The sequence below is a fragment of the Sciurus carolinensis genome, chromosome 4, assembly GCF_902686445.1.
Source record: "Sciurus carolinensis chromosome 4, mSciCar1.2, whole genome shotgun sequence".
NCBI classification, from domain to species: domain Eukaryota; kingdom Metazoa; phylum Chordata; class Mammalia; order Rodentia; family Sciuridae; genus Sciurus; species Sciurus carolinensis.
In genome coordinates this window covers 50952555-51024223 of record NC_062216.1, presented here as the reverse complement: position 1 = coordinate 51024223, position 71669 = coordinate 50952555, and the positions used below count along the sequence as shown (strand labels likewise).

Sequence of the window (71669 nt, the reverse complement as noted above, 5' to 3'; positions counted from 1 at the left end):
CTTGTCTCTTAGATAATAACATTGGCTAACATTTTTCCAACTCAATCTCAAATCTATTGAAGTAGGTACCACTAGTGTCCATACTTGAAAAGTGGGGGACTTGGAATTTGAAGAAGAAAAGGTACCTATTCAAGGTTACATGGGTAGAATGTAGTTGGAACAGGGTTCAAAACAGGCACTCTGACACCAGAATCCCTTAGCTTACACAGTGCTACATCTTCAGTCATTTTCTCTTTTACTTCAAAATTAACCAACCATCTGTCCTTCACATGTATGGCATAGAGCAATCCATACCACCTTCAGCAAAGGTCATGTATATTGAGGAGATGGACCCATGATCCATTTTATCAAAGTGAAAATTAAAACTCAGGGAAAGTGAACCCTCATCATCTAGGATGACATTATTACTGTCATCACCACAGCTTATTTCATCGGCCAAACACCATGTACCAGGCACCCAGGTAAACTCTTTCCACACCTCATCTTATTTAATGCCTTATTCTTAGTTTTTAGTTAAACTGTCTTCTGAATTTTTACCCACACTTCTCTGGATCACGATGACTAAAACCACTTAAAGTAGCATCAAAGTTACTAGTGTTCCAAAGCAATTTATAGGGAGAACTGCTCAACCCCTTCATTTTCAAATATGGGAATTGAGATTTTTGGAAGGTGACATGCCTCATCCAAAGTCAAGCAGGTGGTGGCCTTGCTGGAGCTGGAAGAGACTTCCTGAATTATTTTCCAGAAATCTGGATAATAAGCTGTACAGCCAGTCACGTTTGTTTTACCCAAGGCATAGCACATAAATGAAAAGGTATGTTTTTTTTTTAAATGCACTTATCTAATGAAGGGTACTTATTACTATTCATGACTTATTATCCATGGTGTGCTATTAGATAAATTGTGCCCTGTGAATCACCTTCTTCCCTGCCCAACACATACTTCTTTAGCATCCCTTTGGAGGCACAACCGCAATTATGCAGGTGGCAGCGGCGGCCTAATAGGCCCTTTGTGACTGGACCACTGCGGACCAAACGGCCCGTAGACTGTTCTCGCCTTCCAATCAGGGCTCAGAACCACTGAGCTACACCAATCAGAGATTACCCGACTCTCAACAAGAGCCAATTAGGGGTTCGAGCACAAGAACAGGGTAAGCCTCGGACAACGATCAATCAGGGAGGAGCGGCGCACTGGCGCCCAATCAGCGACTTTCAGGCCTTAGTCATGGGCGGCACCAGCTCGAGGTCCGCGAACCGACCAATCAGCATGCGAGCGCCGGCCGGTAGGCGCGTGGGGGCGGAGCTTGTTGGCACCGCGGAGTGGTGGTGGGCGCCGCGAGGAGCGAGGCCGGGTGAGAGCCCGCGGCCTCAGTCACTGGCTGGGTCGGGGTGGGGGTGGGGGTGGGGGCGGGGGCGACTGAGGGTCGGGGGCGGGGTGGTGGCGCGAGGGTCAGAAGGGGAGGGCGCGCGGGGGGCGGGCAGAGGCGCGGGGTGGCGCCGGACCGACTAACCCTCAGAGCTTCGGTATGCAATGTGGTGAGGTGAGGGACAGAGTAGCGGGCTCCGGGAGGTGGTCGGCTCTAGCCGGATGGTGGAGGGAGGAGGGGACACTGTTACCATGGCAACGCATGTGCGCAAAGTGGAAGGCCCCGGCTCCTGGACCCTTTTCACCCCCGGAATGTGCCTTTACCTTAATTCCACCTCCTGCCCATCCGCGCCCCATAGGGCCTTCATCACTATGGCTCGTGGGTTCCCAGGCTGGTACCAACGCAGAAATAACCCACTTCGGGCCGTCTCTCCTCCACAGCTTAGCTATTCTCCACCCTCTCCCCTCCCTCCCTCCTGCAGTCCAGTCCGAGGCAGAAGGATTAAGCTTGCCCTGGCGTACTCGTTACAGCAGGCCTTTGCGGTGTTACCACCTGGGCTAGTTCTCAGGCAATCTCCGAATAGCCACATCTGGGCTTCCTCGTCGCAGCTCATTCTGGCGACTGGCGGCGTGGCGATTCCGCGGTCAGAGGTACCCGGGATGATTCCCAGAGAGAGAATTTTTAAAGGCACCCAATGAAGAACCTGTGTATAAGAAGTGCTCAGAAAATGGGTCTCATTGAATAAAGACCACCATGGCAGCTTTCCATTCCAACTCTGTCCAATAGAAATTAATTTTACATTTTCTAGTAACTATATTAAAGCATAAAACTGGTTAAGTATATTTTATATAATCCAGAATATACAAAATATTATAGCATATAACCAGTAGTAACTTATATTTGAAATTATTTTTTTTATATTTGAAATTATTCCAAATCTATTGCAGATCTTTAAGCATTTCTGGTTTTTGTTTTTGTTTTTTTTTTGGTACCAGGGATTGAATTCAGGGGCACTTAACCATTGAGCCACATCCCCAGCCCTTTTTTATGTAGAGACAGATTTCACTGAATTGCTTAGCGACTTGCTAATTTGCTGAGGCTGGCTTTGAACTTCAAATCATCCTGCCTCAACCACCCCAGCTGCTGGGATTACAGGTGAGCACCACCGTGCCCAGCCAGCATATCTCAGTTCTAACCAGCCACATTTCAAGTGCTCATTGGCCCTATTTGTTCAGTGACTACCTTATTTATTTATTTTGCAGGGTCCTGGAAATTGAACTCTGGGTCTCACATACTACACCCTCAGGCCCTCATGGCTACCAGATTAAACTGAGCAATGTATATGTGTATGTTGTGACCAAAACCTTATATCAAAGTCACCAATGTTCTTTGAAACCTTCTAGTCCTCCTGTTTGCAAAGTTGTGCTGTGCAATAAGGCAACAAAAAAATATTAGACTGGTCCTTTTCTTTAAGGAGCTTCCAGCCTAGTTGAGGAAAAAATATATAACCAAAGATTAAGTAGTATTTTAAGTGGGTATATTTCAGGCAATAGTAAAGACTGGGAGTAAGGGTTGGGACTGTAGCTCAGTGATAGAGCATGTGCTTAGCATTTGAGTGACCCTGGGTTCAATCCTCAGCACCAGAAAAAGAGAGAGAAAATGAGGAGTATATGATTGACAAATGAGATGACTGATAATTATTCTTAGGAATTCAAGAGAAGAATACTTCAGGCTCATGCAGTAAAGGAAGACTTGAGCCTGGTCTTGAAAAAATGGGTAAGTCTTGGATAGCTGAAAAAGATGGGGAGGGAATGGCACTGAATATAGTTTCTTTTGTTTTTAGGTTTGAAAGTTTGCAGAATCCTGAGGCTTTCCCACTGAAAAAGGCGTTCCTCTTCCACTGACAGTTTCCCACCATGATTCATAGTCTTTTCTTGATCAACTCCTCTGGAGATATTTTCCTGGAGAAACACTGGAAAAGTGTGGTCAGTCGTTCTGTTTGTGATTACTTTTTTGAGGCGCAGGAGAGAGCAACTGAGGCAGAAAATGTGCCTCCAGTTATCCCTACCCCTCACCATTATCTCTTAAGTGTTTACCGCCACAAGATCTTTTTTGTGGCTGTGATTCAGACCGAAGTCCCACCTCTGTTTGTCATTGAGTTCCTTCACCGAGTAGTGGACACATTTCAGGTTAGTGAATGTGGGAAGATTCATACATGTAAGCCGCCCCGTCTTCATAGTCCTGTTTCCATTGTATTCAGCCTCAGTTAAAAAAATGTTTTGAGAAATCAAAACTCTACTGTTGTTCACTTTTTTCTTATCTGATTAAGATTCTTATTTCTAGTTATTGCATTGGCTGCATTCAAAATGAGAGATTGAATACTTTTGAACCCATGATTAGTGTGTTTAATTCTGGTTCTATATTTTGCTCACAGAGTAGAGTTTAGATTTTCTTTTTTTTTTTTAATATATTGAACTTGCTGGGGCTGGGGAGATAGCTCAGTTGGTAAAGTGCTTGCCTTGCAAGCACAGAGTCCTGGGTTCAATCCCCAGCACCGCAAAAAAAAAAAAAAAAAAAAAAAAAAAAATATATATATATATATATATATATATATGACTTGATGCTAACCTTTGTTATATGTGTTGCTTTTGAGTTGCATCAGAAAGTGATAAATGTTTAAAGTTTTATAAAAGAAAAAACAGAAAAAGCCAAGTAATGTTTTTCTTAACTGTTCCTGCAGGGGTAATTTGTGAACCCATACTTCCATCTTTGGTTTGGTGTGGTTATTTATAGCATGTGACTGCTAGTGTACTTTTCTTTTTTCTTATAGGGGTTGATTTTGAATAGTTCCAGTAATAAACTCTTGTTACAAACATAAGGTTGGGAAATCTTCTGTATCTGTAAGAATTTGTAACACATTTTACAAGATATAGTTTTCATTTTGATTTGAAGGTCTTGGGGGTCGGGGAATGTAGGATAGAAGGGAGGTAAGTTTACCAAGCTATGAGAACATCATTTATAGCACAGGATTGGATTTATATAGTGAAATCCTCTTCCTAACAAAATCACTCACCTTCTAACTGTTGTAATTATATATATAACTCAGATGATAAGTTAGAAGCAAAGCCCCTTTGGTTTAACTTCTATGTCAAGTAAGGTCCGGAATTAGTCTCAGGAATTTGGGAATTGTGGAATTGGAGAAGAGAATGAGAACCCAGACATTATGATAAAAATTAAAAATCAAGTCAAGAAGTCCATTCATTTATACTCATCTCTATATCACATGTCTAGAGCTGTTCTTATTCCCAAGAAAATTAAAATATATTTTATAAGATTTTTCTCCAAATACTCTGGGATAGTACTGTTAATATAGGATTCCAGTTATTCAGCATACTAGCTCCTTTACACAGGGAAAACCTGAGAATTAATAGGTTTGGGGATGTAGCTCAGTGATAGAGCAACTATGTACCTTGTGTGAGATTCTGAATTCAGCGCCCAGCACTGCAAGAACAAAAACAACAAACCCCTAAGAACGATAAGCCCCAGTATGTGAAGGAACTAGAAGTAATTCCAGTAGTTATGACCTTATATCATTTTAACTGTGCCTTGCTGTGATTTCCACATAATACTTTACTCGTCCTAAGATTAACAGTTCAATTAGTGCAACTCAATAGCTGTTGCTTATTGTCGTACTAATATTATGTAACTCATTGCAAGACAGATAGTGTGAAAGTTATTTAATCTCTTTGAAATCAAAGAGGAATTTGAGAAAGCAGAGTAGCTTTTAAAGCAGTTATTAGAAGTAAATGTACAGGGGCTGGGGTAGAGTGCTTACCTAGCTTGCATGAGGCCCTAGGTTAAGAGTCTCAGCACCACGTATCAATAAATAAAATAAAAGTACATTGACAACTAAAAAAATATTAAAAAAAAAAAAAGTAAATGTACATATCCTGATTTCAATGTCTGTTTTTTTTTTTTTTTTTCTTTTCTTTCCTTTTTTTTTTTTTTTTTGGCTACCAGGGATCAAACCCAGGGATACTTAATCACTGAACGACTTGAACTACATCCCTGGCCCTTTTTATTTTTAATTTCAAGACAGGGTCTTGCTAAGTTCTTTAGGCCCTTGCTAAGTTGCTGAGACTGACTTAGAACTTGGAATACTCTTGCCTCAGCCTCTCAAGTAGCTGGGATTCCAGGTGTGCACCTCCATCCCAGCTCAATGTCTTTTTTTGATATTTACCCTTTGTGACACCATAATTTTTCTAGTCCTAAAATATGATAACAGAATTCCAGCTATAGAATTGTAGGGGCTTTTGCTACAAGTCTCCTTTCCAAGTGCTTATTTCACATTGTTTGGTTTATATAAAATCAAGTGAAGTGGTTTTTTAATTTAATTTTTTAAATATTATCACTTTGGGAAGGAAATATGTGACAGTTTTCCCCCTTAAATCTTCATTTTTTGTTTTAGGAATATATTTCTGTCTCCTAAGTGTCTTGGGAATTGGGATCTGACAATTGAGATTGTGTAATTTTGACTTCATCTAGTATAATGTGTTCAATATTAGATGTCATAGACATGGCAAGATGGTAAAACAATCCAAAAATCATACCATAGCATGAACAGTAGAGAGATCTTAGAAGTTTGGTTCTGAGAAGAAGAAAAAAATGAGTGACAATTTGTTGTTTTCTTCAGATAATGGCAGTGCTATTATGTAAGCTTGCTCTGTAAGGCAGCTAGGAGGAGGCAGATTTTAGTTTAGCAAAAGAAAGAATTCTTAATAACCAGAGCTGACCATGAGTAGAACTGTTCAAAGGAGCTAGTATGATTCTTAGAAGAGGTAAATTTCCCTTCACTGAATGAATTAAAAAAGCATTGCATGACTATCTCAGAGGCCCTGTAAAAGATGGAATGACAGTGTTAGAAGGATACACTAAATGACTATATGCATTTCTTCCTAAATCATTATCATTGTCATATATTCTATTTCACATAGTACTTTATAATGTATAAAGCACTTTCATGGACTTTATCATTTAATCATTCATTCTTAGTCCTTACAACATTGCTGTGTATTCAAATGGTATTATCCTAATTATTACTACTAAAGAAATCAAGACCCAGCTTGGTTAACACAATTGTTATGGGTTGCATATGAGATGTCCCCTAAAAGTTCTGTTTTAATGTAGAAATAGTCAGAGATAAAATGATTGGATTATGAGAGTTGTAACCTAATAAATCTATCCTAGTTTGAATGGACTGAGTGGTAACTACAGTGAGTCACTAGGGGCATGCCCTCGAAGGGTTCATTCCTTGAAAGGGTTCATCCTCCCTGTGAGCCCCATCCCCTTTCTCTCTGCTTCCTGGCTGCTGTGAGCTGAGCAGCACTCATCTACCACACCCTTCCACCATGATGTTCTCCTTCACCTTGGGTCCAAATCAATGGAGTTGACCATCTGTGGACTGGGACCTCTGAAACTGAGCCAAAATAAACTTTTCTCCCCTGAGTTGTTCTTATCAGGTAATTTTTTTTTTTTTTTTTTCACTGTGATAGAAAGCTGAGGAACACAGAGAATGATTTGATCTAATCAGTGATAAGATTATAATCCAGGTCTTCTGTATTGGCATCCAGTGCTTTTTACAGATGCCAGATGATACAGTATATAACTTTTGTCCTTGTCATTGAGACAGGGTTTTTCAGTGTTCTCTGGGCTCCCCTCAAACTCCTGGATTTAAGCAGTTGTCTTGCCTCAGCCTCCCAGGTAATTGGGATTATGGACATATGCCACCCTTGCCCAGCTGGTTTACCCTTTTTAATAAAATGAAAAAGAATTCCTAGAATTCTAGAATTAGTGCTGCCCAAGAAATTTTCTTCAGTGCTAGCTTATCCGCCTCATTCCAGTTTTTTCTTTCTCAACTTTATTCACTGCACAAATGTGAAGAAATAGCACAACTAAGGGTAAAAAGATTTTCATGTACAATTCAAATTCTTATTCCTAAGCACATAAAATAATCCAGATTCATTTTTGTATTCTATATATTTTATCAAGTAGAGGAAACTAATCCAAAGAGTTACATTGACTTCATCTAGTTTATAGAAGCAGCTATTAATGACAATACTACCAGAAGTTAGTGTTGCCTCTATCAAATCAGGCTGCCTAAGAGAACTGTGGTTATGCTCCATTTCAGCATTGTAGGAGAGTACCACAGAAGCACTGGGTAAACCTGTGTGGACTGAACCAGATCCTTACTCTTTAAGAACATTGTTTTATTTATTTACTTATTTTTTTACAGTCTCTGGACAATAAATGTACATATTATATCTTCATCAGGATTATTTTGGAGTCTGTTCAGAGCCAGTTATCAAAGACAATGTGGTTGTGGTTTACGAGGTATTGGAAGAGATGCTTGACAATGGGTTTCCTTTGGCTACTGAGTCAAACATTCTCAAAGAACTGATAAAGCCTCCTACTATCCTTCGGACAGTTGTCAACACCATAACAGGTATGGGAGTTGGGGGGCCCAACAAGAAGCTGCTCTCATCCTGTATGTAACTTAGTCTGGTATGTGCATTATTTTGAATGTTTGTGAATCTCAGGTGTTCAGGTACTTTAATATTACTCTTTATGGTCTCTTAATCTAGCCTGAAATAATATTTTTTGTTATATAGAAAATACCCTGATTTCAATGACAAAATGAAGTATTTCATGGGGTAGGTATGTAGCTCTGTGGTAAAGCACTTGCCTAGAATGTTCAAGGCCCTCAGTTCCATTTCCAGCATTGCCAAAAAAAAAGTCTTCTTTTAAAAATTTTAAAAATATATTTTGTATTTTAGTTTTAGGTAGGCACAATACCCCTATTTTACTTATTTATTTATGTATTTATTTATTTATATATTTATTATTAGTGCTGAGGATCAAACCCAGGGCCTCATGCATGCTAGGCGAGCACTCTACCACTGAGCCACAACCCCAGCTCAAATCTTTTTATTTAGCAGATTTTTTTGGATTGCAAAAGAAAAACATGATTATTATATAGACACTTCAGAAACATAGAAAAGCATAAGGAGGAACATGAAAATCCCTCTTAATCTCACCACCACTCTTAACATACTGGTATATATGTTTCTAGATCAGTAAATGGTGAATGGGACTTTTTAAAGCAAAAACACTTGTATAGTTTTTAAACTTAACTTTTATCAACATTTTATGAACACCTTATTTCTATATCACTATTAATGATTTTGTAGTTTTTCATATGGAATGGATGCAAGTTATTTACTCAATCCCTGTTTATGTTATTTTTGACTTTTTGTTCTTTTATAACAAGGGATTAACATATACTTAAATCTGTGTATATCCAGTATGATTTATTTTCAATACTAGAAATGGAAGTGCTAGGCCAATGGGTGTGTATATTTTAGGGATTTTGTGCTGTGCCAAGTTTCCCTCCAGAAAAGTAAATATGAATTTATGCTTTTAGTAGCAATATCTATGCATCCTAGGCAACCCTATCATTATTAACATTTTTAGAGACTTTGGCAATTTGATAGATACTTTGTTGGCATCTTGTTACTTATGCACTCAGTTTTTCTTTCTTTCTTTTTTTTTTTTTTTGTTACTAGTGAGATTAAAATTTGCATGAGTTTCTTGATTGCTTTTCCTCTGTTGAGGATTAACTTTTCATGTTCTTTGCCCAACTTTGTTGTTCTTGTTGAAATGTTTTTCTTTTCTTATACTGATTTAAAAGAATTCCTTCCGTTTAAGGATATATTTCTAATATACAGGGTACTTTGTAAGAGTTCTTTATATATTTTGAATACTGCATTGCAGATATTATTTCACAATATGTCACTTTTCATCTAACATCATTCATGGTGTTTGTTTAGACACATATTAAATGGTTTGATTTGCTGGGTACATGCATTACACCCAGTAAATAACTTGCATGTGCCTGTAATCCCAGTGACTCAGGAGGTTGAGGAAGGAGGATCCTGAATTTGAGATCGACCTCAGCAACTCAGGCCCTAAGCAACTTAGTGAGACCCTGTCTTAAAATAAAACAGAAAAAGGGGATGAGGGTGTAACTCAGTAGTAGAGCACCTCTGGGTTCAACTCCCAGCACAACTAACTAAATAAGTAAATAAAATGTTTTGATTTAGTCAAATTAATCATTACGCTTTATTAATGTTTTGTATTTTGGGACTTATTTAATGAATAACAAGAGTCTCATGGAATTTGAAAACTATTAGAAAAATGCACTTTAGAAAAGTGTAAATATTAAGAATAGCTAGGGCAGTTTTGAAAAAGAATTACAAGGGTTGAAAGGATTTTTCCTATTAAATGTTAAGGCATATTAAGTGATGCAGAACAAATTATTAGAGTAGTAATACTAGAAGAGCCAAGACAGTTTTGCAAATAAATTTTTAAAAAATAGAAGTTTTAATTTGCATTCCTCTAATTACAAGATATGATAAGCACTTTTTTGTATATTTGTTGATCACCTGTATATCTTTAAAGTGTCTGCCCAGTTCCTTAGCCCATTTATTGATTGGGTTCTTTGTATTTTTGGTGGAAAATTTTTTAAGTTCTTTATACATTTTAGAGATTAGTGCTGTGTCTGAAGTGTGTGTGGAAAAGATTTTCTCCAACTCTGTAGGCTCTCTTTTCACATTATTGATTGTTTCCTTTGCTGAGGAAAGACTTTTTAGTTTGAATCCATCCCATTTATTAATTCTTGCTTTTATTTCTTGCACGCTGGGGGTCTTGTTAAGGAAGTCTGATCCTAAACCAACATGATGAAGATTTGGGCCTACTTTTTCTTCTATTTGGTGCAGGGTCTCAGGTCTAATTCCTAGATCCTTGATCCATTTTGAGTTGAGTTTTGTACAGGGTGAGAAAGAGGGGTTTAATTTCATTTTACTGCATGTTTTGCCAGCAGTTTGTCCTACCAGATACAGGATATAGTATGAAGTTCTAACAACTTTAATAATATGGCAATAAATATGGTGTTTTTTCAATATTCTGAGTTCATTTTAAGCCTTAAAAACATTGTTAGTGTTTGGATCATTTATGGATATTATGAAGTTATTTAGGCCTCACTTAAATCTTGCTTAAACCTGAAAAAAAAAGCTGAAATCTTTTATCAACATGCTGAATATATGTGTTTATTGTTTCTTTCTTAGAGTAAAAAGATCCAGGAAATGAAATAGAAAATAAATTATTTATAGCATTTTTTATTTCAGTATAAAATCTTTGAATTAAATTTTTTGATGCAAAAATGTAAAATTCGTCTACAGTTCTTAAAGACAGGAAAGGATCTAATTTATGTTCCTAAGTTTTAACATTAGTATGAAACAGACCGTATTGATGTGTACATTTTAATACTACTATTAATGTACCCTAGAACCTACCTTATGCTTCAGTACTTTTTTTACCCATGAAAATTTTATGTCAATATGTAGATTTCCAATGCTACTGAAAGTCAATGCATTATTTAGGCTGTAAGCTATTGTGGAATTTGAGACACTAAGTTCAAGTTACTTTCAAACCCAAAATATGATATCTGTCTCTCAGGTAACTTTTTTTAAAAACCTTTTTTCTGATCAAGGAGACAGACCAGATGGCGACAATGAGTTTAAAAATAGACTAGGTTGCCCTACATAGAAGTTGGGAAACACTCATCTTCTTTTTGATAGTGCATGGATAGTGGGAACATAGAAACTTCTAGGAAAATGTTCACTGTTAGAATCAAATTGACATTAAATTACCAATTTGATTCTAAAAGTATCAATATTAATTATCTCAGGAAGTACCAACGTGGGTGACCAGCTTCCAACTGGGCAGCTGTCAGTGGTGCCTTGGCGACGGACTGGGGTAAAATATACCAACAATGAGGCCTATTTTGATGTGATTGAAGAGATTGATGCCATTATTGACAAATCAGGTAGGTGCTCTTAAGATATTTTGAATCATGTGAGATTTGAAACTAGGTGGCCCCTTTTATATAATACTTGTTAGTATCAGACTTATCCTTCATTCAGAACCATTCATCTTAATTTAGTGCCCACTCTGTCGGGCACTGTGCTAGTTAAAAGGGATGGACTTTAATATTTTGATGCAGACCAATGTTTTTTTCCTTTTAATTTTTTGTAGTTGTAGATGGACAGCATGCCTTTATTTGTTTATTTTTATGTGGTACTAAGGATTGAACCCAGTGCCTCACACATGCTAGAGGTAAGTGTTCTGCCACTGTGCTACAGCCCCAGCCTGAAGACCAATGTTTATCTCATGGTTTTACTTGTTTCATAGGTATTATTCTCTTGAATAATAATAAAAAAAGAAGTAACAAACTAATCTCTTATTGATTAGATTTCATTTATAAAAATATTTAATCCCCAGTTGTGATGGTAGAACTAAAATTGAATTACTGATTCAGGGAGCCTTTCTCTCTACCTATTCTAAATGAATAGAAGTCTTAGAGCTTAGAAGTCCTCAGAAAATTCTCTTCATGTTAGTGAACTTATCCATTCAACACTTGTTTATTGAAAACTTGTATTATAGCACAGTGGGCATTTGGTGATAAATTTTTAAGGCATAGTCTGGGGCTGGGGATATAACTCAGGTGGTAGAGTTCTTGCCTAGCATGCACAAGGCCCTGGGTTCAATCCCCAGACCCACTCCCCCACCCAAAAAAAAAAAAAAAAAAGAGGAAAAGACAGAGTCTGTGTCTAAAAGGCTTAAAGTCTAGTGAGAGAAAGTAAAAAAGGTGGAGCATATGAGTGAGAACATACCCATACTAAGCAAAGTGTACAGAGAAGATTGTATTTGCTTCAGCAGCAGAAGAAATAGAAGTTGTTAAGATTTTTGCATTCATTTGGGAGCAAAAACTCTTACAAGTGTCTCCCCAAATATTATTAGAAAATAAAGTAGTTCAGTATGACTGGATTGAGGGCATAAAAAAGAAAAGTGATGAGGCAAAAAGTAGCTTTTCATTTTAGCTTAAATGGGAGATAACCCAAATGTCCAGCAATAGAAAGGATAAATAAACTTCAGTATGGCCATAAAGTAGAGTACTATGTAATAGAGAAAAACAATGAACGATTGATATAACAAACATAAATAAATCATAGCAATATTGAGCAGAAAAGTCAGGCACATACAATTGTACACAATGTGGTTACATTTATGTGAAGTTTGAAAACAAGCACAATTTAAGTTACCTTAGAAGTCAGAATTTGAGGGATGTCTTAACTGGAATGGCTAAGAGGGAGCATACCAGGTTGCTGATGTGGATAGTAATTGCAAAGATGTAAAGATGTGAAGATGTTCACTGAACTGTGAAGTTTTTGAATTTTAACATCAGTGAAAACTTTTTAAAAAATTGATGGCCAGATCTTGAAGAACCTTGTATGCCATTTAAAAAAATATTTTTAGTTATAGGACAATATCTTTACTTTATTTATTTATATGTGGTGCTGAGGAGTGAACCAACGCCTCACACTAGGCATGTGCTCTACCACTGAGCTACAGCACCAACCCCTTGTATGCCATTTTAAAAAATTTATTTATTTTTGTGTAGTTGTCGATGGACAGCATGCCTTTATTTGCTTAATTTTGTATGTAGTGCTAAGGATTGATCCCAGTGCCTCACACATGCTAGGTAAGCATTCTGCCACTGAATCACAGCCCGCCCCTTGTATGCCATTTTAAGGAAGGGGGTTGGGAGAATTTGGAGAGTTCTAAGTTGGAGAGTAACTTTATCAGGCATGTTGTGGAATGATGACTTGAAGCGGGGTAAGACTGCAGGCAGTGAAAACAGAAGGTCATTGCTGAAGTCCAGGCACAAAATACTGCTGTCTATAATGATAGTCAGAGTGGAGAGAAATGAATAATTTGAGAGCTGTAAGTCCTAGAAAAGAGAAGAATTGGTAATTGACTGGACATGGGGATTGAGGAAGTAGAAATAGTCAAAGATGCATCTGCGTTTCTGACTTAGGCAATAGGATAGATGGTATCATCATAACAATATGGAAAATAAAAGGAGTGGTTCAGGGAGCAAGATGACAAATTCACTTTTTCACATGTGGAATTGGAAGCACTTCATGACATCCCAGTGGAATGTCCATTAGGAGTGAGGCTGAACTTAAAAACAGTAGGAAATAGTTGATCATAAATGAAAATTGAAACCTTGGGAAGTAGGTGAGGCAACCTAAGGAGAGAGTATAGAGCAAAAGAAGTTCAGAACTGTGGAAAAACTTACTTAGATATTTAAGGGGCATGCAAAAAAACCTGCAGAAGACACTGAAGCAGAGGAGCTAGAAAAATAGGACTAGGAGAGGTTAGGACAGAAAAGCACTTTGAAAAGGAAGAAGTGATCAACAATGGCAAATCCTGCAGAGAGATCCTGTAGGATAGAGACCACAGGTGTCTGATTTAGCAGCCTCATTGGTGACCTTAGGGAGAGTAGTTTCCAATAGGAAATTTTCTGAACCATTGATCAAGATAATGATACTCTGTGTGATTCTGATACTAGATTGAAAACTCCTTTAGGCTAATAGCTATCTCATTAATCTTTTCACCCCCATTACTTCATCATAGTGTCTCAGCTTTAATATGCAGTTGGTAAATGTTTGGAAGGATGGGTGAATGGGTTGGATAAGTGAATTGGACAGCTGAACAGAAGGAAAGAAGGTGAAAGGAAGCTGGAAAGGCAAAGAAGAAGAGTGAGGGACAAGAGGGAGGAGGTAAGTTAGCTGGGAACGACAGAGGGGTATTTAGTAATTCTCTACATTCTTTTTCTCTATTCCTGCCTCAGGTTCCACAGTTACTGCTGAGATCCAGGGTGTGGTTGATGCCTGTGTAAAACTCACTGGAATGCCAGACCTTACACTTTCCTTCATGGTAAATCCTGGACTAGAACTCCCAGTCTTGGGAGGGGAAATTAAAAACTTCTATAACACTAGAGTGGTGAGAATGGAATAGAACAAGAAGAAATGATTACGGCAGCCACAAAGTTTTTATCAATCTTGAATTTTCTATAAGTAACTAGTATGTGTATGTGTGTGTGTGTGTGAGTGTGTCTTTTAGTAAAAACAGCAACTGAATTACTTTCCTGAAAAAAACATGGGTGTTTGATTCCTACTTGCTTTTCCTTGCCTGGTAATTGTAGAACCCCCGGTTGTTAGATGACGTCAGCTTCCATCCTTGTGTTCGCTTCAAGCGCTGGGAGTCAGAGCGTATCCTATCCTTCATCCCACCTGATGGAAACTTCCGCCTACTCTCTTACCATGTCAGTGCACAGAAGTAAGCAGCTCCTCCCACTCAGAGTGGAATCTGTGTCTGTCTGTGTATGTGGAGATAGTGTGTGTAGTGATTAAGAACTTGGGCTCTAGAGTTACCTAGGATCAAGTTCCAGCTCCTGTAGTTACTAAGTGTATCACTTCAGGGTAGTTATTTCCCTGCTGTTTGTTTTCTTATCTGAAAATAATAAAAGTACCTTTTTATGAGGATTGAGTAAATGAATCTAATAGTGTTTGACACAGAGTGAGTGTTCATCAAATTTACCACTATTATTTTTGTTATGTGTCTAAACAAGAATATTTTTTTCTCAAGTTAAAATCTGAGCAAGCCTATATTCAATGCACTTGACCCCAAAAAGCATTAAATTATGCTATGAAAAAGCATAAAATTTAGTGATTTTTGATCTTGAATGTTCACTTCACTTTGAAGCCTACAGGCTTTTGGATACAAGCAGTATTGTATGGTAGAAGGTGTGCAGATCTAAGAGCCAGGAGAACTCAGAGCCACTAGCCCTGTCCAGTATGATTTGAAGTCATTTAGGAAAACATCTGAAGTACCTGAGATGAAAGACTTTGGAATCAGACTGCCTGAACTTAAACCCTACCTTCAGTGCTTATAGTATATGACCTTCACAAGTTACTTAACCTTAATTAAGTTCAAGGACATCAGTATTCATCTCTAAAATCGGTAACTACTTCACACTTAAGAAGTAGCACATAGTGGCAGTACCTATTTCATTGTTATTAGAGGGATGAAATAAGCTAAGGATTAAATGGATAGTAAGCATTGAGAATAGTGGCTGGTAAACAGGAAGTACTCAGTGATAGAAACCATTATTATTGTAGGATTATTCTGTGACTTCTCTGAGTCTACTTCCTGTCCTGTCAAATCATTATAGCCTGTTCTACCTTTGTTTTTGTGAGGATCAGATAAGGTAAAATAAAAACATCCTCAAGAAATTATGAAAGGTCTGTGGGATATGAATATTACTCTCTCCAGTACAAATAATGATCATATGTCACAAATTAAAACAAATATAGGGACTTCCTTATTGCTCAATATGCCTTTCTCATAGTAGGTTTAATGTGCACTTTGATTTTGTTTATGTTATTCAAGGATTCATCAGAAGACTTAGTTTACTAGCTAATACCTTAGCTTTAAAAAAAAATGATTATTGTATTTTTTTCTATATTTTTAAAGGTAAGGAGTAAGAATACAAGTAAGGGAGAAAAAGTTGCCAAAAGGGCAAAAAAAGCATGATGTAAAAGGAAAAATAGTGCCATCTTCCAGTACATTAGTAAAATGGACTCTTTATCTCTCTTTTCCAGTCTGGTTGCAATTCCAGTGTATGTCAAACATAATATCAGTTTCCGGGACAGTAGTTCACTTGGACGCTTTGAAATAACAGTGGGACCCAAGCAGACTATGGGGAAGACTATAGAAGGAGTGATTGTCATCAGTCAGATGCCCAAAGGAGTCCTGAATATGAGCCTCACTCCATCCCAGGGGACACACACATTTGACCCAGTGACAAAGGTAGGGGGAAAACAGGGCATTTTGAATTGCTGATGTTGAGTAGAAGTAACTGTTAAGAGCTCTCCATGCAGACATTATACCTTATTTGGAAGGTGGGATTAACCAAAGGGACATTGTTTTCTTCTTTGAGATTCCTTATGGTGACAAATAGGATGCTCTATTGAAAAACACTTGAGAGGCAGCTTATGATATTGTGAACAGATGCCCTGAGTTTAGAGCCTAACCACCTCAAATGTGGGGTTCTACTGCATTTAATTACTTTATTATAAAGAACACTTCTCTGTTTAATTTTCTTTGAAGATGCTGTCTTGGGATGTAGGAAAAATAAATCCTCAAAAGCTACCAAGTTTGAAGGGGACCATGAGTCTTCAGGCTGGAGCTTCCAAACCAGATGAAAACCCCACAATTAACCTGCAGTTTAAAATCCAGCAGCTAGCCATTTCTGGTGAGTGACCCACAGCTCAGGTGGCTTTGAAGGAAACAGAAGTTGCTTTCTTCTGTGAAGCACAGACATAAAAAAAATAACTTCCCAAGGCTCCCTATTTATAAGATTTGATTTTGTTACCTGGTATATAATCTTTAGTTAGATCTCTTCCAGCACATTTCTGGGGAAGTTTACAGTCCTTACTTTGAAGTTGGTCTAAATGATCTGAATACAAGTGTTTAAGGCACAAATGATAAGAAATAATATCAGTATAGAGAAGTGTTCACAGACCTTTTTAAGGTCTAATTTGAGGTTCCAAAGATTTTCAGTGTGTGAATACTTCTGCTTTCTTAGCTGGTAATGGAAAAGAATAATTTCCTCTTCTTTCTCCCAATTTCGAAAGACTTTCATATTTGCTTTTAGTGTCATTTTGGAATCATTGGGCCTATCCAGTCCAGTCTACTCCAGACTATACCTACCTTAGGAAGATAGTAATAAGTAGTTATCACCTACTGGGCATTTATTATGTGCTAGATGCTCTTATAAGCTCTTTTAATATGTGTTCTTAGAACAACCCTATGAGGTGGAAAGGAACTGACTTCAGTGTTATATGTATGTTCCTGTTTTTCTTTACTAAAAGACCTTATTTAATGTTAAATGATTAGAATTCAGTTAAGCTATAAGCTTTTTCATCTTAAAACACAATAAATTATAAGCTGTATACAATATAAAATATTTTTGCTAATTACAGTGGGAATACTTAGCAGTCTCTGATCAGTTCATTATTTTTCATTATTAATTCATTAGTTTTATTATTGTTAGTTTATTTGTTCAGTTCAATAACTTGAGCAAAACATACAGTGATCTTATTTTGCCTTAATCCTCATTGCAGTCTGCATCACAGTTTCTGTCTTTCCCACTTGAGGAGGTCTTCTCATAGGATAACTTTTTAGTTGAAGCAGTTTTTTGCTGTCAGCATATGAACAGAAGAATCCCCCAGCTTCACAGAAGTGCTTCATTGTTACAGCAGTCTCTATCTTGCCGATCTCTTTGAACTGAAATGAATGCAAACAATTGTACCACCTACATCTTTTGAATAATACTCATATCTTATTTTTCCTCCTCCCTCCCTTTTTCCTTTCCAGGACTCAAAGTGAATCGTCTGGATATGTATGGAGAAAAGTACAAACCCTTTAAAGGCATAAAATACATGACAAAAGCTGGAAAATTCCAAGTTCGAACCTGAAGGGAAAGTTTCGTAGTGGGAATAGTCATGAACACTTTTTCATTTCTTACTTGTCTAAAAGTAAAAAATATCAGCCTGTCTCTTAGGTCAGTCCCCACCAGGGCCCACCTGCTCCCTTTTTTCCTTAGCCTTCAGTGCCATGGAACTAATCAAGGGAGAAAAGAGTCACCAGGGAGAACAGCATGGAACTGAAACAGTCAGCACCAACTCAGTTCTCAAGAAGAGATGTGTAATGGAGGGTAGCGGTACTTGACGTCTTATTTAACTATACTTAACATGGTTACCATAGAAAAAGACCAACATTTGTTGCTTACTTGGCTTTAATTGTCTAAAGCCTATGAAGAACTTCTTTATAGATTTTTTTTTTTAAGTAGAAAGATTAGAAAAGAAATTAGAAGAAAAATGAATGTTAATTGAAGAAAGGCTAGTTATATATCTCTGATCTTGCTTAACATGTGCAAGACCCTGGGTTCAATCCCCAGCATCATATACAACATGAAAGTGATGTGATCTAGGGCTGGAGTTGTAGCTTAGTGGTAGATACTAGGCATGCCCAGCATGCATGAGGCCCTGGATTTGATCCCCCACACTGCAAAAATTAAAAAAAAAAAAAAAAAGAAAGAAAGAAATATAAAAAGTCCAAAGGTTTGATCTATGAGTGAAAAGAAAGAGAAAATGGTACTAAAGAAGAGTTTTGAGGAAATAAACTAAAGTGAAAGATTGGCAAGACAAGTGATCAACCTTTACATTAAAGAGGGTTAAAAAGAAAATAGTTGGTTTCTTTCTGATCCCTCTAATACATAAAATGTTTATACTTCCAGAAATGAACTGGAAAGTTCTTAAATTGAAGCCCATTATTAACCCAGAAAACCCCAGTAGAATCAGAATTTTCCTTGAAGACTGATGATAATTAAGCTAGCTTTCATATTCTTTAGCTTGCCTTTAGCACTTGGTCTGTGAGAAGGTAACCCACTTTCTTCCCAAAACAATTCTACTGTTTTACAGAATTCACTGCCTTTCTGGTTACCTGATCCTTCCACAGGATTTTCTAAATAGCAGGAGTTTCAGTGCAGCCAGATTTTATGAGTCAGAGTATTGAAGTAGCAATGGCAGCTCATTTCCTATGAAGGTGGACCACAGCTATAACTGAGTGATCCCATATCTACATTTATCTGTGCTGGACTGGTACTAGATCCTGAACCTTCCTGTATGAAACTTTTCCATAGGTAGCCCTTGGTAAAAAGAATGCCTAGCATTGAGAACATGATAGAACCTTGAAGCTGCTTGGTAAAGTTGTCGTTTCTTCAGTCTTTGGTTTTGTATTCTATATTTTTTAACAACAGAGGCAAAAATTTCCCTTAAATCTTTGAATAAAATTAATGTAGGAAGCTGGGCCATGTTGGTCATATATAACCAACCCAGTTTAAGAAACAACTTGAGTACTTAAGGTTTTTCAAATGGGTAATTTTTATTCTATTTTCATGTGTCCATTACTTATTCAAATATCTAAATAAAAGACAGGGCTTTTTGTTTTTGTTTTTGCTATCTTCAAAGTGTAAAACAATATTGTGCTCTGCATTGTGCGTGGAGAAAAAGGAAACCTATGCTCTCCAACTGTAGTTCTCTAAAATCCTGTTTTCAAATACTTGTACAATTTTTTTTGTTTGTTTTTGCTAGTTTTATCTTGCTGCTTCCAGAACTTATATGTGCTACAAAGTAGTGTTGCTTTGTGGTTTTTTTCCTGGGATAAACTGCTGTGTACAACCAGATGTGCTTCATACTCCATCACTCCTCGCTGCAGCCTGTACACACCCACCATGCCTTTCTATCTGTAGATCCCAGAAGGTCCAGAATCACCTCTTCTGAGGACTCTGAAGGGTTTTAAGGTTTCCTAAGTCACAGGAAACAACTAATTTGGTCCCTAAATATTTTACAGCTGTTTTATATCCTCTAGGGCAGCTCATTCTATTTCAAGGGACATAACTAAGAAGAAATAAAGTCTAGACTGTAGGTGCAGGCCTACGCATATGTGAAATAACTATCACACATGGGTATAGCAGACCTCTGGAGTGCAATCAAGCATCACTGCCAGCTTCCTAGTGTGTCAGGTGGCATGAGTAGTGCAGGGTGTCTTAGTTGAGCTGTTCAGTTCCATGTGTGGTTAATGTGCAGAAGTAGCTTCTCTGTTTAAATCTTAATAAAGTTTGAGTTTTACCAGTCCTCTATGACTGAAGTGTTTTGTTACTAGAACTAACAGTAATGCTATGCCATGCATTTGTCAGTAGAAACAGTAAGGAATTTATTTACTCAGGAGGATCTTACTAATTTTTGTTCTCTTCAACCAGATGATATAAAATCATGTATATAGTTTGTTTGATTCTCTGATCACCTCTGGAAAATAGGGGATGTTGGTGTTAATGTCACTTTTAAGGTTGTGACAACTAAGGTCCCTATCAATCAAATTATTTTCCCCCAGGGTATAAGAGACAAAGCCATTAAAGCTACTGGTGTTTATTCTAGTGCTTTCCCTATCCTTTTGACCTGGCTTCTCAGGTTAATTAATTTAGGCTTGGAGCCAGGGTTACAAGGTACTGAACATCTTTATTGTAGAAGAAGTTTTATGGAAGGTAAGACCTTGGAAGTCTATAAGGTGTGGATGCTGATATTTCCAGTCTGTACTGATATTCTTCTGAAAACACCTGTTCAATAGCCACAGTGTTCAGTGTTTGTTAATATTCAGCTTCTTCTCTTCACCATTCTTTAGTATAGTAGTCCCCCTCTTCCTTATCTGCAGTTTTGCTTTTCCCAGTTTCAGTCATCTAAGGTACACCACAGACTGAAAATATTAAAATGGAAAATTCCAGAAAAAAACAAATCATACTTTTTTTTGGTAGTGGGGATTGAACCCAGGTGCACATAACCACAGCCACATCCCCAGTCCTTTTTTGTATTTTATTTAGAGGTAGGGTCTCACTGAGTTGCTTAGAGCCTCACTAAGTTGCTGAGGTTGGCTTTGAACTTGCGATCCTCCAGCCTCAGCCACCCCAGCTGCTGGGATTACAGTTGTGCACCACCACACCCAGCCAGTTCATACATTTTAAATTATTTAAAATGAAACCTTTTACTCTCCTGCCTTATTCTGCTCCATCTTGTCCTACTGTGTCCTGCACCATTGTGCCCTGGACATGAATCATCTTTTTCCAGCATATCTACACTGTGTGTACTATCTGTTAGTCACTTAGTGACCATCTCAGTTATCAGTTTGACCATCACAGTATTATAGTGATTAGGTTCAAGTAACCCTTATTTTACCTAATAGTGGCCTCAAAGCACAAGGAGTAGTCAATTTAGACTGACTTTAGAAAAGCCTAAATTGAAAAGGTGAAAGTTCTCTGTTAATAAGGAAAACAAAAATCTTACACTGAGGTTGCTAAGATTTGTATCTGAAGTTGTAAAGCAAAAGAAATTTTTACTAATTTTGCTGTAGCACCACAAAGTTACTGTCACAGTGCATTATAAGTGCTTAGTTAAGATGGAAGAGGCATCAAATTCATGGGCAGAAGACATGAACAGAAAACATGTTCCAATTGTTGATTGTGTGTTACAACAAAAAGCATTGAGCCTATGTGGAGACTTCAACAAGGGAGCCCTGTATCAGGTGACACCAAGCCATTTATTACAAGAAAAGGGTGAAAGAGGGAAAGAGATAGCTTTTTTTTTTTTTTTTTTTTTTGCGGTGCTGGGGATTTGAACCCAGGGCTTTGTGCTTGTGAGGCAAGCACTCTACCAACTGAGCTATATCCCCAACCTTCACATAGCTTTTATACAGTATTACATTGTATTTTGGTAGTGGGGATTGAACCCAGGTGCACATAACCACTGAGCCACACCCCCAGCCCTTTTTTGTATTTTATTTAGAGGTAATTGTTCTATATTATCATTGGTTATTGTTCATCTCTGTGCCTAATTTATAAATTAAACTTTATCACAGGCACTTAATGTATAGGAAAAACTATATATAAGGTTCTATACTGTGCAGTTTCAAGCACCCACTGGGGATTTCAGAACATATCTCCCATGGATTAGGGGACACATATCTTCCTTTAGGATGTTTTGGTAGCATTGTGATGTGAAATTTTGTTATATACTTGTACTTTCCTCTATGGCCAGCAGGTGGTGACTTAGTGCCATCAATACTATTACTTGTAATTATTAGTTTTTTTTTTTTTTTTTTTTTTTTTTAAGGGCATTTAATTTTAAACTCAAACTTCCTCCAAGATCCTAAGTACTGGGGATTGTATAAACCTTTGGATTTTGAATTTAAATGTTAAACCAGAAGTTGATGATAACGTTTCAGTAGGCATGCATGGAACTCTGGGAAGACAGTAGTTTTAACCATCTGAGTTCCTCTAGGTCTTTACCCACGAAAACTATTTGCACGATTACCTGGGAATCTTTCTTGTTTTTTGGGTCTGTTAGCATCTGTTTGTTTTATTACTCATCCAGGGATATTGAGAAAATAATATTGACATTCCTTTTGTACCCATTTCCTTCACCTGACAAGATCCAGTTCTTTTATTCCTAAATTTCCTAAACCATCCTGGGTAATGATGTGTTGCTCTTTGATATTTTAGCGTAATTCAAATGAATCTGTATTGCTGGGCTGGGTCTCTACCCTGTAACTCAGTGGCCTCTTCTAAGCAATTGTCTTTATTTGGTCTGTGGTTTCCAAGACTCCACTCAGAGGAATGCTGGAGCCTTTTGACTTTGTATTTCCATCCCAGGAGGCCATACTGCTTCATTTCATTTCATTAATCCCACTGTCTAAAGAAAAGTTTGTCACGCAAGGGGGAGGGGATGGAACCACTGTATTGCAGCCAGAGATGCAGAAGCCAGGGATTCTTGCTTATTGCTGTCCACAAATAGATGCACATCTGTCTGAAATAAAATCTTAGAACTTATAAAAAGTTGTGTGAGTCACAAAATCTGCAACTTAAGTCTCCACAGCTTGCATTAATTTAACTTGCCTAGGGACATTAGTGTTTCAGGGGAGACCTCCATCTCTGCACTGACCCCCACCACCAGGCAAGTTCTTAGACTGGAGATAATTTCTTTTGTGAGTTTAAACTAATTTTCTTCCAAGAACCTCAAATTGGGCAATTTGAACAACCCCTCAAGAGATAAAGATCTTTCTCCTCCCTTAAGAAACTGTCAGCAGATGCCCAAGAGCAAGCATTATTGGATTTATTCTTGAAACTAGGGTGTCAGTGATAAAAACTGTGAGGCAGCAGCTAAGAACATGGGTCTCAACTCAAGAATGGTACAATAATAGTCTGAGAAGCAGAAAGTAGCAGTACTTAAATAACATACTTTGTGGAATTGGTCCAAAGTTAATCCTGACGAGCAGAAAAGCAAAATGGAAAGGGGAAAAAATGGTCCAGATTCTACCTTCTGGTCTGAACCAACAATTGAAATGTTGCTATGTTAGCAAAGTCATTAGTAGGTTGTTTTTTTACGTAACTGTAGTTACTGTCAAAAGAGTACCTCACTACCTGTCTGCTTACTCTCCAGTTACCACATAGTTAACTTTCCTGGCATATTCCACCACTTCCCTGAGCAAAATACTCAACAGCTCCTTGTTGAATTAAATCCAAACTCAGTTTGGCATTCAGAACCTGCATAATGTGAATTCCAATTTACAGTCACCTTCAAAAAAGTTCACTTCAGACAAACTACTGCTCATTCCTTTTTACACTCCACTGTCTCTTTGGCTTCCAGATCTTCATATTTTCATGTATTGACTTTTTTCATATCAAGATTACCTTTATTGCACCTGTCTATAGAGCTCACCCAATTTGAGAAAACCCTCCCTAATTCCATTTTTTTCTTTCAGTTTCCCTAATCCCTCCTGCAACTGAATTCCAGTAAAAGTTTCTGACCTTCTGTGACCCATTCTATTTATTTCTAGCTATTTTCTGTTCCTGTCATATGAAACTATTGTTTCTTCCTCCTTTTTATTGTCCACAGCACCTAGCACATTTATTTGTGGGCACTGGGTATTCTGTGTATGTTGAATGAATGAAAAGGAAATATTTCAAATGATTCAAAAACTGTGAACATGAATAACATGATTGAGTAAGCTGTGGGGTACTGCATATGTAACGCAACCATTCTACTCTGGAGAAAAATGTGAAAAATATATCTGAATTTATTATTTAAGGACAGTATAATACAGGATTGTGGCAACAGAAAAAAGTGAAAATTACAATGGATTGATATAAATAGACTAAATCCTAGTTCATGAAGTATTAAAATGATACAATCTCTCACTTAACTATAAAGTTTATAAAGAAAAAAGATTTACACTGTACACAAAAGGAATATTTCCCAAGAGCTGTGGAGTGAAAAGGCAAAAGAAGAATACATGATTTAAAGGATGGTTTTGTGGAAAACAATCTGGCCAGTCCATCCCTTATTTGGAGGCCCTGTTGGGCTCTTGTGACTATAAATACACATTCTATTTCTAATGCAATCCTTTTCTCCATCAGGATCTAGTTTTGTTTACTATTGAGACATGCTTTTATCTTTGTGGCTCCATTTCCAAATTTTCTTACAACCAATGATTAGAAGTCTGGACTTTTGTTCTACCTCTCTTCTCTAGACAGTGGGATTCCAGGAGGGGTTGGCATTTATTTAGCTGTCTTCTCATCCGACAGAACACACTCTGAAATCAGCCTTTAACCCCTGAAAATGTCCAAAATGTGAAGTACCCACTAAAATATATACATTTTCCTCTCCTAATGATTCTCCTCCCCTGCCAGCATGTGGTGACTCATGGAGAAACCAGCATAGAGAAGCACTTGGACTTTGTAGTGTGTCTTCTGAAGGAAGAAGTCAGGATCTCCTTTGATTTCAAGGAGCTTTCTTGGTCATGGTCTCATATTATCTTGAATCCAGTCTAGGTAATTAGTGACTTTGGTATATACACCGGGAATGTCCTTCTGCCCACAACCAAGACCCCAACTGATGATGCCAACCAAAGTCATGCGTTTGTCCTTCACACACACCAAAGGGCCTCCTGAGTCACCCTGCAAAAGACAGAATGAGTTGTTTGCAAACATGGTAGAATTTCTGGGAGAAAATTAGAATTACTATTTATAATATTAAGATTGTATTCTTTAAAGTACTTAGTTTAGAGAAGACAAGTTTTATCTCAATTATCTTGCTCCTCTAGAGGATTAGGTTGTGTCTATTCTGATAAAGTGAATTGAGTCAATTGCTTAGGGCTTCAGGGAGCTCAGTGGTATAGCACTTGCCCTGCATCATGCACAAAGCCCTGGTCTCCATCCCCAGTACCATACACGCACACACATACAGATAATTGCCTGGTCTCCATCCCCAGTACCATACACGCACACACATACAGATAATTGCCTGGTCTCCATCCCCAGTACCATACACGCACACACATACAGATAATTGCTTAGCCATTTCAGGCCTCCAAAAACCCTGGTTTGAACTCTACCACTTACTAACTTTGTGCCTTCAGGCTAACTGCTCTAGTTTTCTTAACTGTAAATTAGAAAGATAATGCTACCTATGTCATGAGATTGTTATGGAAATTGGAAAGATACACAAAAAGCAGCTAAGAGCAATGTATGACATTTAGTAAAACTCTTAGTAACAATTATTATCATATTGAATCAAAATAATTGTTTTTTAATCTTAAGCATATGGATAGATCATGGTTTCACTTTGTATACACCCTTATTTTGACTGTGACTAGCTGGTACAGTTGAGCTTTCTGAAGAAACCCTTCAGAAAGAGACCATTCAAGGAACCAAGGTGACAGAAACTGCTTATATAATTACGAGAACAAAGTCGGCAAAATCTTCAACACAAGAACCTCATTTGACTTCTCTGTGTCCTTGCTAACTCCCATCCCCTAATAGAAAGCCTGGCATACTGTAGGCACTGAAATGTCTGAGCAATAACAATTCTTTCGCTATATTTCAGTCTTAACACCAGCAGATTTGTCTGTCCACCGTGCCCCAGTATCTTGTTAATCATGAAATATAAGTATTCTGATAAGGATTCCAACATAGAACCTAAATAAGTTTGCTTTCCAGGGTATTAGGGCTGAATATGAGTTTTTAAAAACTCATTTCTCACAACTAACCTATATCGTACTTCCTATAAGTTGCCTTTCCTCCTTGCCCTTCTATAAAACAGATTCTGGGTCTCTAGCACCTATAGAAGTTAAGAATTTCTCATTTATGTTGCTTTACCCATCACTTCAATAGTCAATTAATTGCTTTGGCTTACAGGAAATCCTGTACCAGGTGGAGTTTCCTGTGCAGACACTGGGGAAATTTCCTGCAGTTTTAGATTTCTTAAGTTTAAGTAACTTCGATCTTTCTCCAATTGCTTTATTTTTGGAGGCCCCCCATCTAGAATCCCCAAGGCCTCACCAAGATGAAACCACTCCATTCTGGTTATAACTTTTCCCCTTGGTTAAGATGAAACCACTCCATTCTGGTTATAACTTTTCCCCTTGGTTAAGAACTTGTTGGCTCAGGAGCACTCTTATCCTTTGGTGGGCCTCAAGTGCAGAGCGAGGTTCAGGTTTACCTGGCAAGCATCATGCAGGTTTGCTTGGTCCCCTCCACTGCGAGTGTCTCCAGCACACAGCATGTTGTTTGTGATGGTTTTATTAAACATATGTTGTGATGTACAGCGGCTGGATGGGTACAATCTGACATGAGCCTCCTTCAGTCGTTCAGAATAGAAAGGAGAGGCTGAAAGAGAGGGAGGAAACATTTGTAAACCTCTTTACCAAAAGCCAAATTTCCCAATAACTAATGTCTATCAAGTATTTATACATGTTAGGTTGAATTTTATAATGTTGCCAGCATTTTATTATTTTGACTTACAAAAGTAGCAGTTCTATAGGATTTGATCTAGGATTTCTTGATAGTGACCCTATTAACATTTTGGATGAGATCTGCTGCGGGCGGGGGGTCTGTGGTGCACTACAGATATTTAGCAGCATCCCTGTTTCTACTCTCTAACTGCCACTTTCAACCTTCAGCCTGAGACCCTGAAATGTCTCCAAACTTGGCAAAATGTTTCCCGGGTGGCTGAACCACTGCAGTTGGGAACCATCAAGATTGACTGAATAATATTTAATCCTTTTAATCCAATTAGAGAATTAGGTCTATGTCTACTTTAGCAGTGAGGAAACAGGTTTGGAAGTAGCCAGACGTAGTGGCACAAACCTATAATCCCAGCTACTTGGGAGGTGAAGGGAGGATTATTGTGAGTTCAAAGCCAGGTTGGGCACTTAGTAAAACCCATCTCAACACAAAACAAAAAACCTATGTCCCATATAGTTTAGATCTTGATTGTCACCCAAAGGCCCATGGCTTGGTCCTCAGTTAGTGGTGCTATTGAGAGGTAGAACATTTAAGAGATAGGACCTAGTGTAGCAACTTAGGCCATTGGGTGCATGCCCTAGAAGGGGATATTAGGACCCTGGCTTCTCTTTTTCCTTTGTTTCCTGGCCCCCATGAGGTAAGCAGCCTGCTCTGCTGTGAGCTCCCACCACAAAGTGCTGCTTAGCACAGGCCCAGAAATGTAACTCAGGTCTACACACTCTGGCATCTAAGAACCCACCTCCTTCATTGACTTCCTACATAGTACCTTCTTAGAAACAAGCTCTTCAAAGTATTGCACTTTCCAGACTTTCCCTCACCTGCACAGTGACCCCATAAGGTAGGGAAATCAGATGATGGGTCTCACTAGACAGGGAGGCAGGGGCCTCTCCCACATGTACTCAGTGGTAGTGCCAGAACGGGGTTAGACCCTGCTCCCCTGACCACTTTTTCCTCCATTTGTTCAACTTCCACATCCCCTGCTATCCTGCAGACAGACAGGATGGGGCCGAGACTTCCTTCCACTTACATGCCTCGTGCTTGCCATAGCCAGATAGCTCACATTCTGTCCAGTCAGCCAGCTGCAGGTTGGCGTCAGGGAGGCAGATGGTGCGGACAGAGTTGCTGTCCTGGGCACACTGTACTGAGTCTGATTTCAGTTGCAGCAATGCTGAAAGGGAGAGCAAGGACAGAATAAGACCTGCGTGAAGGAGAGCCTCTCCCAGTTTTAGGGGAGGACTGGCGGGAGGGGGCCAGGCTTTGGAAGGAGGAAGTGTGTGTCTGTTAACACATCTGTGTGAGTGTATGTGTGCAGGAGTGTGCTGTGTGTTCCAGAGTGGGGACTGGAGCAGAGAATAAGGACATCTTACCAATATCATTGTCATAAGTGTCATCATCAAATTCCTTATGGATGATGTATTTTTCTACTTCAAATTTCTGTTCCTCTTCACCAGGGACCACCCGGTATGTTCTGCCCAAGACCACTTTAAGGTGGTGGGGAGGAAACCTAATGGAGAAACAGCTTTAGAATGCTATTTTACTGTAAAATTTACTCCATTGACCCGGTTTTAAGACCTTAGTAGGAAAACCTACTGGTTTTCCAAGCCCCTACCTCTCCAGGAAGCAGTGGGCAGCAGACAGGACCCAGCAGGAACTGATCAACACTCCTCCACACAAAAACCTCTCTCCTGGTGACCTCCTATTCTTGGCAAAGATGGCAGCCTGCCAAGGATGAGAAGTGATGTCTGTGAAGAGTCCTCCTTTAATGCGAAACTGAGGCTGCTTGTATTGTCTCAGGCCACAGGTGGCTGGGAGATGAAAGGAGAGAGAAGGGAGATCAGATCTGTGGTGCTGGGGCGAGGCCCAGGAACACCCATCTAGGTTTCTTCTCTTGGATCCTTGAATTCCTACAGGCTTACTGCTCTTCAATAGGTGGGTAGAGGGCGATGTAACTTTTTCCACAGTTCAGCACCAACATGCTACATATTGTGTGTACACTACCTTTATCCCTCCTTGATTTTCAGGGAAGTTGAGAAATATTGGCCCAAGGTCACAATGGTATCTAGATTAGAACCCAGATTTGTTTGACTCCAAAACTGGGGATGTTTCTTCTATGCTTCATTCCTTCTAATTTTATCCTGCAGCCATTTCCTGGCTTAAGAAATAATATATTGGTAGGGCATGGTGGCTCATGCCTGTAATCCCAACAGCTCAGGAGGCTGAGACAGGAGGATCTCAAGTTCAAAGCCAGCCTCAGCAAAAGTGAGGTGCTAAGCGACTCAATGAGGCCCTGTCTCTAAATAAAATACACAACAGTGCTGGGGATGTGACTCAGTGGTTGACTGCCCCTAAATTCAATCCCCAGTACCCCCCCAGCAAAAAAAAAAAAAAAAAGAAATAATGTAAGCTTCCTTCTGAGGAATGTCTACTCATTTCTTTTCCTTATTCAACCATACCCATCCTTCAAGGTAAGTGAAAGTGATCTCTCAGAGCTCTTGTCAACACCCTAGGACAAAGCTTGGTGGCTAACAGAGGACTCACCATAAATGCCCTTAGTCATGAGTTAACTGAGACTTTATGTCTTACCTTCCCAGTTAGACTCTATGATACTTGAAGAACATTCTGATACATCTGTGTATTCACAGGAACTGAGTAGTAATCTATTCTCAGACAATTTCCAAACTAAAGTTTTGTTTTCTTAGCAACATGTGCCAATTTAAATTTTCTCTGTCTCTCTCCCCTTAATATTAACACAGTTTCCCCACCCTTCTGTGGGAAATGTGGAAGAGTTCACAGTACAAGACTTAGAGTCAGAGGACATGGAAGCAGGCCCCAGTTTTACCACTGGGAGTCCAGGCAGGCCACAGGGCTTCTGAGAGTATTTCCTCCTTAGTAAATAGAGAGAGAAGACTACATCTCACCAGAGTTGGGAGAATTCAGTGGAAGTATCTTCCTTTCTGAGGAGTCACAAATGTGAGATCCCATCTTCCTCCTCATACTCACCACTACCATCATTACCACCATTGATAGAGGCATCCAGAGAGAAAAGTTTAGAGCCCACTGAATTCTAAGAAAAACTGGATGATCTTTGCTTTCCTTTGGTTCCTCCCCATTACCCCCATGAGGTGGGGGTGCACACATGCCAAGAGTGTTACTACCCACCATTGCTTCAGTCACAGAAGCCCCCTGCCCACCAAGGCCTGGCCCCCCTGGAAGACTGAATCAGCAGCTGTGAGGACACAGAAGGAAGCAGAGGAAATAGTGGGGAAGTGAGAGTGAGGAAAGGGAGGTGGTGGAGGGCCAGCCCTTACAGCACTGGGGCATGTCACAGTATTCCCACGTCAACTTGCGATCCTTCAGCACATGGCACCAGGGCTTGGCATCTCCGTCTGGATTCCTAAATGATAAAGGAGTTTGAGGTTTTAAGTCACATTTTCAATTATACCAAAGGCCACATAAGAGTAGAAAGAGGCTCAGTAAATCAGTGGTAAAAACACTGACCTGGGAAGGAAGATCCCAAGTTCAACTTGACTAGGTGGCGGGCCCCAACCATAGGGGAAAATTTTCCCTTTAACTTTGTTTTACTATCCATATTATAATATTCTAACCTCGCATGATGTTGGAAGGAACTGGGAGGTGTTTTGAGAATAAACTCTTACAAAGTATTGTAATAACAGTGTCATGAGAATAGAATGAATGAGGCTTGAATGTTGAGGGGATAGGCTCCCTAACTTGGGATTTGGGTTGGAAAACTGTTGGACCTTGAGTTTCAAAAATAAGCATTGTTCTAGCAAGTGAATAGGTCAAACTATATCCAGGGTTCCTTCCCACCTTCTGGATCTTTCATATAACTTTCAGCATTAATTCTTCTCCCATCCCACACCCTGACTCTTCTCTGCCAGAACCTGAATCCCTTGGGCTCTGATCTACTTACCGGCAATAATTATGTTTTCCCAGGCCAAGAGCCTGGGAGTTGGTCTTCCACGCTGTGTAACTCTTGCCTATCAGAATCATGGAATTCCACGGAAGGCAAGAGGCACCAGATGTGGTGAGACTGTGGGTGCCACGGTATGCTAACCCTTTTCCAAAGTAGCAGTCCTCATTTTTCTCTAGAACAAAATAAAACAAACAAAAAAAAAATCTCTTGAGCTGAAACAAAACCAATTAAATGGTGAGGCAGGCATTTGAAGTGAAGGTACAAGCCAGTCTAGCATGGAGAAGAGTATGGTATCTCCAACTTTCCCTTTTTTCTTTAAGGCCTTTTACACAGAAATGGCAAGTGGATTTCACTATAGTTTGGGTTGGGAATGTCTCCCCAAAGCCCGTATGCTAAAAGTTTAGTCCACAGTACGACACTATTGGAGGTGTGAAATCTTTAAGAAGTGGGGTCTAGTGGGAGATCTTCTGGTCATTGGGAGCATGACCTCCAAGGGTATTGGGAGAACCCAGTCTCTTCCTTTGTCTTTCACTTCCTGGCCACGAGGTGAACAGTCTTGCTCCACCACATGCTCTCACCATGATGCGACACCACAGGCCCAAAGTCACAGGACCAACAGACTAAAATCTCTAAAACTGTGAACCACAATGGACCTTTTTCTCTATAAGTTGATTTGCTCAGGTATTTGTTAAGTCATGTGGAACTAACACAGATTTCATCTCATGTACTACTTTCATCAACTGGATGTGATCTCCTAGATATCTGTGTGGAGGCTGATTCTGAGGTTTAGTTAGAAAGGATGCTATGTTCCCTTAGTGGTGGTTATTCTTGGAACTGTTTTGAAAGTAATTAGGAGTTTCCTTGTTCATACTTGATGTTTGCAGTGAACCAATGCGCTTCAACAGGGGGCTGTGTTGGCAGGCCCTACTTTGTCTGCCAGTGTTTTGAGGGGTTTGCAGGGCTTGGAAGAGAACATATGAGCCCAAGAGTGTGGCCTATTTTCTTCTCTTTGTTCCACCCAACCCTCTTTTCTCCCCATTTGAAACTGATGAAGTATACCTCTCCACATAAATACTGTAATTAGAAGGTATCTGTATGATTATTTATATTTGTGAATTCTAACTTAGACCAAATCCTTGGGGATAGAGAGAACACTTCAGAATTATTGTAAAAGGAGTCTCCACATTCACAGGTATACCAGTATTACCTGTGAACCAAATGCTCATTATTTTTGCATGTATATATTTAGAACTTTAAAAATACCCTTCTTACTATTGTGATAACTAATATAATTATTTGTGAAAGCACACTGAATTCATAGCGCCTTTTTTTTAAAAATATTTTTAGTTGTAAATGGACCCAATACCTTTATTTTATTTGTTTATTTTTATGTGGTGCTGAAGATCAAACCCAGTGCCTCATACTTGCTAGGCAAGTATTCTACCACTGAGCCACAACCCCAGCCCTCATAGTGCCTTTTTATAATAGTCTTTTTATTTTTTTTTTAAATCTGGTGAATTATTATTATTTTTTTTAATTTAATTTAATTTTATTTTTTTTTTGGCGGTGCTGGGGATCAAACCCAGGGCCTCATGCTTACAAGGCAATCACTCTACCAACTGAGCTATCTCCCCAACCCCTGGTGAATTATTTTACATTAAAAGTTTTGAGAGAGAGAGAGACCATTGATTCAAAAAGGAGAATTTCCATTCATGCTCAAAAAGGACTAGAAACCACTGATTCAGCCCTATTCTCTCCTCCATAGATGAGGAGACGGCCAGTCAGAGGGGAGAAGGAGTCAGCTCACAGTCAAACAGGTAGAGAGAACATGCCTGGGCAGGACTCTTCCCTCTGTGGCCATGACTAACTCCCAATACACTCCTTTCTCTCCTCAGTTGTAGAACGGTCAACCCTGTTCTTTCAAATACTTCTCCCCTAGTGACACTTCAGGGGAAGGTGTGGTGACTGTCACTTACCTTTGGAGCAGGCTGGTGTGCTGCAGAACTCTGAGGTGTACTTCCCTGCCTTAAAGACATAGCACCAGGGCTTCGAATCTCGATCGGGGTTCCTGAAAAATCAGCCAAGGAGGACCAGGGAAGTTTGAAAGTGAAGCCTTTCCTCTCAGACTCAAAGACTTACATACTCTTCTGAGGAAGGGGTAAGTGCATTTTTGGATAGTTGAATACTGGATAGTTGTATTGTGTTAGGCAGAAACATGACTTAATTATATTGTCTTTATTTGGAAATTAAGTATGGTTTAAGGAAATATATACAGATGCCATGTGGGCAAGGGGTAGACAATAATTGTTAGACTTATGACAACACTGCTAGGTTATAGTCCCCAGGTATTTAATCAAACTTTAATCTTGGCATTGCTATGAAGATATTTTATCACAGTCATTAGCATTTGCTATCATTTGATCTTAAGTACCTTATTCTAGGTGATGTGGGTAGGCCTCATCCAATCAGTTGAAGGCCTCAAGAACAAAACGTGAGAAGAAATTTGACCTCAGGACTACAACATCAACTCTTAAAAGTTTCCAGCCTGCTGTGTTGCCTTCAGACTTGACTCACCAGCCCCCACAGTGGTGTGAGCCAATTCCCTAAAATCAATTTATTTCTCTCTCTGTATAGGTGGTACTAGGCCTATGGAAAGCTCTTTTCCCCAACTATAGCTCTTTTCACCAGAGAAAACCCTACTCAGGAAGATGGCCCTCTCACCTGCAATAGTTGTGATTCCCAAGACCCAGCTTGATGGCATCTGGTCTCCGCCCATTGTAGCGCTTCAGGGCCAGCACGCTGCTGTTCCAGTTGACACACTCAGCCCCACTTTCCACGGTGCTCCACATGCCCCTGTAGGTGATGCCTTGGTCCTTGTAGCATGTGGCACTGGTATCTGATTGAGAGCAGGATATGTGATCCTTCATATGTGAATTTCCCTTTGTTCAAAGGACTCTCCCATGGGCTTCTGCGGTCACCTTGACCAATGGGGCAGCATACCACTAGAATTGCTGGAGCAAGCTGTGCAGCTAGGTTATCCAGCAGATGGTAGCTGAACTGGACTTCAGATTCACACTTGAGGCTCTGCCCATTCAACCTAACACTTTGGTTTCCTCACCCACCCACAGCTGATCCTTCCCTGGCCTGGGTCCCACCTTTGTCCATCCACCATATACTTCCTTTCCTTTCCTGGTTGATTTGGGAGTTGGGATTTCTGTGACTCTCTCTCTTACACACACACACACACACACACACACACACACACACACTCACCTATTTCACAGCGTTTTCCAGCAAATCCTTCAGGGCACTGGCAGACAAAATCTGAGAAATACAGAGCCTGCCAACATATCCCCCCATTGAAGCACCTCGGCTCATTGCAACCTGTCAAGTGTAAACAAGGAAACCCCTAATTACCTTCAGCTCCAAGAACAACATGAATTAAAAATTCCAGAGTGTTTCTGAGTGCCAGCCACTGTTCCACATGATTTGCAAAATCTAAACCTCTCAACCATGAAGTATATATTGTTATTTTCCCCAATTTACATATGAGGAAACTAAGGATCAGTAAGTGAAGGCATTGCCTAAAGTCAGAGTGTTGCTCTCTTTTGTTGTGTATCTTTACCTTTCCTAACACAAAATGTGCCTAAGATCTCCTTTTGAAGATTCGAAGATGATGGGAACCACAAAAGAGAAGGTTTGGGCCCATGAGACTGGACCCCTGAACTTGAAGCCTCAGCATGAAGTGCATACGTACTTTTGATGGGCACCGAGTGGCACTGCGGCCTGCTGTTATTGCACCAGCAGTATTCTACACGGTTGTTCCTGAGCATGGGGCGCAGCCACGACTCATGTTGCTGGTAAATCATCTGTGTTTTTTCATCCCTGCATGTCACTGTAAGAAAAGAGATGCTGGCTTCTTGAATAAGATTCAAATAAAAACAAAAAAAAGATTCATCACCTATGGACCTACTGAGAAATATCAGCCCTGTAGATCTGCTGGTTCTATATCCACTGATTCACTGACTGTGGGTAGAAAATACAGTTGGGCCTACATAGTTTGTGTCTGTATTGAACATGTACAGATCTTTCTTTCTTGTTATTCTCCCCAATTTACATATGAGGAAACTAAGGATCAGTAAGTGAAGGCATTGCCTAAAGTCAGAGTGTTGCTCTCTTTTGTTGTATATCTTTACCTTTCCTAACACAAAATGTGCCTAAGATCTCCTTTTGAAGATTCGAAGATGATGGGAACCATGAAAGAGAGGGTTTGGGCCCAGGAGACTGGACCCCTGAACTGTGGGTCCTAAACAATACAGCATTTCCTAAACAATACAATATAACACATATTTACATTAAAGTTAGGTAATATATAGTTAATGCTATATTACATATAACAGGGGATCCTGAGATTATTTAAGTATATATTTAAAGATGTACATAGATTCTAGGTAAATATGCCATGTTATATAAGGGATGTGAGCATCTGTAGATTTTGGTATCCTCAGGGAGGTTCATGAGCCAATCAATGCCCCTCAGATACAGAGGGACAACTAAAATCTATTGTGAATTCCTTAGGAATACAAGTTGAAGACAAATATAAATACCTAGTATTTTGTCACTAAACATTCCTCTTATTATTTTTCCTCTGATGAGTCCTTGTTTTGAAATAATTTATCTATCAAAATATACTTATTAATTTTTCATTTTAATTCATCAAAAATATACATATGTGTAAAACTGCCTACAGTTTATGATCATGTGAGTACTGCCATATAACTATGCACTTTTGGATGAACACAAAGAAAATTGGTATTTTAGTCTGCGCAGAAAATGTGCTGTTAGAAAAGTAGCTGTAACACTGAGCTACACTCCCAGCACTTTTTATTTTATTTTATTTTGAGGCAGGGTCTCACTAAGTTTCTCAGGTTGGCTTAAACCTGTGATCCTCCTGCATCAGCATCCAGAGCTGGGATTACAGGTGTGCTCCATTACACCTGGCTCCATTAGTATTTTTGATATAATGAAAATAGTTGAAGTACTCCCACTAATGTTTCCTTTCCATCTTTCTGTTTTCAAACCAGAATGCCAACTTAAAGAAAGAAATAAAAAAAGAAGAAACACTGGGCTGGGGTACAGCTGAGTGGCAGAGCACTTGCCTAGCATGTGCAAGGCACTGAGTTTCATTCCCAGCACCACAAAAGCAAACAAACAAACAAAAAAGCAACAAAATCCCGATTTTATTTTTAATTAATTATAGAAGTAACATATGCTCATTGAAGATAATGAATGCTCTTGCTTCTTTCAAAGTTCTGTTAAGGCTAGAATATCCTTGTGGGAAACTCTGCTATCCAACAACAAAGTGATTAAGAGTTAAGTGTGATTTGGTCTGAGAAGACTTCCACTTTAAAAGGAAATGTTGAAAAGTCTTCTACACCCAAAGGAACCAGGTCATGAAAGAGGAAAGATGAGGACTCCAGGTTGGTAGTTTTGGACCTGAAATGGGGTCTGGAGTTCTTCAAATCAAAGACAAATTTTACATTTAAAATTAATTTAACAGTTTTTCTTCTTTTTGGAATCCTGATGGAAGTTTTTCTCTGCTTTCTGGAGTCAACTCTAGGCATGGACTTATGAAGAGAAATTCTTTCCTCACTCCCTCTGTGAGATAGCCCTGGTTAGTTATTCCAATCTGACCAGCAACAGAAACACAGAGATTTTAACGAAGGTGCGAAGTGGACTCTGGGAGGTTCATAGCCCAGGAAAGACCCCAGAGGGCCTGGACAGTCATGGCTGTCCTGGTTCTGCTGCTAGCAGTTGGGTGGCCTTAGGCAAGACACTCAATCTCTCTGGGGCTATGCTCTCTCATCTGTATAACAAGGACTTTGAGCTGGTAGGCTCCCACCAGCTTTGTTATTCCCAGACAGCCTGACCTTGTTCCTGTCAGTATCTGTCTGGCTGGCATCAGATGATTGGGTGAAGGGTGAATTAGCAGCATCTTTTAGAATCACTGACATAGGATGCAGGTCATGGGTATAGGTGGATCTCCCAGCAAGTCTAAAATACCCTAATGTCCTATTACCAAGCCCTGACCCTGCCTCCTGCCTTCATTGACCCTCTTCTATCTCAGTTCCCTCTTACCTCTGTAGGATCTAGCTCCTCTTCTGAATCGGGTGTAGATTTCCTGCAAAGAGACCAGGGGTGGAGAAAGATCAGTACAAGCTGAGAGAAGACCACACGCGTCTGCCAATTAGAAGCCATCCACTCAGAAGCCCTCCCTCCAGTTAACTGGCCCAAGTGAAATGTCTATTTCCAGTCCCCTTGTCTAATTCTTCCTCTCCTTCTACCCTAGCACTAGCCAAAAGAACTTTCTGTACAATGGAAATGTTTCCTATTTGTGTGATCCAAGATGGTAGCCACTAAGCCCATGTGGCCACCGAGAGCTTGAAATGATTCATAAACTGAATTTTCCATTTTATTTAATTTTAATTAATTTTAAATGTAAATAGCTCCATGTAGTTAGTACTGGAAAGTGGAGTCATAGCTCCTGGTGTCCTCCAAGTAGCCGTCTGGGGCACTCTCTTCTCTGAAATCCTGCTGCAGAGTATTCCTCACTAGACCTTACAGTCATTTTCAAAGAGAGTGTGTTTAGTGCTGATCAGATAACAAGCAGCATGAGGTTAGCTTACCTGCTTCTATGGCTCACAGCCCTTGTATTGTCTTTTATAAATACTTTGTGGATTAATTCAAACACATCTCCAAAGAAGGCAGTCAGAGGCAAAAGAGTGAAATTTAGAACTGTTGACTCAAGTCAGATTAAATACCTATGTTCCACTTCAGAGACTCAAATCCCAAGTATCTGATCCAGAAAGGAGAACATGCATGTTCTGTGGCTATACTGACCCTTTGTCCCTTGGCCTCCCTACTCTTGGGACTTTTCTCACCCCTGGGATCCTTGGAAGGATGTAGATTCCTGATTGTACTGAGGAGCATCTACAAGTATGGCAGCCTTCAGGAGGGGCATGCAGAGATGGATTAGACACCCACCTGACTGGGCAAAGTGAAGACTACTCCACAAAGCAGCAGAACACACAGAAGCACTTTCTCCATTGTATTCATCATTTCTTCAGAGTATACCAAAAATTCTGGAAAAAGAGGAAAAAGATCTTAAGCATGTGATCCCTCTGTGAGATAACCCTGGTTAGTTATTCTGATCTGACCAGCAGGAAGAAACAGAAACACAGAGATTAACAAAGGTGCAAAGTGGACTCTGGGAGGTTCATAGCCCAGGAAAGACCCCAGAGGGCCTGGACAGTCATGGCTGTATTTTGCAAAATATAGCAAAATTCAAGAACCTGAGTATTGTAGCTGGATTCTTCCAGCTTCAACTCCCATGGACAAGTTTCTGGAAGATAATTTTATATATATATATATAAAATTTTATATAAATGATTATATATATATAATATATATATTCTATCTCTATGAATCTGACTACTTTGTACATATCACAAAAATGGAATTATAGGACTGGAGTTGTGGCTCAGTGGTAGAGACCTTGCCTGGCAAGTTGAGGCCCTGGGTTTGGTACTCAGCACCATATATAAATAAATAAAATAAAAAATCCATTGACAACTAGAAAGCATTTTAAAAAATCAAACAAAAATGGAATTATACAATATTTATCCTTTTGTGACCGACTTATTTCATTTAGCATAATGTCCCAAAGGTTCATCCGTGTTGTAGTATCTGTCAGAATTTCCTTTCTTTTTAGGGCTAAATAATGTTCTATCGTTGGATACACCATTCTTTATTTATCTGTTCATCTTTGATGGACACTTCAAAGTTTCTGGAAGATGATTTTGCCTAGAGATTTCTGAGGGCTGAAGGGCAAAATTATCTCTGGCACTTATTTCTAGCCAGTGGACTCCAGGGGATTCCGGTGCCCTACTTGGTTTCCTGGATGGAAATTCCTGCCCTGGGTTTGACTAAATGGAACCATTGTAACGTCCTCTCTGATTTTTCTTTCTTTCTTTCTTTCTTTTTTTTTTTTTTTTTTTTTTTTTTTTTTGTGGTGCTAGTGATTGAACCCAGGGTTTTAAACAGTGCTGGGCAAGCACTCTAACAATTCATCCATATCCCAGCCCCCCTCTCTGATTTTTCCATTGGAAGCTGTAGGGATTTTATTGCTGACACATCTCAGATTGCCTTAGCTCTTGCACTTAAAATGGACAGAACTACCTACTTCCACGTTCCATGGTCTAGCTCACTAAAGAGAAGGCTCCCTCCATTCCAGCCTGACTTCCCACCACTCCATTGGAATGTCTGTCTCCTTTTTTTATAGACTATGACAGATCTGGTGAAGCGCAGATTTGCAAAAATAGAGGAGACATCTGGATTATAGCCATTACACTCAGATCTTCCTGTACCCCAAATTCCCAGTTTCCATGTGCCTTTCCCCACTGATCTTTCTTTCCCTCAGTGACTGAAAGTAGGTTAGTTGGTCGGGTGTGATTTTGTGGTCTGGCAAGCCCTCTCACTCCTTCATCCACAAGAATTAAAACCGACCTTTCTTCCCCTGACTCATTTCCCTTCAGTCACAACAACTTTTGTTCCCACCCCTCCCCCCATCCTCAGGACCCCAAGGTCTATTGATTCAGAGGCTTCCAGGATTTGCATCTTGCCTGGCTCTGACTCTGGCTCTTTATTTCTTTGAAAAGAACTCCTCTCTGAAAGTGCCATCCAGTCTCCTCACATGACCACAAGTTCCCTATAGGGCCAGGATGAAAATAGAAAGGGAGGGTGAGGTGGGAGACTCTTCACGCCTGACTGATTTTTCTTGGGCTGCTGGTGATAGGCAGAGGAGGGAGGCAGAGCTTTAAGAGAGGGTAAGAAAGCTGGGCAGGAAGAGCTGAGCTATAATGGTTTCAATGAGAAAATGCAGGCTCCCAAGGAATCTTGTCCGTGGGACACACTCCTCTCTGGCGTCCCTTCCCCTGCCCCTACCCCAATGAGAGGGAACAGAAGGGCTCTCTCTGGGCCTTTGTTTGTTATCCTTTGGCACACCCAAGGCCTCCTTCCAGGCAAGGTGGACTGAGCACTCTGGAGGCCCTCTTCTTACTCATTGGTTTCAGATAGTTCCAGAAGAAAGGCACCAGGCAGTTGAGGCCATCCTAAATAGGAAAACATGGTGAAATCTTGACTTTTTCAAGATTTTCTTTCTCAACTTTCCTTGAATTTCCACTTTCTCAAACTTTTCCAAAACTTCACTTAAATTTTGTTTCTTAATTTTTATCCCATTACTTGTAGGCTTTGGAAAACAGATCTTCCTAAACTGATTCCCTTTCTTTCTTCCAGATGATCCTCTATGGGTTGTCCTATCTTTTATGATGCTATGCTAGCCTGGAGGATAGGGATAGCTCTACACACTCAGAACTTTTTGAAGGAATCCTAAATGAAGTCCAGAATTAGATGACTGAGTAAATGAACGACCAACAGAAGAAACCTCTCTTCTATATCTTGCAGATCAAAGTAACCAGCCATTTCAATTCACTTATTCAATTAAGCTTGGGGGATTGGCTGACTCTCTTTATTTTTTCTGGATGCCAGCCAAGGTACTGTTTTATTTAAAGAATTCAAGGTCCTTCTAAATGGAACCCAATTCTAGATGTTGAATAATTGCAAAGCCAAAAGTGGAGTGATGATACATTTGTACTTTCTGCCCTTCTTCAAGGAATCTGGTTCTCTTCCTGGACAAGGTGGGGTGGGTGGGGACACCAAGTGGGGAGAAGAAGCATGACCCAGCTGGGTGTGAAGACTCCAACAGCTGCATCATGTTAAACTCTTTCACAACTAGAGAATTAATGTAGGTAGGGGGACAGGAGAATGTTTGTGTCTTGTACTTTCGGGAAAATTAGTCTTGTTTCTTCTCTTCCTTGGCTGCTTTTGACTTTCCTGGGCCTTAAGCTCTGTGTAGTTATCTCATGTAAGCAATACCGCAGTTACACAGAGGCAATCAGAGCAGCGGGATGGGCTGCATGGGTTAAGAAGATGACAAAGGAATTAGTCATCCTGCCATCAGAAAAAAGTGCAGTCTGAAGACTAGGGAGAAAAGAGAGAGGGAAGAAAAACGTGTCCTTATTTTTCCTTTGGTGCAGAAGTGGGTGTAGAGGTCTGAGGGGCAGTGCCTGGACAAAGAACAAAGTGAATACCAGAAATGTGGATTGAGACTCAGGACCTGTGGGACCAGGTCAGACCAGTCCAGACTCTGACTCTGCAGACCAGAGGCTCCCACCAAAGGGAGATTCACAAGTGCTCCTGGGGAGGCCAGAATGTGAGATGAGGAACAGTCTAAGTCCTTCAGAAACTCGTTTTACAAGTTCAAAGAATTGTAATTTTTTCTGTTCTTTTCCTTTTGCTATATTTAAGAGTTTCCCAGGATCATTAAAGAACTGAAAAAAAAATTTTTTTTTAATTAAAAAAAGAGGCAAGCAAGCAGGTAACAGGATGGAAGGAAGGAAGACTGCAGGAAAGGAGGAAAGGAGGAAAGGATAGAAAGAGAGGGAGGCAGGCCGGCCAACCAGGAGGATGCCTGACTTTAGTCAGTCTGGAATCCCTGAGTACTGCATGAGAGAAGTGGTAGAATGACCAGAAGTCCTGTGGTCTCCAAGGCTGCAACTGGCAGGCCCATCCTTCACACAAACTTGGTTTTTACACATTTGCAAGGCACACTCTGTAGTGGGAGGAGTTAAGCAGACTCAGGGTTTGTCAAGTTAACACTTTGTAAATAGAAAACGTGGGGCACGTGGTACAGCAAATAGACCACAGCCTGGATTTCATGGATGTGTGGGTAGAAACACGTGTGTGGTATACAACCCGCACATCTGCAGTGGCCTTCTCTGCTTCTCACATGCATGTGTGTCCCCTGGGCAACTCCCACCTTCCTGCCTGGAAACTGTGCCATCCTCTTGGCTGCAGCAACAGTTGACTCTGTTCACTTGACCATCTGAGTAACTTGTAAATGATGACCACTCTAGGGGAAAGGTAATGATGGTCTGGGAACCAGGGACAGGGAGCCGTGCTATATGCTCATTCTCCTGGGAGAGGTGCTATTTCCCAGGGCCAAGGATGTGTGCCATTTTGAGAAATGCCAGAAACATATTCATTTGTGCAGTAGTAACATGCAAGAATAATGATTGATGGGCACCAGTTAATAGTTGTTTGATTCTGGATTGGGCAAAATCACTGAAATATATGGAGAGGAGGCCATGCCCTGATCAGAGTTACTCCATAAACCTGAATTACTTCATTTTGTAAGCAGTAGTTTGCCATAAGTTACTCCATTTTGACTTTAAGTGCTGTGGTGGAATGACTCTACACCTTCCTTGAACAAGTAAATAGCCACCATCTGCTGGGCACAACTGTAACACACAAATTAATAAATAAATTAATCATCCTAATAAAAATGATCACCTATATGATCATTTAATAAAAATTTGATAAAAATTAATTAGAAGCACATGGATATATGGGTGTATCAAACTTATTGGGAAAACCAGGCTCATGAGCTTATGGAACACACCAGACCACCAAATGAAGCCACCCTCCACTCAAGGCTCATAAAAGAAAGAGCACCCTGAGACTGGACACAGCGACACCCTGAACCCATCACCTGGTCACTCCTTGTCACCAGCTTTGCCCAAGAAAAGCACCACAGTGATGAACTTCAGAATCTCTGTCCTCAGGCTCAGCAGAGTGCAGTTTCTCATGCCCTTACTTATCATGTACTCATGACCCACTCCAGGATGACACTCTGAAACTGCTGTCTGTCTGGATCTTGGCCTAGAACAAGTTCCTGGGCTATGACAGTTCTGCTCCCTTCAACTGGTTCTTGATCTTATCGAACCGTCTGTAGTGACCCTTGCATTGTATCTGCTTTCTGCTTTTGCTCTCATTTCAGCCTTCTGAACTCCTGTGGCTGCTTTAACCCTTCCTTAGCCTTTCTATAATACACACACATACACACAAGTGTGTCAAGTGTGATGTATTACATGAGTGTTATAGATATTAGAAATTAAGATTAGAATAAAAGAACTTGTATTTTCTCAGCCTGTGACTATCAGGTGACCCACAAGTATTCAGAGACTGCCACCGATGACAGTAGTGTAGCCTGCAAATTTATTGTTATTCAATAAATTCTGACATTGTGGAAAAACACAAATGTGTTTGGTCTATGTTAATGGCATAGCTTGCTCACCACCGAATGGCAGTAAGGACTAACAGAGGGACCTGAGAAGAAGTAGGCCAAGTGTTGGCCTTAGTGACTTTGCATTGCCTGTCCTTCCCTCTATTTTCCTCTTACTTCTCCATCTTCCCTCCATAAAAATCTCCTCTCAGGAAAGGAACTGATAGACTCACATAAGGTAGAAATTACTGAACAAAAGTTAATGCACTGCCTCTTCAAGAAGATTTTATAATTTGAAACATAAAATGTGCTCCCAGCAATATAAAACCAAGCAGGCTGGACACTCCAAGTCTTCCTCCAGAGCTAATATTCTGTGGTTTCTGCCATTGTAAGGGAAGTGAGCGTTCACATACTGTGTAAATAGTGAAGCTCTTATAAACAGGCATAAGTACTTTTATTTAAACACTCAACCGCAGTCTGTAATTATGTAAGAAAATTATTTGTTATAAAAGGAACTATACAACTGCAGTCAACCAGTCAGTCAAAGTCTAGGTGTAAACACTGCAGTTTCCACAGATGGTAGTGAACTGGAAGACTTCTAGTTTGTACTCTTGCCAGCAAGAGAAAGCAGAAACATGTGCAAGCTAGAGGAGGCTGGAAATAGCTAGGGAAAGATAAAAGTGAATGGATACTGCTATCAAATTTTGCAACATGTGCAAAATTAGCCCTATTTTTCTTCGGTGAAGGAGAGCCTTAGGTTATTATCGCTTTGCAAAAGTTTTCTCTGAAAGTCTGCCTAAGAGGGAGTCAGTCTTCAAGAATACCAGTACCCTAAAATGATTTGGGGCTTTGAAACAACACACACTCTCCCGCCACCCCAAACAACACAGCCCAGAGCAGGTGCTGACAAATTAAAAAAAGAAACGGTCGGAATTCCTTGCAACAGCAAAGGCATGTTTCTAGAATAAAACGAGAGGTATGGTGAGAGCCTGGGAGGAAGAACTAGGCCTTGGAAATGGTAGATGTTTCCCACAATAGCTCATCTTTGTCTGAGCAGAGTCAGCCCCCAGGACAGGGGCCATTAACCTGGCAGTTCTAGTTCCACCTCTACAAATCCTGTTCATTATAGAGGCCGTGCTCTCAAAATACAAACTATTTTCAGAAACTACCATCATATAAGCAATTCTTAACTTTTCAAAAAGGTAATTTTTCATAGGCCAAATGTTCGTTTTCTCTCTTCTTGAACAAGAGCTCTTTTACAAGAAGGGAGAAGTGAAGATTTTGTTTCTAAATATAATTTGATCGATTCTAATGGGATGAGTACAGCAGAATTCTCTCCTGGCATCTCCCACCCTGACCCATCAGGGAAGAATTCTCTCCAAAGCATCTTCAAATATAGGAACGCCTATGCTTAAGCTACAAGAAAGTAACCTCAGAAAAATCTACACCAAGCACGTTGTCATCTCCTCCACACTCCACCTTCAGGTAATCTGATTTTTTGCAGGAGCTAAGAAAGTGTAGGTTGTGGGTCTAGGAAAATAGAAATCTTTCCTTGCCTCTTTCCATGCTAAGAACAAAAGAAATACTTCCTTAATAAATTTAGATCCCTCTGGAGAAAAAGACATGATTCAACTGGCAAAAGCTAACTCAGTTAGTCTGTGCAATAAAATATTAACCCCAAAATCTGAATCTAAACAAACCTGAAATTCAATGTTAATCTAAAAGAATATATTGCTAAGTAAGCAATAATGGTGCTTCCTCATGTTTCTTCTGCTTTCTAATGGTAATTAGAGATACAGTCATTTGGTAATTCTTTAACCTATCTCCATATTTTATCAGACTCAAATCAGAATATAATGACCAGAAGCTTTCATTGTGTCATTACACCAATTTTTCTGAATTTTACTGGAATTCTGTGAAAGTAACATTATAGTGTTTGAGAAATGTGTGTGGATTAATGCTCAGCAATATTTGAGCACCTTTCACTTACCTGGCATTGTGTTTTCAAAGCTCCTTTACATCTACTAAATCATTTATGGCAATATCATCTCATTTCTACAAATAAGAGAACTGAACTTCAGAAAAGGCTTAAGAGACTTGCCCTAAGATGACACACCCTATAAGAGGTGGCATCGACTCTCAAACCCAGGTTACTGAGTTCCTCTACTTCAAATCTGACACTTTCTGCTTGTCTAAATGACACTTGCTTGTGACAGTCTTTCTTTTTGATGGTGGGAATCAAACTCAGGATCTTGGGCATGCTAATCACGTGCTCTACTACTGAGCCACACTCCTCCCACTTTTGCTTGTGAATTTTTTTCTTTTTCTTTTTTTCCTGTTTTGGAGGTGCTAGGAATTTGAACACAGGACCTTGATCATACTAGGCAAGTGCTCTACCACTAAGTTATACTGACATCTTGTGACATTCTTAACAGGTTCAAAGTTGATATTAGAGCAGCACATCATCAGGTATGGAGCAGGACCCTGACTTTCAACCTGGAACCCCAGCTGCCATTTACAGACCCTCTGAACCTCAACTTCCTGGGTTTTCTAATAGGTTCCTCATTTTCATTTTGCTTAATTGTTCTGATAACTAAAGAAGCAGCAGGTGAAGGCCCTGAGCAATGCCTGATGCACAGGTGTTAGCTGTATTTAATATCATGAGCTGTACTCCCTTCAGCCACGGGAGTACCCACATCAACAGGGTCTCCCTGGAACAACTGCTTGAAGCTAGAGAGGTAGAAGAGATACCAAGCTCTAGGGGTCCTCAAGTGTTAATACCAAATCCTGTTTCTTAGCTCATCTGGATACCTCATGATAATCCATGATTGAATTTTCTACAATTGAAATAAAATTTCATGCTTTTCTTTTATGCTCACAGAAAGGTATGAACGAGAGCCATTATTTCCTGAATACAGGGTGGTGTCTTACATCCTATTTTTAGTCTGTTTTTTTATTTGTCTTTCCCAAACCCATTTACATCACACATGTCTGGGTCTCTGTGGACTCTTGGAGGAAGCTGGAATTAATAACTGAGACATATGGGATATCAGGTGTCTCTATTGATAATTCCTGTCTCATGCAGAGGGTATAAATGTCTGAAAGTCAGATGTATTCTGTGAGAAAAAATAAGCACACTGGAGCTTTTGCCAGAAACATACACACGCTTCTTTCTCTTCACAGCCCCTGTGGTATACACTGGCTTTGCCATAACTAGGCAGAATAAAATAAGTTTCTCTTTGCTGTGAACATAACACATTGTGAATAGCCAGAGAAGATGGAGTTGACTGGTAGTCTTTCTTTCAGATTATGTGAACTGGGTTATTGGGTTTAGCTTCCTCACCCAACCCTCAGTCCTCAGCCTTCAAGAAACCCAGCTGACATCAAATTGCTATTAAAGAGCTGGAACAAAAAGGCCTGAGAACTTCCCAGGGTCTCAGCTTCCCAGTGCCTATAAGACCCCTCACCATCCACTGAGACCTCAAGCCCTAGCTCAGACAAGACTCCACTTCCCTGGCATTCACAGGTGATGATTTACTCTCAATATATATTCACCATCAAATATCCATTGAGCTCCAACCATGAAGGAGACGTGCAACTGGCTAGCATTTCCTGGGCAGTCATGATCAACATCAGAGCTCTCCTGAGCTGTTCCTTCAGACATGTTTGTGAAATGCATGCCATGTGCCCAGCACTGATTTCATTTCCCCTTCTGCCCCAGAAACCATTCTGGGTAATCAAAAATTGAGTTTCTCTTTCCTTCCACACCTTTCTACTGAAGTCTGTTTCTCAGACAGGAAATGATATCAGAAGACCATGTGGTATGACTGGGGTTGGATCAGGGTAGATGATCTCTCAACTCTCTCTAGATCTGATTTTCTATTAATCTAAGTCCTCCTCTTACCAGGTTTGGATGTGAGGTGTCCCCCAAAAGCTCATATGTGAAACAATGCAATATTCAGAGGTGAAATGGTTGGGTTATGAGAGTGAAATAATCAGTGAAATAATTCCCTGATAGGGATTAATTGAGTAGTAATTGAAGGTTATAGGATGTGGCTGGAAGAGGTGGGTCATTGAGGATGTGCCTTTGGGGTATATATTTGGTGAACTGAGCTTAGTCTCTGTCTCTGTCTCCCTCCCTCTCCATCCCTCCCCCCACCTCTCTCTATAAATATCCTAATCATCATGTAAGTTGCTTCCCTCCACCACACTTTCTACCATGATGTTCAGCCTCACCTGAACCCAGAGGAAGGGAACCTGCTGTCTATGGAGTGAAACTTCTGAAACCATTAGCCCCCAAATAAACTTTCCCTCCTTAAAATTGTTCTTGTCAGGTCTTTTAGTCACAGCAGCAAAAAAGTTGACTAAAATAGAAATTGGTACTGAGAAGTGGGGTTGTTGCTGTGAATAACCTGACCATGTGGTTCATAAGCTTTGGAGCTTTTTGGAATTGGTGAGAGGAATTTTGAGATATTTACCAGGGCAAGCTGGAAATGTTTTAGATTGTTGTAAGCAGAGTTTAATGGGCAATTCTGGTGGAAGCTCAGAATACCAGAATGTCAACAGGACAGTGGACAGTGAAGATGACTCCAGAGGGTTCAGAGAAGGAGAACTCTATTGAAAATTGGACTAGAGGCCATTTGTGTTATGGTCTGGCTGAGAAATTGTCTGCATTTTGCCCATGTCCTGAGACTTTCTGAGAGGCTAATTTTTAAAACAATGAACTTTTAGCCAGGTGTGGTGACACACACCTATAATCCCAGCAGCTTGGGAGGCTGAAGATCATGAGTTCAGAGCCAGCCTCAGCAAAAGCCAGGTTCTAAGCAACTCAGTGAGGCCCTGTCTCTAAATAAAATACAAAATTAGGGCTGGTTGAGTGCCCCTGAGTTCAATTCCCAGTACCTGCACCCATATATATATAAAAGCAATAGACTTCTTAATCTGGTAAAATAAATTTCTAGGCAACATCGTAGACAGGTGGTGGCATGGATATTGCTAGCAGCTTTACGACAAATTTATTGTTATAATCAGGCAGAAAGCAGAGCAGAAAGATCTAAAAAACCTGAACTTAAAGCATGGGAATAAAACTGGGCTTAAGGAAGATACAGATGTTAAAGACATTATTGGCACTAAGAAAATGCTAAAGAATTTGCCCAGAGACAAAAAGAAAGATGACTTGAGGACATCTCAGGAGATGATAAAACCACATCCATTCCAGGCTCAAGGGAGTAAAAGTAAAAACTCCTTTAAGAAGAGACCAGTGGGGCACACTTCTTACATAGGGGGCCTAGAAAGTTTTTCAACATGCTCAGCTACCTAGGCACTCATAGGCTGCTGCAACCAGGGTCCCTGGAGGCTTGGTTCCTTCTCAAGATGGGGGAAGACCTTGGCATCAACCACCTGGTGCTGGTTCTACAGGATTGCAGGATGCTAGAGTAAGGAGGTCATGGAGGCTTCCACCAAGATTTTAAAGGAAGACCTGGAGGCCAGACAAAGTGCCTCAGGGAAGGATCCCTGCAGGGAGCCCCTGAGAGGGCCATACATGGATATGTGAGGGAGAAGCTGAAGCTACAGAGGAGACCCCCAAGATTAAGAAATGCCAGTACTGTGGAACATCTGCTGAGGAAAGCTGCAGGAATCGAGCAGAGACAAGTCAACAGAAAGGCTACTTGGGCTGCAACCAACAAGGCCACAGAGGTGGAGCTACACAAGCCCTTTGGAGAGAATATATAATGCCATGTGCTCCAGATGCCAGACACAGAACTACAGGACTTGTTTGCCCAGCTGGGTTTTGGTCTTGCTTTGGTCCCATCCCTTCTTTCTATGTCCCTATTTTTCTGAATGGAAATGTTTACTCTGTATTTTACAGGAGCTCACGATGTGCCCTGAGTCTCAAAGGAGATTTTGGACTTAAACTTTTGGGCAATCTTGAACGGTTGAGACTATGATAACTCTTGAAAATGAGTTAAATGTATTTTGCTTTGTGAGGTGGTCATGAGTTTTTGGGAGCCAGGGGTGGAGTGTTATGGTTTGGATGTGAGGTGTCCCCCAAAAGCTCATATATGAAACAGCACAAGAACATTCAGAGGTGAAATGATTGGGTTATGAGAGCTTTAACTTGATCAGTGAATTAATCTGCTGATAGGGATTAATTGAGTAATAACTGAAGGTGGTAGGCTGTGGCTAGAAGAGGTGGGTCATTGAGGGGGTGCCTTTGGGGTATGTATTTGGTGAGCTGAGCTTAGTCTTTCTCTACTTCATGATCATCATGTGAGCTGCTTCCCTCCACCACACTATTCTGCCATGGTGTTCAGCCTCAACTGAGTTCAGAGGAAGGAAGCCTGCTGTCTGTGGACTGAAACCTCTGAAACTATTAGTCCCCAAATAAACTTTTCCTCTTTAAAATTATTCTTGTCAGGTCTTTTAGTCACGGAAGCAAAAAAGCTGACTAAAACACCAGGTCTGGTTTGAGACCCACTATGTGGTTTTGTGAGCTGTTTGACTGGACTGAGACTTACAGCCTGAAACTATGGATAGAAATATTCTCCTGTATATACAAAGCAAATGACCCTAAAACAAAATAAACAGAATATTCCAGTTCCTCATCACCCATCTTAATCATCTTATCAAAACAGAACTGAAAATCACTCCCAGAAAACCTTTTATTCTAAGACTAAAGATGTGCAGTGCCAAATATTCAAATGACAACTGAACAGTTTGACGAAAGACTCAAAATCTTCCTTACTACCAGATACTCAGTATTTCAGAAAAGCATGTGGATTTTGTATTTTGAATGAAGCTAAGTCTGCTACCATTGCCTATGACCCTTGTTACCTCAGCTGTCAAAATGAAAACAAACCTGCACACACTCTGGAAGCTTTAGAAGTCCTAAAACCAGCATTAGTCTTTCCAAAATGATGAACCCAGCCAAGACCTCTGTAAGCTGCTATAAAACCCCATGACTGACAAGATTCCTGCGGCAGATGAATAACAGGCCTCCCTTGAACAGTAAACTTTCCCAAATGTACTGTGGTCTTCCTACTCATTCACCCCAAAAATTGTTAGATGGTTATGGTCACTTCAAGTTATAGCATCAAAATGTGCCTGGGATGCTTATTCTAAGAGTTGGAAATTCACTGGCTTTCCAGCTCTGCTTGTCAACTCATTAGGCCCTGGGAAAACAAAAACCAGAGCCCTGCCTTAATCAGCTTTCAGATGAACGGCAGGGTCATTGCTCTCCGCAGCGCACACCCCCCCCCCCCCCTGGGGCGGGTGCTTGATGAAACAGCAGAGAACAGAGCAGACACTGGGAGAATCTGATAGGTGGCATCATAAAATAAACCGCGATGATTCAGGGAGTCTGGGCAGAGAGCGAGTCCTCTGGGGAAAGGGCCAGCTATCATCGATCCTGACAAGACTCAGAGTTTTGAGGCTGGCGTCTCTGAGAATGTTTTAGGCAGATTAAATTGATGGGTAGGATGGAGTTATTTATGTTCCAATGTTTACGGCGCCCCTGCTAGTGCCCAGAGTCTGACTCCTCCATCCTGATAAGAGGAATGCGCCCTGCATTCCTGCTGGTCAGCATATATTGATTCTGGACAAGCCAGGGTCTATATCCCAGTCTGAGCCTTCCTACCCACACCCAGAATTGCTAGGAAGTCACCTCTCAGGGAATTCCACTTACAGTCATATTTACAGAATTTCTTCACGGGACTGCACACACATACCCCACCACCCCACCGGCCCCTGTCATCAATCAGCTGAAGGAGACCACAATATTATTTCCTGCTGACCACCAAATAAGTCATTGCTACTACACTTCTTCGTGTTTCTTTGAGTTTGCTGTTCGTTACCTGGGAGCTCAGCATGTTTTCCCATTTCCCTCCTTCCCATCCTCCTTCCCTCAGCTATGAGGTTAAGAAAATAAAGATAATAACAGCAAGAACCTAGAGAGCCTTACTATGCTTCCTGTGGAGCAGGTCTGTTAGGAATAAAAGACACTGATGTTATTTTTCCCCCTGTAGTTGAAAGGTCCTTTAAGAGGACTGCACATTTGATTAATGCACACTAGGAAAAAAAACTGGGGGACAAAACTGCCTGGTGGAAATTATAGTGGGGGTGAAGGTAAGGAGGAGATCAGAGGCTTTTTTTCTACCCTAACTCCCAAGTGAAAACGTCATAGATCCCTAAGTCACCTGCTTCTCTTTCCCAGCACTTCTTACCTAATAATCATGCTGAGGAGTTTGGAGATCCGTCACCCTCTGCTGCAACCCAACCTCAGTTTCTTCATGGGCTCATTAAGGGAGGGAGGCAGCCAGACAACACTCCCGGACTTTCCAGGCCCTCCTGGCTCTCCCAGCCACGTGTCCTGAGCGCAGCTGATTTTACTTTTACTGCCCATTAGTCATGTGGTGAGCCCGTTGTCTATTCTGAGCATTTCTATGGGATTCTTTTCATTTTCTCCTTTACTGTGCAAGCGGACACTTCTGCAAGAAATGCATCCTGCCTATTCTCTCCCTTCCTCTGACTCTCACCTCCCTCCAAATCACTCCAGCCTTTCCCGAGCAATTGCAGATGCAGGAAGAAGGTTTCCCTTTGGAGTGGATGCTAACTGATTCTCTTTATGCCTGAATTAGAAGTCAGCCCCTTCAATGAAGCATGCCTTCACTGGCTCAGTTTGCCTGAAAGACTTTAGAAAGACAGAAGAGGAGGAGCCGGGCACAGCAGTTCAACTTACGGCCACTTCTTGCGTCTTCCCTCCTTCACAGGCCTTTTTTTTTTGGCTCTGGGCTCTTGCAGGATCTCTGCTCCAATCTCGATGAACAGCTCCAGCCTCCTTTAAGGTTCAGGGCAGGGGGTGGGGTTAGTGGCCTGGGTGGGTGGATTTCTTGGTGTTGGAGGAGCCCAGTGGACAGAGCTGTGAGGGAGCCAAACCGGGCGGGCCTGTGTTTATAAGGCAGGGGAGGAAGTTCGCTGTGGAAGCAGCATAGTCAGTCCTGGCTTGGCGCCAGCCTGATTATTCACAGTCCTGATGTCATCGAATCACAGGAATTTGGGAGTTGGACAGGACCTTGAGAATCATCTTCCTTTAGAATTCTGATCTCAAATACCTAAAAGGAACTTTCAAGTTCACGAACAAGAAGAGTTTGCAATTCTAAACAAACACACTGGCAGGGGGGCTAAGAGTGGGGGGTGTCTTCTGGAATCCAAGCAATAACTGCCATTTCAGGGACAGTCATAGGAAGTGCCAGGGTGGGAAACTTGGGGCGGGGGCTGGGAGGAGGGAGTGTACAATAAAAGTAAAAGAGCAGGGCAGCCCCCTTCCATTTACCTGTGGTGGATAGTGACCCAGCCCGGAATCTGGCTTCTTTATGTCCCTGGGTTTGAGTTTCTGCCCTGCCACTCCCAGCTCTAGAATTTCCTGGAGAATTATTTCACTTCTCTGTAAAGTAAAGGACCAGGACTAGGTGATCTCAGAAGTGTTTTCAGCTCCAGCATTCCCTGGGTAGGGCTATCGAATAAAGGCAGGGCTTTGAGCAGGTGCTCTGCCCAAAACCTTCTTTGCAACCAAGTTTGAAATTTCATTAGGAGCTATCCATCCCTTGGGCTGCTGAAAAAATACTTTCAGTGTTCTAGAATTTGCAATCAAATGGAAATTCTCCTGGAAAAAAAGACAACCTGTTTAAGGGTTTGAACCTTTCAGATGACTGACAAAGAAATGTAGCCTAGTACAGGAGAAAGTCTTCGCTTTGAACCTGGCTGCACCAGTAATTAGGGATATAATCTCAGTCAGGCTTTTCAATGGTGCTGAGTTGGAACATTCTCATCAGGAGGTCACATGAGGATTACAAGTGGACAACATGCATATTAAATACATGAGAGGGGCACAAGAGGTGGTGTCTCTTATTCTTGATTGACGTGTAGCTGAGATGAGAGTTTGTAGGTCAGAGTGACCCCTATGCTTTGCTGAAAAATTCTCCAATGATTCAGACCAGCTAATAATACCTGCGGACCTAGAAACTGGGGCTTTTGTGTTCCCACTATAAATGAGATTGTTTTCCTTCTGGCAGGCTCCAGGGAAGCCTGAGAGTGAGGAGGTGGGTGTGGGGAGGCTGATATGGTGACAATGGGGACTTTGATTTTAATCATGGAATCGCTGCAGGGAGTGAGGAGAGAAAAATGAAAATAAATCTTAGTGACATCACATCCTGGGAAACTTGCATCAAAGCCCTTTGCTTTCAAGAAAAAGAAATAAAATCCAGGCCCAGATAACACGGAGACAAAGTGGCACAGAGAAACTGGAAGGAAGAATTCCTGCAGGGCCTTTCCCAGGCAGGCACGACTTGGTCAGTTGGGCACCACCCCCGCAGAATGTGTGCGTCACCTGCGGGGGCCGAGAACAGGGGCTTCTTGGACCCCTTATCACAGCAGTGGGCAGCAGGATGGGGCACCAGAACAAAGACCATGCTGAGACCCCAAAAAGCTGAGTAAGGAATGATGTGATGTCTGTGGAAACAGAGAAAAAGAGAAGTGGACAGGAAGCTTACAACAATGTGGTTCTGAACCAGAAGATGGAAATTCTGCTTAAACTGAGTTTTTGATTTTTGGAAGCCATCTAGATTTTCAAGGAATGGAATAAATGTGACGATGGATTTGACATCAGTGTTGTTGTAGGCTTCATCTAGACCAGACACGCATTGCTGGAACAGTTGTGTGGATTCTACACACACACTGTCATATAATAAATACAACAAGCCAAGGACATGGAAGGAGCACTTTGGAATTGTTATTCCTATTAAGATGCACTCACCATGGGGCTGAGGATGTGGCTCAGTGGTGTAAAGGGCTGGCCTAGCATGTGAGAGGCCCTGGGTTCAATCCCTAGCACACTCCCCAAAAATTGTTCCCCAGGCCATATGGAAGGTCTTAGCACTATTCTTGTAACTCTCTGGGAAGTTTGAAATTATGCCAACAATTTGAAAAAATTATTCTGAAATATTGAAAACTGGGTTATCCTCTTGGACCTGTAACTCTTTTGAATATTTAGCTCAGTGAAATACTGTTTTAAAAATTCCCATATAAGATAATGATAGGTCCCAAACATTGTTTTGATGATCTGAAAACCAAAAATAATTTCAACATCCCAAAATAGAGCAATAGTACAAAATGGCACATCAGTATAGTGCAATATTGTGTAGCCATGATGATGATTAATAACATAATTATATAGATATATCAAAATCCATCACAAAATTATCTTGCCCACAAGAAGTAGAAAACAAATTTGTGTACAAATTGTGATATAAACAATGTAAGACCTAGATGAATGTATGGGTAAAGATTTAAAGAGAAAATTAAGTGTTGGACTGCTGTAATTATTGGTGAATTTTTTCAATTCTTTTAGTGATACTTTTCCATTGCTTTCCTGATAAAGAGACTTATAGATTCCATTCTGGATCTAGGCAAGTCCTGAAGGGTCCAGTCCAGCAGTCTTCCCCAACACAAGCACTAGAATGGCACAGTTGGTTATGAGAGCTTACCAGAATAGGGATTTTCCTTAATAACTTATTATGGATTTATCCATGAATTTAATCAGACTCTTCTTGAACACATCACTTCTTCCATCAATTCCTTGGTGGAGGGAATTAAGTTTCTTAGGTTGTTTTCCTGAATCTCTAGAACAGAACTTTCTATCTATAGTCCTAAAGCTATCTCATTTGAGCTGGTTTCAATCTTCTAAGACTCTGTAAATAAGCACTTTTCTACCTGGACACAACACCCCTGTGGACCTGTGAGATCCAGTGCAAAGAGACTGGGGCTGCATATCAGGAAGTTTGCTCTTTTTTCTCTGCCATTAATTACATGACTATGGGAAAGTCTGCTTGCCTTGTGCTTAACTTTCACTTCCTTGTGTTTCAGATCAGAGAAATACACTCATAGGATTGCTATTTGACTCAAATAGGATACCATGGGAAAGAAAATGCTTTGAGATAAATGCAAGCTATCACTTATTTAATAAGTTGTCTTATAAACATTTTTAGGACTGGAGGTATAGCTCAGAAGTAGAGTGCTTGCCTAGAATACATGAAACCCTGGATTTCATACCCAGTACTGAAAAAAAAGAGAATTTTTTTTTTTTTTTTGCACCTTTGTCCCTTTCCTATATCTATCCTCAGGTGGAAAGTCCTTTGCAAGGGAAAGCCTCTTACTTATTTCTCAAAGATGCTGACAGAGAGTTTAAAGAGCTTCTGTCTCTCAGATTACTTCCAACTGTCTTTTAAGCATTATTAGTGTCACATGTGAAAAAAAATTCAGGACTAATAATATTTTTTTTTCTTTTAAAAGCAGTATTACTGGGACTGGGGTTGCGGCTCAGAGCACTTGCCTAGCACACATGAGGCACTGGGTTCAATCCTCAGCAACACATAAAAAAATAAATAGTAAAGTTATTGTGTCCATCGACAACTGAAAAAATATTTTAGCACCCCCCTCCCCCCAAAATGATATTACCTCACTCAGTACAAGGTAATGAGTGTGGAGGGCAAGAGCAGGGTACATGGGAACTCTACTTTCTTCTTAAGGTTTTGTAAACTTAAAACTGCTCTATTAAAAAATGTCTATTAATTTAAAAAATTTACTTGAAAATGCACACTACTACCATTTCTGATATTAGGAATTTATATCTATAGTATTATATTTATATATGCATATTATATATAGAATTTAATTATTTTGCAGAGATTAAATGGTCAGTGGGACCAATCACTGACATCTACTTATTTCCAAGCATATTGTATACAATGAATATTTATAGGTTTTCTATCATTACCTTATAATTTTAAAGATGTCCGTGGTCAATAAGTTTAGGAAAATCAAGCTATTCTAATCCAAGTTATTTATTTATTTATTTGGTTTGTTTTGGTACTGGGGATAGAACCAGGGCTTCATGCATGGTAGGCAAGCACTCTACCACTGAGCTATACCAAGCTATACTCCTGGCCCCGATCCTTATATTTTAAATTTGAAGACACTGAGAAGTGACCACCCTGAGTCACCGTCAGATACTGGTCTCCTCTGCTTACGTAGGCCCTTGTTCTACTGTGCCTAGTGCCACCAGAGCCTGTAGCCTAATGAAGAGACATGGAATACTTTGTTTCCTTCGTGGTTTTCCTTTCTTTTCCTTCCTTCCTTTCTCTTTTTCTCTTTTTTCTTTCTTTCTTTCTTTCCTTCTTTTCTTTCTTCTCATTCTTACTTTCTTTTCTTTTTCTTTCTCTTTCTTTTAAATATTGACAATGACCAAAACCAAAGTGAACACAGATAGCCCAAACACATGACTCCAAGGTGACCCTAAAGTATCAGGTGGCTGTTGTGTCTGGGACGGGCATTATGGAGAGATCCGCTGAAGCCCTTCTCACCTCAGCCATGAGATCATCCCCATCTCAATCTGGAGGAAGGCAGAGTCCTAGTGACCGTGGTGACTTATGCAGGGGTGGCTCTTGCATCAGTTCTGGTCACCAGCTGGGGGACTGCACATGTTCAGGGTGACAGGAACACTACTGTTTACACTGGACGCGCCTTCCCTCCGCAGCATCACAGAACTCCCTGCTCTTTCTTCCTGAGTCAAGCATTTTTGTCCTGTGAATACAGCTCTGTGTGGCTTTCTATAGCTTCCTTTTCCTCCACCTCAGGGAAGTGATGCATGATTTTTAGAGATGCTTTTTTTTTTTTTTACACCTCATTCTAGCTAAATTGTACTTTTTCCCCTATGAAGGATTTGCACCCATCCAAATAAACCTGAGGTCATTTTTTCCATTTTTCCTTCCAGTCTTCCTGTGGGCCACAAGGGCTTCCTGTCTGATTTTAGTCCGGATTGGATTGATGACATCTCAAATGTCCCTTAACCTATCTCACAGGAGTGACCCAGTCTACAGCTTTTATTAGGAATTAAGGAAAGTAGGCTGGGCATGTAAACTCAGTTGTAGAGTGCTTGCCTAACATGTGAGGCCCTGGGTTTGAGCCCCAGCACTACAAAAAAAAAAAAAAAAGAAAGAAAAAGAAAGAAAGAAAAGATGAGAAAAGAAATATTAAGGAAGCCACGAGAGTACAGAACACTAAATGAACTCTTGTGAATCTGAATCGTCTTACCTAAACTATAATGTAAAAAAGATGCTTTGTCAGCATTTAGCTGGCATGACCATCACAAGACCCACTCATACTAAAGTGTCAGGGCTGTATTAGTCAGCTTTTCATCACTGCAACAAAATACCTGAGAAAAACAGGTATTTTGTCAGCTATTTCGCTGCTGTGACTAAATGACCCAACCAGCAGAACTGTAAAGGAGGAAAGGTTTATTTGAGGGCTCAGGGTTTCAGAGATCTTAGTCCATAGAAGGCAGTCTCCATTCCTCCGGACTCAAAGCGAGGCTAAGCATCATGGAGGGATAGGGTGGTGGAGGGAAGCAACTTACATCATGGTGATCAGAAAGCAGAGAGAGACTCCATTTGCCAGATACAAATATATATACCCCAAAGCCATGCCCAAGATCCCACCTCCTCCAGCCAAACCCTACCTGCCTCCAGTTATACTCGGTTAATCTCATCAGGGATTAATTCACTGATTATGTTAAGACTCTCAGAACCCAATCATTTCTCTTCTGAACCTCCTTACACTGTCTCACACTGTCTTACACTGTCATGAGGGGGACACCTCACATCCAAACCACAACGTTCCACCCCTAACCCCCCAAATCTCACACTTATCTGACAAAGCAAAATATATTTAGTTCATTTTCAAGAGTCCCTGTAGTCTCAATAGTTCCAAGATTGCTCAAAGTTCAACTCCACAGTCTTCTCTGATGCTTAAGGCAATCTGGCAATGAGAGCTCCTATAAAATTAAAAGAAATTTACAAATATCCAACATATAAGGGTACTGAGCAAACATTTCCATTTACAAAAATAGGGGCATAGAAAGAAGGGATAGGACAAAAGCAAGACCAAAATCCAGCTGGGCAAACAAGTCCTGTAACTCCATGTCTGGCATCTGGGGCACATGGCATCTTGATGTTCTCCTTAAAGGGCTTGTGTAGCTCCCCCTCTGTGGCCTCATTGGTTGCAGCCCAAGTGGCCTTTCTGTTGTCTTGTCTCTGCTTGATTCCTGCAGCTTTCCTAAGATGATGTCCCACGTTACTGGCATTTCTCAATCTTGGGGGTCTCCACTGCAGTTTTGGCTTCCTCCTCAAATCTCCACACTTTGACTTCTCAGAGGGTGCCCACAGGGATTCCGATCCTGCTGCACTTTGCCTGGCCTCCCAGACCTTCCTTTGAAGTCTTGTTGGAAGCCTCCATGACCCCCTAACTCCAGCATCCTGCAATCCTGCAGAACCAGCACCACGTGGTTGATGCTAAAGTCTACCACCATCTTGAACAGTAGCCAAGACTCCAGGGCCTTTGTTGCAGCAGCCTCTGAGGGTCTGGGTGGCTAAGCAAGTTGAAAAAATTTCCTAGGCCCCCTTGTGCAAGAAGGGTGCCCCGCTGGTCTCTTCCTACGAGAATTTTCACTTTAACTCCCTTGAGCTTGAGATGGGTGTGGTCTTGTCAGCTCCTGAAATGACCTCAAGCTTTCTTTCTCTTTGTCTCTAGGCAAAGTCTTTAGCAATCCGTTAATGTCTTTAACAGCTGCGACTTCCTCAGCCCTAGTTTCACTCCTGTCTTTCAAGTCCACCTTTCAAAAATCTTTTTGCTTTGCTTTCTGCTCCTGATTATTACAATAAATTTGGCTAAAAGCCGCCAGCAATATCCATGCCACTTTCTGAATGCTATGCTGCTTAGACATTTCTTCCACCAGATTCAGAGGTCCATTGCTTCTAAAATCAGTCTGATAGAAAGTCTCTGGACATGGGCAAATGCAGACAACTTCTCAGTCAAAACATAACACAAATGGCCCCTACTTCAACTTCCAATAGAATCCTCCTTTTCTGAATCCTCTTGAGCCCAGTCTTCACTGACCATGGTCCTATCACCATTCTGGTCTTCTGAGTTCCCACCAGAATTGGCCATGGCTTACAACTACCAAAAACATTTACAACTTGTACTGCTAAGCATCTCAAAATTCCTCCCACAGGGAGGGTAGGGAAGAACGAAGGAACTTTGGATTATGCAGAGGGGAGTGAGGGGAGAGGTGGGGTGATGGGGATGGGAAGGACAGTAGAATGAGAAAGACATTTTTTTCATACATGTATGAAAAACATCTTTTAAATTAAAAAAAAACCCTCCAAATATGTAACTATTAATCCCACCATTATATATAATCATAATGCACCAATAAAAATATGGAAAAAAATTTTTTAAAAAATCCTCCCACCAATTCCAGGAAGCTCCAAAAGCTTCTGAATCACATGGTCAGGTTAGTCACAGTAAGGACCCCACTTCTCAGTACCAATTTCTGTTTAGTCAGCTATTTTGCTGCCGTGAATAAATGACCCAACCAGCACAACTGTAAAGGAGGAAAGGTTTATTTTGAGGGTTCAGGGTTTCAGAAGTCTTTGTCCATAGATGGCTGGCTCCATTCCTCAGTCTCAAGGTGAAGCTGAACATCATGGTGGGAGACAGTGGTGGAGGGAAGCAGCTTATATCATGGTGATCAGGAAGCAGAGAGAGACTTCACTTGCCGGATACATATGTATATATATATATATATATATATATATATATATATATATATATCCCAAAGCCACACCCCAATTCCCACCTCCTCCAGTCACACCCTACCTGCCTCCAGTTACCACTCAGTTAATTCCGTCAGAGACTAATTCACTGATTATGTTAAGACTCTCAGAACCCAATTATTTCTCCCCTGAATCTTCTTTTTTTTTTTTTTTTTTTTTCACACGAGGAACTTTTATTTTATGCGGATGATTCACATCCGCTCGGGGAGAAGGAAAGAAGAAAAAGAAGAAAAAGAACATGGCGCAGGTTTTCTCCTCAGATATTGGAATTTTGCGGGCCGGGAGGGACCATTCGTGGAGGAGAATTATTACAGACTGACTGATGGACCAATGACATATTAGAACGTAATGTGGGAGGCAGGAAGATTACGGCAACGTAAGCCGGAAATTCCTGTAACAGGAGAGGCGGGCGGAATGCAGATTGACAGGTGGTTGGGAGGCCAGATTCCTTACATTTCCCCATTTCTTTTTTTATAAAAAAATTTAAAAATCTTGCTCTTCAGTTCTTTTTGAAGCCTTCTCTCTCCTTCCTGCCTAGGTGACTGGGGTTGGTTTTGCAGGTGAGATGTAAAAAGTTCATTCTCCTTCTAGGCTTCCAAAGGCAGATGATTTTCATGGACTTCATTTTCTTGATTTGACTGATCTATTTCTACACTAACTGCCTGTTCCCAATTCTGACTTCATTTACCCCTCTAATACTAGGAACTCCTTCACTCCTTCACTGCTGTAGGGAAAAGGGGTGATGACCGATCTGACTTCTTCGAGCTGGAAGTGGGCAGCGTGGGGCAAGCAGTTTGGAGGTTCCTTTTTAGAAATTGGGTCAATTGAGGGGTTCATGGTAGAAGTCCGGTTGGGGGAGAGCAGGCTGTAAAGGCATCTGGGGATGGGTGCTTCTATGAGAGAAGAAAAAAAGACATGAGTACTGAAATGAGATTGATACAATATAAATGTTACAGGATCTGGAACATGCTAATGCATATTATAAAGATGACAGAAGTTAATAATTCCTCACCAGGGGGTGGAAGAACTGAGAAGTTGTTCCCATAACAAGGCCTAGCAAAGGCTGGAGAGGACAGGCTTTCATTTGGGAGCTTTAACATTGTCTAGGTTATCAGGAATGTGAACACAACATTTAGTAGAGATCTCTAAGATTAAGCTGTTACTAGCAAGCATAGATTAAACCTACCTGTGTCTGTAGGCCTTAAACTGACTAAAAACTTTTGACTCTAGCAGTTTCTCTTGATAGTTACTATCATTTTTAAATGCCCAAGAATGGCTATACTTTGGTTTTAACTGATTTGCTAGGTGTTTAAGATCAAGCTGGTCAAAGTGACCTGTTCCTGTCTGTTAAGGAGTCAGCTGAGTTTCCACAGGGGTCACTCATAGAGAACTTAAGAGCAGCTTCTTAGCTCCATTAGTGCCATTTGCTTAGGCAGGGTCTTCTCAATGACGTGGCTTTCCTTGAAAGCATCAGGGATGTCTCCCTTTTTTCCATGACCCTCCTCTGCAGTAGATGTACTGAGTGACTTTTTCTCTAGCGGCCCCATCAATCTCCTTGGTCAGGAGGTTGTGTGACCCAGAGTTGCAAAGCTCCTTGGAGAAGTCCTCTTGTTCCCTGGGTTCAGGCTGACTTTGAGGGCAAGACCCAAATATGGACTTTTCTTGACCTCTGTATTTAATCTCTATCTCTAAGTTTGATCTTAACCATCAAGCAAGTCAGTCTCACCAGTCATAAAGTAAGAGTACTGGGCTTTAGCTTTAATGTTTATAACTTTACAGTTATTTACCCCCTTTTATCTAATTGGGGTTTACATTATCTGTTCTATAGATGATGGCTTACTATTCCAAGTTAATTTACGGTGTTCACTCTTGAAGCAGTACTTCTGCAAAATATTGATCAGGCAACAATTAGAGTTTACAATGAAAATACAAAATGGAATTACCAACAGTAAAACATTCAGTTTGTGCAATAGCTATCTTGAATTTTGGCTGAGTTCCATTTTTGCTACTGCATATTACACTCTTTCTTAAATGTCATTTTACTTATACCCTATTGATGACAGGTCCTATAATAGAATATTAAATGATAGGTTTACCATTACAGACAAGTTTAATTTGGAGAACAGCAGTTTGATAAATTTTCTGCTTTAAAGGCTTATATACCTGGAAAATATGAACACATTTAATATACAAAGAATAATGTTTTTAAGTATGTTACTCCATGGAATAACCTTATAAATTAATCAGATGTCTCTAACAAACACATTTGAGTAATCCCATACATGTTGACTCCAATTCACTCATCTTATTGTAGAAAAACCAAGATATCAGACAAGTGTACCAATAGTATTTGCCGTCTCTTTCCTGTTAAAGAAAAGTCCTAGAAAAATGGATGTTAGACATTTTATAAACATTAATATTTTATTAGTTTGACCACTTAGAGACTTGTGAGTTAATTTTAAGGACATTTTACTTTTATTAGTTTACCCAATTTAAATTGAACCTCATTAAATCACGTGAATTAAAAATATTTGGATCCATTTTTTAAAATTTAATTTTTATGCATGCTTATATTTAACACAAAAGCAAAGGCCTTGTAATATTTATCTTCATTGCAATGTAATGGATGTTCAAAAATAACTCTAGAGTTGGATAAAAAGAACTGATCAAAAATCATTAACCTAGGTCTGTAGGATCAAAATTGTGAGCTCAAAAATACAGCATTTAAGAAAAACAAAGTCCTAGAAGAAAAATGATAATGGTTATTAATTAAAGCATGAGAAAATGAGAAGGAGAGAAAAGTTGAAAGGGAGAAAAGTGTTCTGAGTTGTAGCCCAGGAGAAATTTAAAATGGACACTTTTTTTTTCCTTGGGTTTGAAACTGGTCTCCTACTGAGCCTTTCTTCATTTACATTTCAATGTAACCCTTGACTGAGATCTAAATCTGAAAGGGGCTAATATGTTCTAGCAGAAACTTGATGCTTAGGTCCTTTTAATTTCTTGAGCCTGCAGGGAAAGCTAAGAAGCGAGAAAGAAAAGATTTGAAAATAAGGAATCAGCCAAGAGAATGTGTCAGCCACCTCCAGTAAAAGAGCTAGAATGTGTGTATGAGACCGCATGGTGGGGGGACTTGGTGGGCTGAATGGAGGAGTGGAAGGAGAAACAGAATGAGGCAAAGGAGAGGAATGAACAGGAGCTTCTGCAGTCGGAGACCTGTAAGGAGATGATTCATCAGCTGGATTGAACTCGGAAGGGAAACAAGGGTTAAAAGGTGGGGGGGAAGCCAAGAGAGGTTTAGCCTGAAAGAAAGGAAAAACACGAAGGGGAAAAGTTCCTTTCCATTTACCAGGTTGCCCACATATGTACTTAATTATAACTAGTATAATTAGGCATATAATTTTACCTAGTATAAAACTAGAATTCAGGGTGTCATAAATAGACCATTCTGACTTACTATCTAAAGGACAATTTAGCTCTGATTCAGGGAATAGGTAAAGGGGTTTGAGATGATTTAATAAGCATCTCAGGGGCGAGTTTGCAGGGCTGGATGTCCCGAATCCCATGGTAAGCTGAGACCCATCTGGCTAGTGAGTTTTGGCATCCCAAGAACCAAGGTGCCAGGCAACGAGAGGTTAGAACAAAGGTTTGGTCGTCACCTAAAACCAGTGTTTAACCAGGCAATTAGCCGAGAGAGAGTTTGAAGACCTGGCCAGGATTTCGAGCGAGATGCAGCGGGAAATAAGAGAGAGAGCTTCAAACCTTGAGAAAGAATCTCAGCACCATAAAATTCAGGAATCCACACAGCAACTAGGACCAACTATGGGGACCAAGGAGGTACCCCCACACCTCGGCAGTTGGGTGGCGGGAGCTGCGAGGGGGAAGCCGCAGAGTGGTGAGAGGGAGCCATGAGGCGAGCAGCGGAAGCCGCGAGAGGGAGCCGCGGGCGGTGGCGAGAGCCTCGAGCTGGCGGAGGGAACCGTGGGAATGGTCAATTCTCAGATACGGGGGTGGGGGGCCGTGACGGGAGCCGTAGGTGGCCAAGATGTGTTTAAGTGGTCAGGGGCCTGCCTAAGGGAACTCACCAATTTTGGAGTCCGGTGTTGTATGCAGAAAACTGGGCATCCAGGTAAATGGAAGGTGAGCCTGTATCCGCGGGCGCCGGGGCTATCAGATGGGATTCTGCTTGCTTAGTCAGCGGAAAAAACCCATCCCGGGTCTCGGCACCAGACGTTAGGGGCAGTTATGGTTCGGATAGCTCCCAGAAAAACGCTCCGCAGACACAGGTCTCACACGAGGAACTTTTATTTTATGCGGACGATTCACATCCGCTCGGGGAAAAGGAAAGAAGAAGCTCCCCTGAATCTTCTTACATTGTCTCACACATAAGCTTTTGGGGAACACCTCACATCCAAACCCTAACAAGCAACATGAAGGAGGAAAGACTTATTTTGGTTCACAGTTTCAGAGATTTCAGTTCATGGTTGGTTGGCTTCATTGATTTGGGCCTGAAGTGAGGAAAACCATCATGGCAGAAGGGCATAGTAGAACAAAGTTGCTCGGCTCATGGAAGCCCAGAAGTATAGCAAGATCGAGAAAGGGTTCAGGGACAACGTGTATCCTTCCAGGACATGCCCCCGCATGACCCACCTCTTCTTAATAAGGCCGAACTCCCAAAGTTTCCACCACCTACCCATAGTCTACTCTCTGGGGTCCAAACCTTTAACACATGAAGCTTTGGGAGACAAAGCACAAGGCCCTGGGTTCAAATCCCCAGTGCTGGGGAAAAAAAAAAAAAAAAAAAAAACTAAAAAGGCTAAGATATAAATCAGTTATAAAATACTTCCATGCCAATTTTTTTTTTAAATGCACACTACCTTGATAGGTTAACAACATAGAAGTTGTGGCTGAAGATTTGAAAAGTGGTTGCTCTGAATTAGTATTTGAACCCGAGGGAGCAGGTGAGCACCCTGAGTAGGATGGCAAGGGTTTCTAGCATGTTCATGGGCACTGTGGTAATGGTTCAACATTAGTGGAGGGCAGAAGACCTCAGGACAGGCTGTAGATGGGAGGTACTATGAAGAGCAATGGAGATTCAAGGAACAGGAGCAGGAAGACAGCTGTCGGACACCATGAAGATGGAAAGAGATGCAACTTAGGGAATATGAAAGGTATTTTGGCTCATCAAGCAAGATGGAAATCATTCCTAATTCTTGATGTTGTGGGCCCACAAGTCACTATACCACAGCTATGATGGTGATATTACTGAACCAAGCCCATTTTGCTGGCCCATGGCTGATTTACTGAAATATTGAATTTTTGCAAAAGATAGAGTATATTTGCAATGTGGCCAAGCCTAGAGGTGGAAGACCAAGACTCAAATCTGCCTCCACAAGGATAGGGCTTGGGGAAACCTATAGAGCAAAGAAGGAGAGCAATTGAAGGCATAGGGAAAGGTGATTGGAGATGAAGTAATCAGTGATCTGTACATGCATCATCAAGGTTTATGGCTCTTCCTAGGATGCATATTCTCAACCTGAACTGAGAGTGAAGTTTCAGCCTCCTGATGTCAAAAGGCCACCCATCAGACACCTGCATAGGTCCAAGTGAGGAGTCAGTGCATTTGGCAAAAACAGCCTTCAACTTCATGAAAGGTAACCTAGGCAACTGTTATCATTATAACCCTACACATTAGAAGTGTTATCTACAGTAAAGCTAGTGGAAGACTCATAATATATATAGCCCAAGCTGTGTGACTTCAAGAATTAGAGATGTTTAAAATCAACTAAAAGCAAGTAACTAAGGGGGAGCACAGAGGCTCAAAGTCAGAGAAGTAAAAAGTGCCAAGTGCTGGCTAGTGTGAATGAGACTGGGCCAGCTGCATTTATGAGCTGGTAAATATCAAAGTGAGGTTTCTGTCCTCCCAGGGAGTCTTGGAGACAGATCTCTTTTTCTTTCGATGGTTACACTTTTGAGAATGGCTCTCAGGTCCTTAAGAGATGCATCTGAACTGTGAAAGATACATATTTACAATTGTAAGGTCTTCTTTTATTAAATGCCCAGATGATTGTGACCCAACCATAAAGGGATTGGTTTTAGTTACTATTTGGAGAAAAAAAGAGAAAAAAAGGAAGGAGATTTCCAACAAAGAGAAGCAAAAACTTCCCACATTGAATGCTTTAAGATTCCATGTGGTTGTTGCTAATGACAAACTTTAGACTGTATAATGCTTTGTCTTTCAGAAAACTCTTTCACATGCACTGTCACATCTGTTCCTCACATGTCATATCCTGTGAGAGGTACAGAGAACATGTCTGTATTAGTCAACTTCCTGTAACTATATCATAGCACCTGAGATAACTAACTTATAAAGAAAAATGGTTTATTGTAACTCTCAGTTTTGGAGGTTTCCAGTCCAAGATCAAGTGGCTCCATGACTTTGGGCCTCTGATAAAGCAGCACGTGATAACAGCAGTACATGACAGAGCAAACCACTGACCTCATGACCCAGGAAGCAAAGAGCAAAGAAGGTAGGTTGAGGTCCCACAATCCCCTTCATGGGTATGCCCCCAGTGACCTAAGAACTTTCCACTAGGTTCCACCTCCTACAGGTCCACAGGAATCCCAATAGCACAATCCAGGGGATCAAACCTTTAACACATGCATCTCTGGGGAGAATTCAATATTCAATCTTTAACAGTGTCATACCTGATCCACAGAACAGGAAACAGAGGCTCAGAGTGGCCAGCTGACTTGTTCGCGACCAAATACTTGCTAGAATATAAGAGAACCCCAAAAGATCAACCCAAATCAAACCTGCAACCCAGCCAGGACACCATACTGCAGAGGAGCTCCATTTCTGCCGTCCACTCATCAGAGAGCACATGGACCAGTATCAGCCTCTCCTAGGAGGCAACTCAAATGAGAATTGAGTTTGTTATGGTTATGTCTGTCTTGCTCCCACAGAGCCCACACTACATTAGAAATACTGAGGGTGTGTTGGCCTAAAGGGATTCTGTTGTGGTAGATTCACACGCCAAGTGGTTTCCTGGAGCTCACGCCACCCCTATGCTCTCCACAAGTTCACACACTCGGCCCTTAAGGCAGAGCAGGCTAGTGGGCTCTTGTCTCTGCAGAATGTTCCTGAGACTTTGAATAGTATTTCCTCTTGCTTATTTCACTCACTGATGGGAATAGAAGGCTCTTTCCTTGAGTCCTCTGACTGCCCTGATCTCCTCCTGGGCCTCTCTGCTCCCACCCCCCAATCAGAAGCCTCCATCTAGCCACAGGATCCATTGGCCTCAGTGGCCACAGCCTCCTGCAGTGAGGAGGGCACTGTTGATGGGAGGCCACAGCTGCAGTGGCACTTAACTTCACATCTGCCTTCACCCTGTTGGGCCTGGGACAGATCACTCTTTTTATCTCCAGAATGCCGAAAGCCATCTGTGGTTAGTCTTGAAAATTGTCCCTGTAAATGCCTGCAGTGGTGATAGAGGGGCCTGCTAGCTGGCATTTGGCTGTCAGGATGTCAGAGAAGGAGGAAGCTGTGCTCCACTGGGAGAACTGTCCTGCCTGCTACTGCAGGGCCAGGCGGGGGAAGCTGCTGTGCAGCTGAGACAGGCAGGAGGAGGCCGGTGAGCTGCGTAGGCCCACGCCTGGAACACAGCTTCCCAAAGGCTCTGACTTCCTGTATTAACAGAGACGTGATCCAGGAGTCAAACCATTCCCGAGGTCATTTGCTGAGGGCCACTGAGCAAGCCACCTAACTTCTCAGAGCTTCATCTGTGAAATGAGAATGCAATCCAGATGCAATCTACTTTCAGAGGGGTTTTGAAGAATCAAATAATAATTCGTGGAACACTGGTATGTAAGCACACATTAAATTATCATTCCCTAGTTGGGTGTGTGGCCCTTGCCTAGCATGCGCAAGGCCCTGGGTTCAATCCCTAGCACTGTAAAATATGTAAACAAATAAAATAACAATAATTAGCATTCTCTATTGAGAGAACAGACTAAAAATGATGGTAGGGAGCAGAAAAGTTGGGGAAGGAAGTTCAGCTACCTCTGAACACTCCACTGGCAACCCAGCCTAATGGGATTTGTTTGGGTTACTCTGAGGTCATCCAGCTGTACTAGGGGGTGATTTTCTAGGGAGCAAAGGCCTGAAAAGCCTACCCTGCACCATTTCCCTGAAGCACTCCTGCCTCCCCAAACAGGAAATGGTGGCTTGAGTACTGAATTCCTATAAATGATTCAAGGTAAAGCAATTAACAAAGGTACATCTGAAGTTGTCCTATCCGACTAGAAGTTGGCCAAAAAAGTCAGACACGATTGTTTATTAATGTGCTCAAGTTGCTGCATTCCCATGCTGAAAGGAGAACATGTTTCAATCAATGGTTCAAACTTCCTCAATTACAACAGGAGACGTCAAAGGACAGTGACTCCCCCTATCAGCACGCACTGGCACGCCCCATAGGAGAGGACATTTCCAGGACCCAGAAACTGCACCTTTATTTCCCAGAGGTGTCGGGTCCCTGGGTGAGGCTGTGTTCCTGGGAGTGGCTGCCCCTGGCAAACACACAGTTCTATGATCCTGCGTGGCTCCGCTATACTCCCACAAGATGATATGGGGTAGGAAGGCTGCCTCTGGGGTCTTGCTTCTTGCTGGAACTAACGAAGTGACATTACTACTCCTGCTGTCAGAGTTTCAAACATTTTGCCACTGCTGGCTCCCTTGACCTGAATCTGAATGAAAACATGGTTTTTATAGTTTTATTAAAAGGAGGACTGGCTATCTTGGAGAGTACTAATAGCCACCTCTGACGAGAAACTTTCTACCCACAAGCACTTCAAATATCTTCACTCCTATAAGATAGGTGTTCTGATTATCCCCATTTTGCAGATGGAAAACAGTACTGAGAAGGGAAATCACTCACCCAATGTTATACAACTACTAAACGGAACCGGGCTTTAATCCAGCCTGGCCCCAGAGACAACCTGTGTTACCTTGATGCAACACTACCTGGTACAGATCTGAGCTTGCAGTTGAGTCTCTCCCAGAGAGAACTGAGAGGGTGATGGAAAGGGCAGTACTTTCGGATGTAGCTGGGCAGTTGCCTGAAGGGCTGTGAAAAGCCTGGGGTGGAAGGCAACATGAGCTACCTTGAGCAGACTGAATGAGAAACCAGTGAACTGTTCTAATGAGTAGCAGACCCTGAGTTTTTCTTTCCTCATCTCTCCACTTCTCACAGCATGACAGCTGCTCTCTCAGTCTGGTGTTCTACCACGGGGACATAGACATTATAGCTCCAGCCTCCAATTTTATAGCCCATGATCCTTGAAAGATCCTGAGGATCAGCCCATCCTGGGTCATGTGTCTACTGCTATGATTTCAGGATCAGGAGCCATTCTCAGATGACACAGGAGATGTATATTTCTCAGCTTTCCAATAGTATAACAAAATACCTGAGAGAATCAACTTACAGACAGAAAAGGTTTAGTTTTAGTGCTTCCAGCTGGTTGGACTCATTCCTTTAGACCGGTGGCTGAGCAGGAAAGCATGGTGTACAAAACTGCTTATATTGCAAACTGGGGAACAAAGAAGAAAGCATAAGGGAGCAGGAAACACCAATTCCCTTTGGGGGCATGCCCCAAATAACCTAAAAGAACTCCCAGCAGGTCCCACATATTAAAGGTTTGACCACCTTCCACCAGGGACCAAATTTTTAGCACATGGGCCTTTGGGGAATATTTAAAATTCAAGCAAGATGGATACCAGGAAGATAAATAATGAGCACAGAATGCTGTCTCAGGAAAATATACCCATTTCTCTCTGCTCTGAGATCCTTGTACATCATTCCCATGAGCAGGAAGGAAACATCATACTACCAAACCAAAAGTAAAATAATTCAGATTTGCAAAATTGTAGAGCTAGGAGATGCCTCAGCTTTCACCTGGTCCGGCTCACTAATGTACCTTTTCACTTCTCTGGACCCCTAGTTCAACCAGTCAGTGTTGGAACTAGGACTAGATTTTAGGTCTCTCTCTAGAACAGTGTGAAACAAATATTACTGCTTGAAGGAAATCAAATCAGACAAAGTTCATTACAACTACAAGGTCAAAGATCTTCACTGTCTGAAGAAACTTTCAGTTATTGGCCCTCCACAAAAATAAATATAAAAAATCCTCAGCCAATTTGATGTCATGATCATTCCATGACAAACTTATTTGGTCATTTGTCAAAATCCGTTCTTTACAACACCTGACCATATGACTCTTCTACAGACAGCGGTAGGTTCACACAACTTTGCCAGGTTCCCTACTCTTCCCTTGTCCTGTAGTTCTGGATTATCCTAGGTAACACTCTTGGGAGCGCTTTGCAGGAGGATGAATCTCTTGTATGTGGTTGGGCTTTTCATGCCCAGATAACTGCTTTATTTCACTATTTCATTCTGTTATACTTACTGGGATCCAGAAAGCCTTATCTCAAATAGATCCTATGTCTCTAAACTCAAGCCACACATGAGCCCTCACTCCAGTTAGGGAAAAATTACGTATGTTCTCGATTACTTATGCATTCTTTAACTCCTTGTTCACTGGATTCTTGCTACATGTCAGGCAGTGTTCAGCAGAGGCCAGTCACCTCACTCCTTGCCCTCAAGTACCCAACTATCTTTTGAGGGGAAATTAGTATGTACTAGAGAAGGTGCTTGGCAAATTTTCTGGTTAAGGGCCAGATGGTAAATAGTTCAGGTTTTACAGGTTGTACAGTCTCTGTCACAACTACGTACTTCTGCCATCTGTTAGGGTGTGGATCTGAAATGTCCCCCAAAAGGTCCGAAGGCTTGGTTACTAGCATGAGGCACTATTGGGAAGTAGAACCCAGAAGAAGGAAGTGAGGTTACTGGGAGCATGCTCCTGAAGGGGATGTTGGGACTCTGGTCCCTTTCTCTCTCTCTCTCTTCATTTATTTCCTGATCACTATGCGTGAACAGCCTCTTCTGCTGCACATTCCCACCGTGATGTACTATGCTACCACAGGCCCAAAAGCAATGTGGTCAAGTGACCATGGACTGAAACCTCTGAAACCATAAGAAAAAAATAACCTTTTCCTCTTTATAAGTTGTTTATCTCAGGTGTTTTGTCAGAGCAACAAAAAGCTAATATACCATTAACATGAAAGCAATCTTAGCCAACATGTAAAAAAATGAGTTTAGTTGCATTCCAATTAAGTTTTTGCACAATCAGGTGATGAGTTGGACTTGGTCCATCGCTCTAGTTTGCCAATCCCTATACTAGAATCTAGGTGTGCCAAACAGAAGTAAGCACCGGGTATGGTAAGACCCAGAGGAGGGATGGGTCACATTTTTTTAAAATTTATTTTTATTTTTCCAGACTGCATTTTTATTCATTGTACACAAACAGGGTACAATTTTTCATTTCTATGGTTGTACACGATGTAGATTCATATCATTCCTGTAATTATACATGTAATAGGGTAATGATGTTTGGGATGGGTCACATTTACTGAGGAGGGTCACATTTACTCAGGATGAATGGGTTTTATGGAAGAGGCATTGAGATGAACTGGAGAAGTATGAATTTCCCAGGTTGTCTGGGGGAAGGAAGGGTCAGCATTATTGGACAGGGAGGCACATGTCAGAGCAAAGACCTTGCAGAATGGCATCACGTGGGTGACTAGGTACTGGGTTTAAATGATGAGCCAGATCTGGCTAGAGAAGGAGGCAGTGGCCAGCTCAGAGAGGTTCTTTGAGCCATTCTGAGGACTTTCATCTTTATCCTCTGGAAGCAGGGTCCGGTGGAAGGAGGGAGAGGAATAAACGTGGATGCCATTGTGCTCCAGTCACTCTTCTAGACCGTCTACATAAATGATCTCATTTTCATTCTCACAAAATACCCCGAGGGAGGTATCATCAATCCCTCTTGGTAATGACAACATTCGCTCAAAATTCACTTCTTCCACTAAATGGCAGAACAGGACTCAAGCCCAAATCCACCCTAGGCCA

The 71669-nt window shown here is 41.0% G+C and overlaps 2 protein-coding genes across 4 annotated transcripts; one reads left to right on the top strand and one right to left on the bottom strand.

Annotated features, from left to right (window-relative positions):
• Nucleotides 1–1287: 1287 nt before the first annotated feature.
• On the top strand, nt 1288–20091 carry Ap3m2 (adaptor related protein complex 3 subunit mu 2). 2 transcript variants are annotated; one of them, XM_047551835.1, is made up of 9 exons: nt 1288–1351; nt 3210–3351; nt 7697–7868; nt 11172–11309; nt 14181–14266; nt 14535–14668; nt 15994–16201; nt 16502–16646; nt 17771–20091. In XM_047551835.1, exons 2-9 carry the CDS (start codon nt 3283–3285, stop codon nt 17869–17871), a joined length of 1053 nt encoding a protein of 350 aa, XP_047407791.1. In that variant the 5' UTR covers nt 1288–1351; nt 3210–3282; the 3' UTR covers nt 17872–20091. The 2 variants fall into 2 exon arrangements, with proteins under 2 accessions (XP_047407791.1, XP_047407790.1); XM_047551834.1 differs by having other exon boundaries at nt 3210–3555.
• A 3968-nt stretch (nt 20092–24059) lies between these two features.
• On the bottom strand, nt 24060–51842 carry Plat (plasminogen activator, tissue type). 2 transcript variants are annotated; one of them, XM_047550816.1, is made up of 14 exons: nt 51660–51842; nt 37786–37883; nt 36880–36922; nt 34499–34636; nt 34015–34125; nt 33463–33637; nt 32718–32809; nt 30739–30913; nt 30116–30201; nt 28417–28612; nt 28175–28311; nt 27835–27975; nt 26503–26669; nt 24060–24959 (listed from the first exon to the last, which is right to left on the bottom strand). In XM_047550816.1, the coding sequence occupies exons 2-14, from the start codon at nt 37858–37860 to the stop codon at nt 24801–24803; spliced, it is 1695 nt and encodes a 564-aa protein (XP_047406772.1). In that variant the 5' UTR covers nt 37861–37883; nt 51660–51842; the 3' UTR covers nt 24060–24800. The 2 variants fall into 2 exon arrangements, with proteins under 2 accessions (XP_047406772.1, XP_047406773.1); XM_047550817.1 differs by lacking the exon at nt 51660–51842 and adding an exon at nt 51145–51263.
• Between the last annotated feature and the right edge of the window lie 19827 nt (nt 51843–71669).

Excerpts from the sequence above, each read along its gene's own strand:
- Ap3m2 (XM_047551834.1), top strand. The coding sequence starts at position 3,283 with ATGATTCATAGTCTTTTCTTGATCAACTCCTCTGGAGATATTTTCCTG. Across the intron at positions 14,267-14,534 it reads ACCTTACACTTTCCTTCATG|AACCCCCGGTTGTTAGATGA; the intron begins GTAAATCCTGGA and ends TGGTAATTGTAG. Across the intron at positions 16,202-16,501 it reads CATTTGACCCAGTGACAAAG|ATGCTGTCTTGGGATGTAGG; the intron begins GTAGGGGGAAAA and ends TTTTCTTTGAAG.
- Plat (XM_047550816.1), bottom strand. The coding sequence starts at position 37,860 with ATGATGAATACAATGGAGAAAGTGCTTCTGTGTGTTCTGCTGCTTTGT. Across the intron at positions 34,126-34,498 it reads CCACTCGGTGCCCATCAAAA|GTTGCAATGAGCCGAGGTGC; the intron begins GTACGTATGCAC and ends TACACTTGACAG. Across the intron at positions 27,976-28,174 it reads CACTTATGACAATGATATTG|CATTGCTGCAACTGAAATCA; the intron begins GTAAGATGTCCT and ends TCTCCCTTTCAG.